The sequence below is a fragment of the Lactuca saligna genome, chromosome 9 (genome assembly GCF_052625555.1).
Source record: "Lactuca saligna cultivar CGN05327 chromosome 9, ASM5262555v1, whole genome shotgun sequence".
Lineage (NCBI taxonomy): Eukaryota > Viridiplantae > Streptophyta > Magnoliopsida > Asterales > Asteraceae > Lactuca > Lactuca saligna.
Window position 1 is genome coordinate 53,818,017 of NC_136425.1, and position 72,089 is coordinate 53,890,105.

Sequence of the window (72,089 nt, forward strand, 5' to 3'; positions counted from 1 at the left end):
TAAAAGTCCTTGGTCTTACACAAATTTAGAAGGTTCTGAAATACTCTCTTAAATGTAGAGTAAGGTTTCATCCCTCACTAAGTACATTTAAAAGTCTACGATTATGAGGTTACGTTCTTTGTGAAGTGCTCGGACTTAGATTACAAATATGATGTGTTGTTGGAGATCCGAACAAGACTTTTGGATAATTGTTTACAAATATTTTGACAACAAAATGTTTTTTGCTCAAAGCACGGTCTTCTAAAAGACTGAGATGATATTGAAAAAAGTTAGTGGGAGCCACATGGATCTGGATAAGATTCAAAAGTCAACCAATGAAGAACCTAAAATTGATTTTAGATTTCAGTTCGAGTTTGAAAGAGTTATTAAGGAAAATGACATAACCCCAAATCTTCCTAATAGATTTGATAGAGGACTTCATATGCCTAGTATTATATATTGAGATTGTATGAGTCACTGGTAGACAATAATCAGAGTGTTATAGCTATCAGAAGTCATGGAAGGCCCTATAAGGTTGCAAATTTGAAGTAGGACTTGGAGAGCGAGATTCAGTCTATGAGTGTTTGAAAAATTGGTTGAACAAACACTTGGCCTTAAAACATGTTAGTGTTAGTGGATCTTCAAAGAATATAACAACCATGGATGGGAACCGACACATAGTCAAACCGAATTAGGTTATGAAGAATGTGTAAGCTTATGAAGTTCATCTATGAACTGAAACGAGCATCTCATATGCAACTTTCCAAAAACCATAGTAAAAAATTTTGATTTTCCAAAAGTCATTTTCATAAAAACCATAAGTTATACAAAACGTTGTTTCCAAAACATAGTCATAAAAATTAGAGTATCCAATGACATCTCTCAACATAAATCCATAGGATGATGTGTACGATCATACCTTTGTCTTTCTCTGATCAATTGAAATACCTGAAACATTTAAATCCACAAATGTAAGCTAAATCTTAGTGAGTTTCCCCAAAATACCCCACACAACAATACATATACAATAAATGCACATATGAGCCTTCAGTATACGTGGACCACATTGTAAGGCCTACAGGATGCCTCGACCGCTCTACTTACCCTACAGTCTACTGAACTGCCTCGCAAGGTCTACAGTAGTTGGACCGCTCCCGTGGGCCTACAATCTGATTGGACTGCCTCTCTAGGCATATAGTACATCTGGACTACGTGGGTATCTTGGCCTATAACAAAAAGCAGAATCACCTCAACCCAACCACATTATGTCGACATATGCCAACAAATAAAAAAATAACTAACAAACATATGTAATCATAAAGATCTACCAATATAACAGATCACTACAACATACCAACATCCTACACACAAGGATACATACTACAATACAAAGTAAGTGATAAAACTCACCTCACAGTCTAGTAGATAACAACATAACTCACACAATCCAAGAGCTAGTACTACAGGTCACCTATACAACAATCATGGACCAATTCTTAAACTACATCCCAAAACCCTTAAATCGACCTAAAGTCAAACCTAGTCAAAAGTCAATTGTCAAAATTCCATCGGTTGGTCACCATGTCGTGGCCAAGCATTTGCCACGTCATGGTGATTTCATGACAAAACAGTTGCTAAGACCACTTAACGCCACATCGTGGAGGCTAAATCTCCATGTTGTAGGAACTATCTTGACCAACTTAATTCATTAAGCTCTTAATCCTTCAAGTAGCTCACGTATACTCTCTAGAAGGCCTTATTACACTCCAAACATCATAAAAAATGTTGATTTTTAAGCATGCACGTCCAACGCATGCCATAAGCTAGGTCAAAATGGGGGAAATGAAACCCAAAAGTCCATGCATAACATCAAGACTCAATTAAACTTCAGATCTTGAACATATGTCCATAAGGGATTCCCAATGATCCATAAAGTTGCCAACTTTATGGAGTCCAACTACTCAACTATACCAATCTTGAAGAACAATGCAAAGAAACCTAGATCTAGAGCATGAAACATAAAGGTTGGACTTTGGAGCTTGAAGACTCACAAAGGTCCAGAAGATGATCTAGAAAGTGGAGGAGGGGCTTGCTTGCTGGATCTTCACACAATGGATGTCTTCTTCTTCTTCTTCTTCTTCTTCTCATCAAAAATCAACACAAAACTTCAAAAACCCAACAATGGTGGCTACTGATGCTGCTAGGTCGAAAAGGAGGTGATAGAAATTGAGGGTGTGCAAACCCTAGATATGAAATGCCTTAAATAGTGTTTAAAGCCCGAAAAGTAGGGTTTTACGAACTGGTCGTCACCAAATCATGGCTAACATCATGCCACGTCGTGGGGACCTAAATGAATGCGCATTTCATATGGCCTTGACCACGTCATGGTAACCACACAATTCATTATTTCATACTTGAATTGTCTAAACTCAAAGGATTTATTTAGCTTAAACTTGGTGTTATAATTATTCCCCACTTGAACTAGATTTCATCCTTGAAATCCTCAGTTGCAAACAGATCTAGGTAGTGCTCGTGCATCTCCGCCTCGGGCTCCTAAGTCTACTATGAGCCCTTCCGGTGTTGTCATTGCACCTTGACCAAGGGCACCACCTTATTGCACAAGGTCTCCATCTTCCTATCACGAATCACCATTGGTCTCTCCACGTAGTTCAGGCGCTCGTCGACGATTCTGTTTGCAATCGAAGTTCGTGTCTTTACTAAATGGTAAAGTATTAGCTTGGGAGAGTACCAAGTAATACACCATAGTGGATTTTAAAATAAACTTAGAATATATTTCATCCAGTTAGAATGAAAAGAAAGTTATGTGAATAAAAAAGTCATTATTGACATCTTTATTGAAATTCAATCGTTAATAATCATTTTGAAGGCTCTTATGACTGAAAGGGTTAACTTACCTAGAGCATGGATCCCAAATTCACGCAAGATCACATGGCGTATACTCAGTAAGTACCATAACATGTAATAGTTGTTTGAATGTGAAGACATTACAATCAATAAATTTATATTGATAGAAATTTGGTCGATCCATTCACTAAGTCAACAAGTATGACAGTAAGACTGACAGTGAAACTTGATCATGAGGCATTTGAATTGAAAAATGATTTAACTAAAACCCACTTAAAATACAATTGTTTTATTTTTGAGAACTTAAACAGTATGATGTCTTAATCTGATTTGGCGATTATTAAGTAGAGATCTTAATATATGATGATGATCAATCATTTCAATTAGTTTATCATTGTGTTCTCTTTTTGCATTTATAGAACCCACTTCATGAATATTAATTTATTCAAAACTCCATAATCAGTCATACTCTTAGGAGTGAGTATTGAATTAAGATCGTAATGAGGTTCGTGGATTATCTATAGATATTATATATACATTGGATATTGCCTTAACACTCATGAGTACTTGAAATTGAGATTTAAGTATTGGAACAACCCGTGCTCACATAGATTACTTCATGGATTCAATCATGAGTAATTACGAGACAATAATATTTTTTCTTAAAATGGAGAGACGTTGATTTCTTTGCATACAAGTTGGTTTTGCATTGTTCTTGCTCTAATGTTATTCGTAATTTGTGGTCATAACGAGCAAGTCCATGTATGATTTGACGAGTAGATAAAAACTATGCAATCAAAGTTTATATGTTCCTTCTCCCTTAATAGGAAAGGAAAAATCCTTGGATCCCTTGATGATTTCATGTTGATATCTTATATGTCTGGCCAGGTCCGGACTGAATTGATATATTTAATTAGTAGTCTAATTTGATCATCATAAATCAAAAATTGAGAAACATCTTAAAGTTGAATTGTTAGGTTGATTCATAATCCATGACTTAGTTCACAATGATATCTTTTAGAAACATAGGAATAATTGATCACATATCTATGAACTGATACTTGATAAGATCAAAGTTCGATAGTTGTTATGGAAGGCACACTTTGTTGGTTATTAGATGATTATTTGACCAATAGTAGTTGATGAATTATCCAAGTAGGAGACTGTTGGAAACAAGTGTCCAATGTTATAACTAAATTTATATAACTTTGGGAATAATAGCAAAGTCCTTTTTCAGTAGCCCTAGAGAGCTAAAATAGGTAGAATGGATTTAGGAGATTGAGATCATTCTTTAATTGATTTGTTACATGTTAATAAATTCATTGGAAACTAATTAGAATTGATTGGAATTAATTAGAATTAATTTGGAATTAATTATAATTAATCTAGAGGTGCATGGGCTGAATGTTAATTGTTCAAAAAGTTGAGAAAAAGGAGCATTCTGGGTGGTGGACGGTTTTGGACCTCTTAGGAGCCTTCCAAAATCATTCTAGATAACAAATATAGAAAAGATTTGAATCTGGATTAAATATGATTATTTAATTTATTCAAATCAAGGTTTATCTGCTTATTACCATAATTATATAAATGACCTCTATGGCCTTAGAAAATTTGACCATTACTCACCATAAGGTTAAGAAACTGATTTCTCAAGCCTCTCCCATCTAATAAATATTCTAGGGTTTTAGTCTTTTGGGTGTGATCCATTAGAGGCATTCTACTTTGGGTCCTAGTCCTTCCAAGTGGTTGTAAGGAGTTCAAGGCCTACAAGTGGTCAAGGCCAAATACGATTTGTCCTAAAGAATAGTAATATTTTCCCTTTTGATAGTTCATATTCATGTTTTAAAAGTACGTTGCTATAATAGTAAAACTTAGATCCTATGATGCATGTACACTTAGGATGATTTTTGAATGTTTTCGTTGCCTTAATCTAGTATGTAGTTGCATAGAAAACCCAACATGTACTGCATGTTATATTCCTTTTATACGTGGGGTCACATAAACACCTTTTATATGTAGGGCCACATAAACATGTAATATTCTTCATTTATCATTTTAATTAGATGATATAAACACGTTATAATCCTATTTTACCAACTTATGTTCATATTCCACATTCCACATACAAGTTATCAATTAGCAATCATTTGCATTCTAACAACAACTATAAGACATAAAGCATACACTATTCCAATTACCAACCAATTTCCATCAATTTTATTCCATTTCAATTACTTTTTTATTTTTCGAGGAGTTTTGCATTTATCAATATATAACTGTTTTTCATGACCACTTCCATGTCATATGACTAACACTCATATGTACTTAATAGAGATTAAGTATTAGAGCAACCTACACTTAGAGATTATTTCATGGAAACTGTCACAAGTAATTATAAGATGGTAATATCATATATCCTTCAAATAGAGATGCATGAGATTCTTGATCTATAGTCTATTGTGTTGTGGTATCCTCCAGTGTTGTTCATAACTGGAAGCCATGCATGGAATGTCCATGTATGACAAGATGAGTGAGTACTGTGTATGTAGTTAATGTTTATTTGTTCCTTAATTTTTCCCTAATGGGAAAAACGATATCCCTTGTCCACTCGATGATGCAATGTTGACATCAATGCATGGGCATGCTCAGACTGAATTGGTAGTGAATCAATTGTGCAGTCAGTTTTTTGGTCACCATAAATCTTTATTGCGAAACGTAATCTTGAGTGTCTAAGATTGATAAACTTTTATGCCTTACGTTCATATGGATATCATGAAGAACAAAATGGATATTTGATCACTTACCTAAATGATTATTTCATACCTGCGGGTTATGAGTACAACAATAGTCTTCAATGACATACCCCTTGCAAGATTAAAGAATATATATTTATACAGTTGTATCATATGCAAGTGGGAGGCTGTTGAAAATATGTCCATAGTAATATTTTCATAATTAGCAAGGTCCTATTAGGTAACACACAATGTATGGTGTTAGGATCACTACTACCCACTCATGCCAACATAGAACAATAAGGTTCCATTTTCTAAAACCAATTGGTGATAGAAGGGATTACCCATTGGCGACCATATATATTAGCATATAGTTTTTCATTTTGTCGATGTGGGATTGGGTTTGCACCCCAACAATCCTCCCCTCAAACCCAAGTTTTTCCCTTGGCCTCCCCTTTAACACGGTTCATCAAATCCAATCATTTTTCATACCACCGATACTCTCACCACACACTTACCTGACCTGGGGTCATCAAGAAGACTTTCGATACAAGACTTCAGGATCAATTTCGTTAGACTAGCAGTTATTGGGGATTACGCAACCTATGTTGACCACATAATTTGGGCTACGATCGTATCCCTGGTACCACTTGTTAAGTAGTAAAGCGAATGATACTTGTCAAGACTCGTAACAGATATGATGATACTTGCCAAGTTCTAATGACCTATGTTAGGAAGTAATGCGTATAACAAACAAAACCAAAAGGGTACAAAGACACAATATTTATGTGGTTCGGTCAAGGTGACCAACATGCACGGCCAGGATGGGAGTATTCTTTATTCATAGAGTTCTCAAATAGAGATTACAGGTACAAGTCAATATAGATTCATCATACTCACTTAGGATACAAAAGACACACCAAATGACTTAGCAGACATCCTTATTTATAGTGAATGGATTAGACCTAACACCCTAATGGGCCAAGCCTATTGGCCTATTGGCCCATGAATGGTGTCAACCAATCACAATCTGCCATGCAGTATATTCTAGAACATTCATCCATGACATACAACACATGAGTATTAAAAACTCACATGATTGAGCACCATGAGCCATAATGGATCATCATGATGCATAGGTGGCGCATCATGAACACTAGTGGCCAACCATCCATCATGGTGGCACAACATGGTGTATTCCTTGAGCATCACCAACTTTTAAGCATCCTTGGAAAATCTTGAGCATCATAGAGGAATTCATAGCATACATGGATAATCATAGATACCATGGCTCATCAAGGAACAAAAATGGCTCATATTGGCGCAACACCCTTCAAGCTTGGAGCAATTTCATTCTAAGTTGCGCAACTTCCTTCTAAGTTGTTCAACTTCCTTCCAGGCTGACGCAACTTCTTCCACTTTAGCGCAACATCTACCAGAGTGTCACATGGTCCAAAGTGACACAACATGTATGCCAATGGCATAATATGCCTGCCTAGTGGCGTAACATGCTTGCCAGTTAATGGCGTAACTATGCATCAACTTGCTCCGTTCCACTCCCACGTGCTCTAAATCTCTTCCAAATACTCCATACACCGTTTTATACGACTTGTTAATTTGGCACTTTATCCGTTCCTTTTTCAGATGATTCATTCCCTTATTAGATGATCTCATGATCTGTTCCTTTGTTACATGCTTCAAGAACCCCCAAGTGCTCCATTGAACTTAAATTCTCAATGAGAATGCTCCACATGCTCAAGCCACATTTAAAAATCTTCACCTTGACTTGAACATCCACTAAACGCCACCTTAAAGAAGAACTTCATCTCCCTTCCTGTCATTCATCCCCGAAGGGACCTAACTTCTACGAACTTCAACCAAGTCCAAAAAAAGCTTGAAATTCTCTCTGGGCAACATCCTTGTCACCATGTCATATGGATTCTCCTTGTTACCAGACTTTTGAATGCATAATCGGCCATAGAACATGATAGGTTTCTCCACCTTTAAAATAAGACTATGAACGAGACCAACCGCCAATGATCTTCTTCTCTCTAGATTACTTTCATGGTATGAATCTATCAATCCAACCAAGTCCGATGTCGTGCATTGGCACTATACACCAGAAAAGCATCAAGAGTTTCCTTCAAGTTTTGCAAGATCCACTTGACCACTTCCCAATGAGCTTTCCCCCGATTGCCTTGAATCGCCAAAGAAGTACCAACATGTTTGGACTGATCACGATAGAACGACCACAATACTTTCTCAATGTATTGATAAATATATAACCATCCTGCTATTCTATCACTCCGAATGTCTACCATTTTTATCTTCTGTTCAACTCCAAAATCGTTCATCACAAGCTTAATCTCCAGAAGCTTCTTTAAGTTGTCTTTCCTGGAATTAACATCACCAGAAACTTCTTTCCTGGGTTGTTTAATGGATTCATCATGTCTATGATGTTCTATGCCACATTGTTGTTCCTTCTTTATCATAAAATTGTGTGGGGTTTCTGTTTCAAACTCCACCTTCTGGATAACACCCTGATCATTCCCTACAACACTTATACCACCTCCTATTTGGTTAAACATAACATATTCAAAGGTTACATCTCTGCTAATAGCAAATTTTGGAGTCTTTCCTTCTTATATACACCATAGACGATGACCTTTCTCTCTAGATACATATCCTAGAAATATGCATTCCATTGCCTTCGACTCTAATTTACCATCATTCACACGAGCATAAGCAGAGCATCTAAACATTCAAAAACCAGAATTATCAGAGAGTTTCCCATACCACCTCTTGAGGAGTGTTACAATCAGTTGCAGTGAAAGGAGATTTGTTCACTAGATAGCAAGCAGTGTTAACTGCTTCTGCCCATAATTGCTCTGATAAATCAGTAGATAATCGCATGTACTGAGCATTCTCCACTGGTGTTTGGTTCATTTGTTCTGCCATTCCGATTTTTTATGGTGTTAACCGTATAATGTGATGCCTCGCTATACCTTCTGTTTTGCAGAAGTTGTCAAACGAAGCCTTGTAGAACTCCAACCCATTTTTTGTTCTAAGTGACTTGACTTGGTTCATGGTATGTTTTTCAACCATAATGTCCCACTCCTTGAATGAACCAAAAAGTTCATCTTCGTCCTTTTTCTCAAACCAATTGGTGATAGAAAAGATTACTCATTACCGACCTTATATGCTAGCATCTAGTTTTTCTTTTTGTCAATGTGGGATTGGGTTTGCATCCTAACATATGGTTTAAGCATAAAATGACAAAAGAGAAATATGATGGACCAGTTTATTAATTTATCATAAGATGATAGATTAATTAGAAGTTAAGTTCAATGGTTAAAGTGTAATTATCTTATGATACAAATTATGGATAATTATCCCAAAAAGATAGGGATAAGTCTAAGATAAAAGGCACATAAACCCTGTTCGTTTTGGCTTGGATCATTACTTTAGGGAACAACTATATTAGAGGGGCACTATTTTGAACCCTCAATTCGTCTAGGTTATAACAAGAATCATCAAACTAAAATGTATTCTTTTGACTGTGTTTCTAGTTTTAATGTTGTTGCAAGAAATAGATGAATTTGTGATCCTTTCACATTATGGTATTCTTTTGTGTTTATGCTTCATTGCGATTTTGAATACCATAATCTAATAACTAACATGTTTACAGTGTAACTATCTTCGTAAGATATGTTACATAACACCCAAACTTATGTATTAGTGTTTTAACATTACTCTAAATATTGTTTACAAGATTATGTTACTCCTTGAACCGAGTATTTTATTAATGCATCGGCAACAAGGTGTTAGCATAAAATATTTGTTATATATATATATATATATATATATATATATATATATATATATATATATATATATATGGGATAAGTGAATATACCCTTAAGGGTATATAAGCTTAGGTACCCAAACTCACCATACTATGCCGTTTTGTATCATATATATATATTAGAATTGTCTAATGTTCTTATAATTCAACTTATAAGTTGATTTCATTCAAAGATTTTTATAAATTTCACATTTATTTCCTCTTACATAATTTTCATTTTCAACTATAATATATATAGCCTAATTGATGTTCGTCAAAAAGATGTGATGTAAGAGGAAGATAATAATAAAATTTTGAAAATCTTGAAAGTAAATCAAGTTAAGGATTAAAGTTGAAGAACATTATAATAAATATATCAAACAAAATGATATATTATGGTGAGTTTGGATACCTAAGCTTATATACCCTTAAAGGTATATTCATTTTTCCCTATATATACATATATATTAAAATCAAATGTAAATTTAAAAAAGTTTATCTAGATGTTATGTTATAGTTACATGTAGTGGCGGAGCTTGAAGTTTTAATTTGGGGGCCGAAAATAGAATATGTATAAAAAATGAAAAACAAGAGGGCCAAAGTTAAATTTTATAGTTATAAGCTATGTAACTTTTTTAATAAATAATGAATAATTATTATTAAAATTAAAAAAAAAAAAAAAAAAAAAAAAAAAGGAGGGGCTACAACTCCCGACCCTGTATAACCTCCACCACTGGAGTCTACATGTATGTAATATGAACAAAATTTGTCAATTTGAATATAATGTTTTTTTTAAGAACGGCAACACGTTTTCTATTCTACTCTTCATTTGCATCATGTAGATCTGACTTGAATCTCAACTATAATAACCGAAAAAACATGATGCCAATATTTTTTGACCTATAAGCTGATGAATATCATAAGGGCACCCTGCTAATAAGACACCCCTTAGACACCCTATAATCATTTTTATAAAAAGTCAACCTATAATCAACTTCTTGTAATCATCTTTTTTGGAAAACAATGCAGTTTCAACCAATAAAAATATTTCAAACATTAATTATGATTGTCTAAATGGTAAAATAAAGTGTTTTTTTAGCCAACCCCATATCATAAATGCCACATAGGGATGGGATGCTAACATTTTCCACCTACACTATTTTCCAGATGTAAATGAGATTATATATTTTATTACTTTTTAAACATATTAAACATAGTTAAAATTTTGATAACTTAAAAGAAAATTTTGATAGTAATCAACGCCAAAATATAACATAAAACCATTTTTTTTTTTTTTTTTTTTTTTTAAACTTTGATTCGTTGTAGAAAGTGCTTTTGTCATGATAGTGTTGATTTGTTTTAAACAACAACAAAAGAAAAGAAAAAAAAAACCCCTCCTATGTCCTAATATGCATGCCGACATATCAGATACATGTTGGAGATTGGTCCGTATCATGTTAACTTGGGTTTTGCTCCATCGAATTTTTTAAGGGTGAACATGTTAACTGAAAAACCGAACCATAAGTAAATTAACCGATTTAATTGAACCATTTTAATCGAATCATTACTAAAAGATATGGTTCAGTTTCTAATTTTGATTAACAAGATACATATGGTTTAGTTATGGTTTTCATCAAAAACCAAACCATAATAAATCGAACCAAACCAATAATATTAATATTGTTTTTAATATAATATAATATTAAATATACAGTATGTAATTATATTGAGAATTGAAAATTTAAAGGGTTATTATTTGGAGGTAGATAGGATAAGTAAGAGCTAGGTTTAAATGTGGATTAACATCTATTGTGTGGACATATAGATAATGTTATTCTGTAAGAATTACAAAGAAAATATGTTATTTGATAATATGAATACGTTCAATCCTATATAATTATTTTAATTATTAAGCATTTTCATTGATTAAATCGTCTATAAGGTTATTATACACTTTTTTTTAATTAATCTCATTCTATTAGAATATTATCAGGATGTTTATTGATTCGTATTCTGTAAAAATTAAAATAAATAAAAAACGATGAATGAGAACAAAAATGAATTGGAATTTGTGAGAATACATTAAAATAACAATAGTTCTGTAAGATTGAACGTATTCACATGACTAAACAACATATTCTCTTAGTAATTTTCATAAAATAACATTATCCACACAGTAGTTGTCCATCCACATTATAACCTAGCCCGAATAAGTAATATTCTATCAATGCAATTATATATATACACAATAATTCACTTTTTATAACGATGGACCTTATGTTTTTCAATTTTTATAGAGATATATTTTTATTTTTATGTCATCTTTGATCATTTTGGTTAACCGATATTAACCATTAACCATTAACCGTCAAAAACCAATAACCAAAACCAATATTAACAGTTACCGAATGGTTATTGAAATACATTAATCAATTGTAATGGTTATAGTTTGGTTTTGACCAATAACCCAACCACACCGTTCCATACATACTCCTATAATTTTTACTTTTTACCTAAAATGATATTTCGATAAAAAAGAAATACCAAATCATTGTCGTTTCTAACTTATTCACCAAAAAAATTGTATATCATAATCTTTAAAATAAAATATTGTATTCCACAGTCCACACACCACTTTTTCGATTGTATATCATTTGGTAATTAACTTTAAAACACTATGGATTAGTAAATTCTTTTGAGAAGGACCTAGCGTGCATGGTGCAAAATACATGATTCGTCTATATTTTGATACTAAGTTGGGCTCTCTTATATAAATTGATAATAGTTATTTTTAGAAGAGAATAAATTAAATTTTATTTTATATACGGTCAAATGTTTGTTTATTTAATAATATTTTATACTTTTTTTTTTCAATATATCTAGCAGTATAGCTGTTTAAAAGAAAGTTACAAATACGTTATTTATATATGTGTTATCTTGTGGCGAAGTACACGTTAAATATTTATTTATGAATAATTACTTTTATCAATTTATGAAACAATATTTTAGATTTTTACAAATTTATCCAAATATAATTTATGAAAGAAAAATTAAGGTTTGTTGATTTAAACAATAGAAATGAATTATGCAATCATTTTTAACTTTTAAAAACATTTCAGGTAAAATATTATATATTTTCGTTCTAAAATAAAATGGTCGTTCTACATTTTCTCTAAATATATTATCAACAGAGTAATATTCTGAGAGTATCATGCATTCAACTCATAACCGACATAAATATAGAAGTGAATAGAAGTAGGAAGCGGTTGAAGATTTTGAAAGTAGAGACGAAGAATCTAGTGAGAAGTGAACACTAAAGTTTTTTTGTTTACTATCTTTAATTTGGAATTTTTTTTTAATTAATTTTGACATTTTTCTTTTGTTGACCGATTAGGATCACGGTCGGTTAGTATTACCGACTATCACTAATCTTAAACGGCTGGAGACTGTCTATCATGCGTCTAGGCGCTGATTAATCTGCTATCTAAACTGATTGTTACTCTGTTGATTACTAATAATTGTACCCGAGGCTTATGCTTGAGAAATAGGAACCCATCCACTTTGCCTACCTTGGTTGAATGTTGTTGACGTTATAACATCTAGACAATTGAATAGTTACCATGAAAACACAAAAGTCTACATCACCATATTCAACAAGGTTTTGAGTAAAATATACAAACACCATAAAGAACTCAGACTCAAATTCAGCCGACGACAACTAGATTAATATACTCGGATCATTTATATTGTAGAAATATGAATTTATTATGTATATGTATTATGTTTTAATTTCATTGAAAATAGTTATAATAATGCATGTAATGTATGTAAGTTCCTTATCAATTGATTGATATGTATCTGCGTACTTAATGGTCCACATAAAACCACACCCTGAGAGATACCCATGAAGGAGAAGGGATGTATATGAGTTCAATGTACAATTCATTCACATGTAGTGGTCCGGTTAAATGGATAAAATGTGACATTTTTGTATGGGTGCAAGGCATACCCATGCTCTCCCTCACGCTTTCATCCATCCCAACTTCATCTTATTGGTTTGAATGAGATCCTTGATGAATTTGGTCCATGCTTGTCATAATGTAGTTTTGCTTTAAGGTTGGACCAGAAGGGATGAAATGAAAAAATATGTTATTATTATTTTTGTGTTCTTTGAGTTGCATATGTAAGTTAAAATATGTTATCAAGTAGAGGTAACACCATGTAAGACATTGTAGACATGTTGTGTATGCATGTATTGTATAGTAGAGAATATATATTTTACACTATATGATTAGATATCGTTTATACATAGTAATACACTCAGGACCGGTCATGAAAAATTAAATATTCTTAAAAGTTCAGGACAAACAAGAAAAAAATGATCATTATCTTCATTATAATTTATTATTTTTAGATAAAAATATATAAGGAAAAAATTGGGTCCTGTGCAGCTGCCCACTTTGTCCCCTTCAACGCCCCATGAATACACTTTTAGTATGTGAAATCGAATATGTAAAAATGGCTTTTTTACGTGTGTTTAAAATCCTACATTGGTTAAAATGAATATGTAAAAATAATTTGTAAAAACATAAAAATTAAAAATACGTGCATGAAAAACAAATTTGTAAAAGATGTTAAAGATTATTTTGTAAAAATAAATTCATAAGAAACAAAAGTCGTAAAAAATGTAGATAGAGTACTTTATTGAAAACTAAAATTTAGAAAAATATTTAAAATAAAATTGAAAATGAAACAGGGATACGAGGCACGAGTTAGCACGAATCATGGTTTTGTGACTCACATAAAAAACAAAATAATAAAATAAAATAAAAGTGAACCATCTAAGGACCAAATCATTAACGTTTGTTATTTGAGTTTTTTAATTAAATAAAGGGACTAGAATGAGAGGGGAAAAAGGATAAAAATGAAAGAGTAATATAAATAAGACAAAATTGCAAAAGGAGTTTATGTAGTTGTTAAGAATATAAGGTTTTTGTTTATAAAAAAAGTTTGATGGTGTATTAACGGTTCAATTTTAAATATATTGTGTGGGTTTGATCCATATGATTATAATATTTTGTAGTTTTGGTCTATATCTAATCTAAAATGTTGAATATACCCTTAGATAATTCATTATGAATTTTTTTTCATCATGTTGTTATTATTTTATATAAAAAACAAAACTCTCTCTCTCTCTCTCTCTCTCTCTCTCTCTCTCTCTCTCTCTCTCTCTCTCTCTCTCTCTCTCTCTCTCTCTCTCTCTCTCTCTCATCGACTACCATTAACCTTTTTCATTGAGTTTAGATTGGGGTATAAGGATTTTAGAGGACAAAACTTTGCTTGGCTTCGTTATATGAAGGGAGAGGCATGAGTGACATGATGTATGGAATCACAACTTCGTACTCATCGTTGGCGTTGGGAAGAGAATGTGTCGATGGGTTGAAAGGGGAGGGGAGAAGTTGTGGGGGAGATTGCCAACAATGGAAGGTCAGGGCCGTTCCAAACATATTTTGGGTATAGGGCGAGAGAAAAAAAATTGACCCCTAAAATATACAAATTTCATGAAGTTTTTTTTTTTTTTTTTTAATAATAATTCAATAATTTTTTTTGAACGGCAGAGATTTTATTAAAAAAAAAAACTAGCAAAGAGCTAGAAAAAGAAAAGAGATCACAACAAATTACAAGCTAAAAGGGGATTATGAAACCAAGAGAACCAACTCATTTTAGCTTTTCTACATCTATTGAAAATAAAAAAAAAAAAAAAAAAAGATCTATCAATCACTTCGTCTAAAATGATAGATTTCCTAGGATGAACCGTTCCAAAGATAGTGGAATTACGAAACTTCCATAAACACCATAAGGTAGTCAAGATGATAGTATCAAAAACTTGTCTTTGCCCTCTTTTAGCGCGGATAGACTCAGGCCAGGAGAGGAGATGCTCAATAGAGACTAACTGAGGAGGTTGCACACCCCACCAAACAGCAATTCGAGTCCATATCTCAACCAGGTTAATACACTTGAGAAAAAGATGGTCAATTGATTCGACGGAGTTGTGGCAAACAGGACAAAGAATTGTGTCCATAGATATCCCACGGAGAGAAAAATTCTCTCTAGTCGGAATGCTTCCTAAATGCAATCTCCAAATGAAAATATTGACTTTAATAGGCACCCAGTTATTCCAACGAGTCTCATGACCCCCATAATGTAACATATGACTATCCAGAAAAAGTGTGGAGAGAAGAAACAGTAAAGGAATCGGAGGCATCAATAGTCCAACCCAAACGATCCAGAATAGAATGAAGAAGAACTCCCTGCATTAAAGAATTGAAAGCAATCCATTGGGTCTCCTCAATACCCCCTCTAGGAGCACGCCTGAGACAGTCCGAATTCCAACCGAGAAGCACCCTATCACGGACAGAAATAAACTTATGAAGATCTAGAGCATAGATCATGTGAAAAGAAGTTGCTACTTGAATATCCCCCTTCCAAACATCGTGCCAAAAAGCAGTACTATTCCCATCACCAACTCTAATAGGGCAGAAGGTTCTGAGATCAAGATCACGATTATTAAGCTGTGCATGCATCCTAATGACACCGTTCCAAGGACCAATCGAACCTCTTCTAGGAGAAAAAGAACTACAACCACCGTCTCGACCATAAAGAACTTTACAACTTTAACCTATATCAAGTTCGGGTTATGAAAGAATCTCTAGCGCCATTTATAAAGCAAGGTCCGATTAAAGGAATAGAGGCTGCCAATACCAAGACCCCCATCTTATTTTTGAGCTAAGACATGATCCCAGCGAACCCAATGCATACATCTCGCATCTAAGTCAGCTCCCCAAAAAAATCTAGCACGAAGAGACTCTAAGGTGTTAATAACAGAAATCGGGACCATGAAGATAGACATAAAAAAAATTATTTTTACTATCTTTTAAATATAACAATTTCCATAAAAAAATGGCCTCTTTAAAAGATGGTCATTCGACAGTCGCTCATATTGCACACCTTCTGGGACGGGCCTGTAGAAAGTGAGTGTAGATTCACTGATAATGCTGGAGGATTTTATGATGAAAGTTGCAGACGACTTTCTTGTAATTTGGATGGGCCATAAGGAAGGGACAAGGGGTGGGTTTTGTGTGTGTGTGTGTGTTTTTTTTTTTTTTAATTTTAATTTTGAAAATATTAAAACATATAATAAAGAATGAAAAACAAATTATAAGAGCGTAATAGTATTTTACAAGTTGATAGAGACTAAAATCACTAAATGATCAAAAAATAAACCACTGATGCACTACTAAACGTTTTTAGACAAACAAAAACCACATATTTTTTACATTCACATTGAATATATTTTTTTTTTTCAAATTTTCTATAAATAATCAAGTATGCTCTTGAGTTCGTGGGAAATGAAATGGAATACATGAATTTGATAAGCTAGTTTAGTTTTCAAGTTTTTTTAAGTTGACATGTTTGACAAACCAAAAAATCGTTTATAAGCTAGTTTTTTAAAAAACTTAGGTGTCGTTTGATTTGCTAGAATCCATTGAAATTAAAATGAATTGATATCTAATTCCATCACTTTCCTTTGTTTGGTTCAAGATTTCAAAATGAATTGGATTCCTTATGAAAAACATATTTTTCTAAAATATCATTTTATGTCATTTTATATATTCCACCTAGTTTGTTAGTTGGTTTTTATTAAATGTCGTTTTTATCTGCCAACTTATAAGTTATAAACTTGTTTTTCAACTAGTATAACAAATATTAAAACATCTTAATGACCTAAGCATCCAAGAAAACCCCACCAAATCATGTAATCCGACTTACTTACAGTGAAACCTGTAATATAATAAAGTGAATGTAATGCTTTTTAATTCATATATATATTATTGACGTCACACTTGAACTTTCAACAACATATACAAATATCTCAAAATACAAAAGATACATCAATAAACAAATCATCACCATCAACTTAACAAATAATGATACAACGGAAACTTAAAAATACTTACAATTTAAATTTTTTAAAATTTATAACTGGTATGACGTAACTATGTACTTACATTATTTTAAAACTTGCATACATAAACAACACAATTTTACAGTATATCCCAAAATATTATAACTATCAATACTTTGTAAAATAAACCCACAGTCTCGTTAACCTTTGCATATGTTTTTTAAGTTCTTATTTCCACAATCATCTAAAAAATATATATCTAAACAAGGGTATCATTTTCAATCTTCATCATATATTTTACAACAACATTTATCCATCAACTCCTCCATGTTAAGTGTGGGGGAGTTAGTATAAATAGTGATGCTACTCAATTTATTAGGCATGTTCAACTATAATATTCCCTTTCCTTTTGATACCCAGACTACAAATTTTACGTTTTATGACTCTCTACACTCATTTGAGTCAAACTTTTTGTTCCATTCATGTCTATGCCATGATCACCACATTGGATTGTGATGTCGAGTTGATGTCCATCATTAACAAATACTTGATAGTTTTGAAGATATACTAGCCTAACACTTAAATTCGACATGTATAGGGTGGATTAGGACATGGTCATAACTCATACTCGTTTTTAAGACGTAGATGTAACTCAACTGGAGGGTTCTCTCGACGATTGTAGTGCTTAATTGTTGTATGTTTATAATCCCTTTAAGTTGAAATGAGGTATTGAGGTATCAATAACCAACTAGAGATAACTAGGGATGCCCCCGAAGCGTTAATGTATGCATATGCCAAAGATGATACACATATTTTATATTATATAAATATAAAGAACCGTGGTCCTTATGAATAATAAACTTTTTGCATTTCAGAATTTGACTATAAACATTTTGTAGCGTTTGTCAATTTTGGTCCTTAGTCCGCTCTCATCAACCACTGCTTCCAACAAGATGGTTACAGATAAATTCTCCATCGACTTTTTCATTATCACTTTTACACAGATGATTACAATTATTTGTAGAGCATTCATCTATATCTACACTATTGTAGTAGAAAACCTAACTCAAATAACTTTTTCTTGAAATTCTAACAATTTGCAAAATTTTATTTTTAGAAAATTATAACTATTATGAAATCTCATAGAATGGTTGATTAATTCTCCTCAAATGATTGTAATATATAATTAAACAAAATTATTTTGTAAAGCATGATCACTTTACAAACTTTATACATGTTTATTATTATTATTATTATTATTATTATTATTATTATTATTATTGAGATTTATTACATGCACCTTCCTGTAAACAACTACATTGCACTAAGTTAGTGATCATCAAATGCCAATAATTTCAGTTTAACTTCATCCAAAAAATCCTAATTTACCAAAATCTGAAGAAATTTGCAAACCATTTTACAAAACCCAAATTTACTTAGTTTTAAAATAATCATTATTAGATTTTAGATATGATATTTTTCATTTTAATATTTTTAGTGAGCCCAAAGATCACAAAACCAAACGGGCTAGTTCTTGCATCTCTTTATATTTTTGGGCCTAAATCTTCACAATTTCAAATTCAAAGAGCCCAAATTCTAAAATGCAAGGGTTTATCTTGAATAGCCAAGTGGCTTGTTACATCATTCTTCTCTAGTCTCTTCTAGGGTTTAAGCAAAGAGGTGCGATTCTTCAATCTCGTTTTCGCCACCTGAATAATGGCGTTTTGGGGTTAGTTTCAATAATTTTGTTCTTACATCTCTCATTCTAATTCATATCTTCGTAGATTGTTTTCTTAATGTTGTTCATTTGGTGTTTGATGTTCAGGAATTGAAATAAAGCCCGGCAAACCTCACCTTCATCAGTACGACGATGAAAGAGGAAGGCTTCATCTATCACAGGTTTGTTTATGCCGCTCAAATAATTTCAACCGCTTTTGTACCCCCGATTTTTCTTCCACTTATCATGGTTTTACTTTTGCTAAGTTAGCAAGTTGAGAAACGATTATTTTATCTCATGAATCAACTCCGATTTTCGAAGTTGAAATTAAGATTGAAATCTTATGTTGATATAGGCAACACTTGGTAGTGGTTCATCAAAAGAGAAGGCTGTTGTTGTGTGTAATGTTGGTGATAAGAAACCGATTTACTTATGCTCGTTGCTACCAAAAAAAATGGAGACATGCTCACTAAACATCGAGTTTGAGGAATATGATGAAGTTACATTCTCAGTGGAGGGACCTCACAGCATTCATCTATCTGGATTCTTCTATGGAGAAAAGCCAGATTCTGATGATGAAGATGACTATGAATCGTATCCTTTTCTAAATCCTATTCCACTGACATGAACTTGAACATGAACATATACTGTTAGTTGTTTCATTTCCTTAACAAGATTTTAAAGTGATTCTGATGAAGAAGGTATCATAGCACCAGAGATGGACATGGACTCTGAAGATGATAGTGACTTTAATTTTGATGAAGCAGATGACCTCACTGATAATGAGATGGATATGATGCCTAACAGTGGAGGTATATAACTACATTACATCTCTTTTGTTGCACTATATTGTTACACATTAGTTTTTTGCATTTCTTGAATCACATTTGTTTTTCCTATTAGTGAGAATTGAGGAGATTGTTGATGAAGAAAATCCTGCCACTGAAAAAGCCACTCCTGCACAATCAAAGAAGAATAAACAGGGGCAAATTGTTGTAAAAAAGTCGAACAGTGTTCCAGAATTGGAGAGTGAAGATGAAGATGGATTTCTGATATTGCCCTCTGATAAGAACAAAGCTAGTGTTCCAGTTCCAGAGAGCAAACAAGATTCAGAAGTGTCAACTGGAAAAGGTCAAAATGGTCAAGTCAAGAGGAAAAAAGGGAAAGATGATTCTGAACATACAGCAAAACGAAAGAAAGATGATTCTGTTACAGGAGATAATCCAATCAGGTATCATTTTCAATCTTGTTTTAAGGTATTTTTGAATTATGTAGGGTCATAATTCATAAAATAACATTTTTTTTTTAATATCCGTCAGTTCAATTCTATATAGTTCTTTAATTATAACAATGGTTGTTTTTCTTTTGGGTGTTTTCAATTTCTAATTCTATTATGTTGCTCATTGATTATCATTTATCAGCCAACCAGAAAATGTAGCAGCAGTTTCTACACCAGAAACAGATGCCAAAAAATCAAAAAAGAAGAAGAAGAATAAGAAAGTAAAAGAGACACAAGAAAGTGGTGACAATAACAAAAATGGAGCTCAAAAGGAGGAAACCAATGAAGAGAAGACACCTGTAAAGTAAGTATCTTCTTAGCTTTACATCTTTTCCTCACTTAAAAAATAAAAACAAAGAGTAAATTGCAGTTTTGGTCTTTATTTTTGGTGTCATATAACCATTTTAATCCCTTGATTACTTAAATTCAACTACTCAGATGTTTTTTTAGTAAAATTACCATTTTGTTCTTCAAACAAAACCTAAAAGGAAAAAGTATACCACAGGGACCAAATTTATAATTCTCTTAATTTCATTGGTAAATTATTATACATATTATTTTTTTAATTATATTAGGAAACATTTAAGTTTTGAAATTACTTTACATTTAAAAATGACCATTTTGCTCCTGGCTCATTAACCCTTTGTTTGAATTTTGTGAATCTTACTTTCTTGATTATATTTCGAATTTCAAATGTATATTTATTTATGAGGTAATTTACATTAAAACAAATTCATGTCTCATGAGTATAACACATGATATCTGTAATAAGGACCAAAACTGAAAAAGAGCTATAAAACTAAGGGACCAAATTTGTAATTTACATTATCTGTTTTATATTACTCAAAAGGGAGACAAAATCGGAATCGAAAGAGAAGAGTACAAGTACAACAAAGAAGGATTCAAAAGTAAAAACTGAATCAAAAGCATCTCAAGTTAGAACTTTTCCAAATGGATTAGTAATCGAGGAGATTCAAATGGGTAAACCAAATGGAAAACGGGCCGACCTGGGAAAGAAAGTGAGCCAATTTATATATTTTTTGTTTTATAACTTGTTTCAAAGTAATCAAAAGTTGTCTAACTTTTTATTTTTTATATCTATTTATCAGATCAGCATGCGTTACATTGGGAAGTTGCAAAAGAATGGAAAAATATTCGACTCTAACATTGGAAAAGCGCCATTTAAATTTCGCCTAGGTAACATAATTTATATATATATATATATATATATTTAAATTTGAGATTTTTAGTGTAAGATAATTTTATAATATAATAATAATAATAATAATAATAATAATAATGTTTTATGTATTTAAAACTTTTGTAGGTGTTGGGGAAGTGATAGCGGGATGGGATGTTGGTGTTAAAGGAATGCGTGTTGGGGACAAAAGAAGACTAACCATTCCTCCAGCTATGGGGTAATTTTTAAATATATATTTAGTTTTGTTATTTGTTTATATATATTTAAAAAAAAAAATTAAATTTGAAAATTTGGTGGTTTTTAGGTATGGTAGTAAAGGTGCTGGATCAGCCATACCACCAAATGCATGGTTGGTTTTTGATGTTGAACTGATTGATGTGAATTAGGTAGCTACTACTACTAAATCATGAGAAGAATTTGTATTTTGGGTTTTTGGTGTTATGTTTTTTTTTTTTTTTGTTTTATATTGAGAATTAAAGTGATCAATGGGAAAAATCTTTTGGTTGTAAGTTGAGGAATATTATGCGCTACACATTTAAAGGAAATGCAATTTTGTCTTGGAAGAAATGAAATTTGGTTTTATGATTTTTTGTTTGATTCAGCTATTTTGCTTTACTGTATTCAATTATTTAATATATGTTTTTTTAAGATGGGGAATATGATTTATCAAGGTAATTAACTTTTCGGTATGTTCACATCTGGGTAATTATCTTTTTTTTGTATATATGTAAGTAACAAACTTTTTAGAAGTGTTTACATATGACCATTATGACCTGTTATAGCATGTTAAATCCTAGATGTGAACTTTTTCAACAAGTTTGTTACCTAAATGTGTACAAAAAAAAAAAATAGTTACCCAAATATGAACAAAATGAAAATTAAAAATTAAATTACATGAATGGTTTCTATGGTTTGGGGGAATTTGTGGTTTTGGTCCCTAATTTATTTTTTTAACTTAAATGGTCCTTACTATTTATTTTTGTTGCGCGTTTGGTTTCCGTCTTACCTAAAAATACTATTGTGCCCTTATTAATTAATTTTTTTTAATTAATTTTCTTATCTATGTATTTATTTTATACATATTTAAAAAAATTAATAGACCACACATTTGTATCTCCTCGGATGATCTCTACTGTTTATTTTTAATTTTTTTTTTTTTAACTTGGATGATTCTTACTGTTTATTTTTGTTACGCGTTTGGTCTCTGTCTTATTTAAAAATACTATTTTTCTCTTATTAATTTTTTAAATTAATTTTCTTATTTATGTATTTATTTTTTATAAAACCTGAAATCACATTTGAGAAATTTAATTTGAGTCTTACCATTAACCATCTTATCTCTGATCCTCCCTATCTTCTATTTCTTTTACATCTTTAGTAACATCAACGTCTTCACCGTCCTTTTTTCGGTACTTCAACTCTGGAGAACCAACACCATAACCTACTGTCTCTTCATATTTACTGGGTTGTGATGTTGTTTTGACGGAGTTGAAGGACCGAAAAAAGAAGTAATGATGAAGACGTCGATATCACTAAAGATGAAAAATAAATAGAAGTTGAGAATGATGAAAGATGGGATGGTGATGAGATACAGATAGGTGAGGTCTACTAATTTTTCTTAAACATATAAAGCATAAGTACATAAACAAGAAAATTAATTAAAAAAATTAATAAGGGTACAATAGGCTTTTTAGGTAAAACAGAGACCAAGTTCGTAACAAAATTAAATAGTATGGACCATCCGAGTTAAAAAATTAAATTAATTAAAAAATAAATAGTAGAGATCATCCGAGGAGATACAAATATGTGTGGTATATTAATTTTTATAAATATGTAAAAAATAAACATAGATAAGAAAATTAATTAAAAAAAAATAAATTAATAAGGGCACAATATTTTTAGGTAAGATGAGGACCAAACGTGCAACAAAAATAAACAATAGGAACCATTTAAGTTTAAAAAAATAACTTAGAGATCAAAACCATAAATTCCCCCAAACTATAGGGACCATTCATGTAATTTAATTTTTATTTTTCGTTTTGTTTATATTTGGGTAACTATTTTTTTTGTACACATCTAGGTAACAAACTTGTTGAAAGCGTTCACATTTAGGATTTAACCTGCTATAGCAGGTCATAATGGTCATATATGAACACTCACAAAAAGTTTGTTACCTACATATGTACAAAAAAAAGATAGTTACCCAGATGTGAACATACCAAAAAGTTAATTACCTTGATAAATCATATTCCTATGTATCTAGGTATGTGTTACTGTTTACGTCAACTTACTTTTCCTTTGTTTGCTTTGATTATATGATATCGATTTGTGCGTTTTAGATGTCGGATATATGATGTTGTAGCTCTTTGTTTTATGGAGGCACTGTCTATCCTAATGGATATCATGGGTCTGATATCATATGTGATGTTACTGTTTACATCAACTTGCTTTTCCTTTTCCTTTATTGTTTTTTTGATTTATAATTTATTTTACTTTGGATTCAATAATTTAATTTATTAAGTTAATTTATATATTTTTTGTTCTAAACAGTAAATTTTTTTAAATCTTAAAAATATTTTAAGAAGACAAATCTTATTTATTATAATACAACATAGTGAAATTACATATATTAACAAAACGTTTTCAAATATGCTCAATTAAATTATATTGAAGAGCATAATGTACTATATTATCACTATAATCTTTAATTAATATTTGTAATTGTAACTATGAATTTCTAATTAATGTGTTATTCTAGTTTTATTTATTAATATTATTTATAAAAAAATATAATAAAATGCCATGTGTCACATAGAGTTTAATATGTAAAATGATATAGTTAATGAAATGTTGATGTGATAATTCATTGAACTTTTAAAAGTTCAATGTATTATAGATGACCTTAAATATAAGCGATGTGTATGTCAACCAAGACTACTGATGTACTCATAACCTCTACGTATAAACAACATTTAGGTAAGCGATCAAATATTATTTTGTTCCACAAGATATCAATATAAACGTAATACATGAAACTATGTGAATCTCAGACGTTCAAGATTATGTTTCTTGATAGAGATTTGTGTCGACCACACCATATTGCATTATTGATTCATTATTAATTCAGTTTGAGCACGACCATGTATTTGATGCCAACACCAAATCATCATGGGGCCTAAAGACATCACTTCTCCCGTTATGGCAAAATGAATAAATAAACTTTGATTACACTAAATCATCAACCGTTATGGCAGAAGGAACAATCAAACTTTAACTATATAGACCTTATTGTGTCATACATGAACATTCCATGTATGGCTGCTTGTACAAACAACATTGGAGAACACCAAAACACAACATACTGCAAAACAAAGAATCTCATGCATTTATATTTGAAGAATATAAGATATTATCATCCTGGAATTACTCGTGACAGTTTTCATGAAGTAATCTATAAGTACAAGTTAATCCAAACTTAATCTCCATTAAGTAAACATTAGTATTAGTCACATCTCTGTGATATGTTCATCTCCACGAACATTCTACTAATACTTCATAACAACCTTAAATCACTATTTACTTCCAGAAGTATGACCGATTGCGGAGACTTTGAATATATTAATATTCACGAAGTTAAGTAAACATAAAAATGGAACATAATAATAAAATACTGAAAATAACTTATCTCCAACATATATTAAGATCTCCACATAGTAATTGTCAAATCGGATAAACATTTACACTGTATAAGTTACCAAAACAAATCAAACTAAACTAAATACACCCAAACCAATTCACGTACAAATCTAATGCCTGCCGACCTAGTATGACTATCATGATTGGTCTGCAACAATGTTTAGTGAACGAATCGACACTATTCTCTTTCGATGTGCCTCTACTAACTACGATGTCTCCTTGTTCGACCAACTATTGGATGTAATGGAACTTCCTGAGTATATACCTTGTGCACCTATGAGCTCTAGGTTATTTAGCCAAGGTGACTGACCATCAATGCTAGTAATAACATGGACATCATTGATCAACTTCTTCATATACATGGCCTCTTTTGTAGCTTCATTAACTACAATATAATTACCCTATTTCATCGAATCTGCAATTGTATATTCCTTGAAACTCCTGCAAGTCACTGCTCCACCATTTAGTAAGAACACAAATCTTGACTGTGAACAAGAATCATCTCTATAAAATTGGAAGATACCATTAGTGTAGCCCTTTACACCTAGATCTTCCATACCTACATAAACCAAGAACATATTCTGTCTTCCTTAGATACTTAAGAATGTTCTCGAATGCAATCCAATGATTTTCAGTAGGGTTAGCCTGATAATTACTTGTCATGGTTAAAGCACACAAGACATCAGACCTTATACATATCATTGCATATACATGATTGATCCCACAACCGACACATATTGAACTCGACTAATTCTATCCAACTCATCACTAGTACTTGGACACTGAGCTCTGCTCAATGTTACATCATGTTGCATAAGCCCAAACCCTTTCTTAGAGTCATGCATAGATCTATCTCTAGAGATAATTATGCCTAGTATGAATGCTACTTTTTCATAATTAATTCCTTGAGTTTGAGTATAACCCTTTACAACTAGTCAAGCTTTTTATGTGTGTATATTACCATCCATGTTTGTCTTCTTGTAGAAGACCCATTTACACCCGAGTGTTTGAAGGACATGTGTTTTATCAACCAAGTTCCAAACTTGGATATCATACATGAATTTCATCTCGCTCTCCATTCACTCCTTCCATTTAGCAGCCTCAGGGCCTGCCATGGCTTCCTGCTAGCTGGTAGAATTTTCATGATCTACCAATGACTCATCGCCCTTATGGAAGACTTCCCTTTAGGAAACAAACAATTTGTTCCCCAAAGATATGTAAAAATAAAGGGCCAAAATATCTAGCAGGATATCCAACAAAGTAAAATTTATCTGATATGGGTTCTAACTTTTCGAGGAGTTCATGATAAACGTAAGCCTCATAACCCCAAAACTTTCAGATTTACTAATGAGGGAGAAACCTCATTCTGCATTTTAGAGAGTGTCTTTGAAACCTTCTTAGACGGTAGAAGGTTTATGACTTTAGCTGTAGTCTGTAAGGTATAGCCCCAGAAACCGATCGAAAGCGTATCACAAATCATCATGTAACATAACATATCAAGTAATTTTCGATTTCTCCTCTCAGTCACACCATTATGTTGTGGTGTTCCAGGAGGATTCAACTAGTAAACATTTCCATAGTTCCTTAGATTATCGTTGAATTCCCGACTAAGATACTCTACACCCATGTCAGATCGGAGGATTGTAATCCTTTTCCATAGTTGATTGTCTACTTCGTTCTAGAATGTTCTGAACACCATATAGGTTTTAGACTTATGTTTAATCAGAAAAACATAACCATATCTATGTTGGGTTTTATTTAAAATCATTTTACCACAAATGCTAAAAATGGCAACGAAAGTCAAAAAATAGAATAAACTTAAAACTCTTTTTAACCAAACAAGGATCATTTTGCAAGGCATGGAAATATTAAATCAACCGTAGAAGGAAAAGTGTTACAACCTTTGAAGACTTTGATTCTCATGGGAGATGGACGTTGATGAAGTGATACATGAAGCTCCAAATGAGAAGCTCTCTACAAGTATCCACCAAGCAAGAGCAAACTACTTCAAGATGCTAGTCTTCACTTGTATTAAGTTGTTCTTAAGCCATTAAGACTTCTACAAAATAAGCCTTAAGGAGAAGCAACTTATGAGCACTCAAACTCTACACTACACAAGGCAAGAGGGGATATGGAAAGAGCCTTAAAAGGCTACGATTTTGAGAGGAAAAATAGAAGAAAGTACATGAGAAAAACTAGCTAGTTTTTACTCCAATACCTTATTTATATATTAGCACAAATGTACCAAGTCAAACAAGTCATTTAATGAAAGTATGGAACAATCTTACAAGCATGGTAAGAAGATAAGGAAAGAAAACCCACTTCCTCTTCCCATGAAGGGAATCCACGGTTGTGACTTCTGACTTCTTGGAAGTCAAGGTTGTGTGTTGTTTACACAATCTCTTAACTAGTAGTTACATTGTAACTAAATGGATACTCTAAATGCCCAGAATGTTTATGCATAACATCTGTATTCATCCCTTATGAATATAAATAGTTTTTTTTTTTCTCTTTTGTTTTTATTTCCTAGAAACAATAATTCCTAATATATTAGTAGAATATTATTTTCATAAAATAATAATTTTCCAATTAAATACAAGTGTTGATTATATTTAGTAATAATCAAATTACTTTAATAAATAATCAATTAGTAGTAACTTGCTATATGATGTGACCCTATAGGATGATATGTCATTAGCAAATATCATTTTAAAATGACTCTTGGGCATAAAGATCTTTCAATCTACTGAAGGCATTAGTAAATGTAACGAAGTATCTCTCGTCTTGACTTGTGGTTAATCTGAACAATCCCATTACCCATCTTGATGTGAATGTAATACACTGTATTTGCTTTTCAATTACATAATGTGATAATTGGTAAAATTAGGTCATCGTTCACCGGTCTAGGTTACCATGAACACCCATTGAAATAGATCTAATGTATTATATTCCACACATTTACTTCAAATAAAGTTTTATACTTAGACATGCATACATAATACTACCAAAGTCTTCAATGGATATAGATTGTTAACAAACAAAAACTATTCACTATACAAAAAGTAATGGTTTAATACATTAAAAAAGGATTTATGTATTAAGTAGTTTTATGTACAAATAATACACTAAACAAATAGAGAATGAGAACACGATTCCATGGATATAAATAACATCGAAAACGAAGATCATGCGCAAGAGTTACGACCATTTTAAGAAAACAAACTAGTATTATAATTGATTTGTCTGTAAATGAACCTTAAATCGATTCTTAAGGATAGCTACACATTTCATTAAGTGTTTTTGAGCACATTTTTATAATCACACCATAACCTAATATTTGGGCCCATTCTCGAAGTATCGTTCACATGAAGTCTTCATAGGTTTATGTTGACGTATCTTCAAAATGCATGTATTCTCAGGAACATAAGAAGTCGAAGTGTCACCCTCAAAAATGCTCAGAGAACTATTTAGCAATCACAGTTATGTACTTTGTTATGTTTATGTCTGACTATTAGGGCATATATCGTATTTTGGATTATCATGTAATACATCAGATAAGGTAACTTCTAGTTCCATATTAATAGAAACTAGTATTTTATGATGTTATATGTGTACTGTTCAATAAATATGATCAATGAATAAGTTCCATATTAATAGAAACCAATATTTTATGATGTTTAAAGCAATGTGACCCATATCCACGAAATGTTAATGGCCATCAACTACTAGGATACCAAACCCGTCAATGTAATATCTATGGATAGTTTCACACTCACTCTTGTGAAGGCACATACGCACTACAACAGTCTCACTATAAAGTGGATTGTAGAGGGTTTTTTTTTATGTTGATTACTAAAGAGTTTGATTACTGATCAATCATTGAGCATTGAGGGAAGCACCAAGATAGGCGATTTACATGAATAACATGGGATACACGTCACAAGTAAGGATTCATCTGCATGTTTTATTATTATCTGAACATATGTAAATGTTTGTAAATATTTATTTTTCTAGTAGTTTTCTGTTTCATGTGGAAAGCACTAGTTGGTTGTTTTCTTTAAATTGCCATAAATAGTTGGTTAGTTTACTTAATTTCCCAAATTGTAATCATAAAGTTACAAATGACCATCATACTATAAACACATAAAAAATTTACATAAAAGATCATTGAATTGACACTCTGAAATGTCATTTCGAAATGTCTACTCTGGATTCCGAACTTTCTTCCGAAGTGTCATGTTCCGGAAAAGTTGGTTATTTTCCGAAAATAAAAAAATGGTTATTTTTTCAGTATAGACATTTATATTGGTTAGTTTATTCAATTTTCCTAATAAATGTCAAGATTTAAAGATAAGTGGGATACAAATGGTCTTCAATGGTTGTTGAAATAGATATCTATAACATCCGGACTCCCAGGTATATTATTTATTTATTTATTTTTTAGATTTATTGAGCAACTCGACGAGTTGGTGCCTCAACTCGTCAAGTAGAGACTGATTGACCACGTGGGTCTAATAACCGACTCGATGAGTCAGAGAGCCGACTCGTCGAGTTGGCGCTATGAGATGAAATCCTAAATCCCTGGGTTTGGGCCTATTTAGGTAAACTTATGTCCTCATTTCCGCCTCACCAGCTACCCAACTCCCCTGTATGAAACCCAAATCGGCCATTGAGCTAAGAGAGAGTGTTTCGGCTAATATTTGAGTGTTTTGGTGAATCTTTTGGAAGGAAAGAAGTGAGATACAAGTAAGGAACAATGAGAGGTTGTGGGATCCAACATTCTTTCACTTGGAGCTTCTGTGGAAGGTAAAAAGCCTACACCTTTCTCATCTTATTGGTTAGATCTCATGATTATGAAAGTTAGGGCTTTTACAAGCTTTTTATTGTGACATTGAGTGCATGGAGTCTATCAGAAGGACTAGAATTTAGATCTGAACTTTGTGAGGTCCATAGAGTCCAAAGGTCCCAAATTTATTCAGTCATATAAGAGTTATTATGCTTAAACACCTTTATTAGAGTTGTATTGGCATGTTGAAGCAAAATATGCCATGCATGAACGTAAAGATCGAAGCTTTACATAACATTCGAGCCTTGGGAGCCTAGATCTAGAGTGTGGAGTGGTAGAATCACCTTAAAACATCTGAAGGAGAAACTAACTTAAGGGACTCAACGAGTCAAAAAGCTGACTCGACGAGTCGACTAGGGTTTTCCCTGATGAGTCTGGACATGGGTAACTTGGCGAGTTGATGGGACAACTCGACAAGTTGAGTTGGGTTTGCACGATAATCTGAAGGAACAAGGTGGACTCGGCGAGTCACATAGATGTACTTAGCGATTCAGGTCAACGTGAACAGTTGACTCGAATGTTGACTTTTGTTGAGTTTAGGGTTTGGTCAAGACAGGGACAATGGGAATCATGGAGGGGTAAAATGATCTTTTACCAATTTCAAGAGTTTTAGAGAGACAATGACCTAGTTTATTTCGAGTCGTGATTTAAGTGTTAATTAGAGATTATTATCTTATGTACTAGGCGGAGGCTAGTACGAGATTCGTGTACGAGTTTATTACTTGCTAACTTACGAGGTGAGTCTTCTCACTATAGTTACCTAGAGTGGTAATCCTTGTGTGAATGGATGGTCTTATGCGTTTATAATGAGTATTGTGATATCTTGCATTATGTCTTTGTCATTTGTGCTGTGTATTATTCTGAGCTACTGAGTTAGGATCGGAGGGTCCACCCGAGCTGTGGGACTAGAGGGTCCCACAAAGACACATTGACTGGATGGTCTTATTGAGTTATAGCCTCGAGTGGCTAATGAGTTGTGTGTAGTATTTTGGGGAACTCACTAAGCTTCGTGTTTAACGTGTTGTGTGTTATATGTTTCAGGTACCTCTCAGGATCACGGGAAGGCACCAGCTTGATAGTACACACTGGCGCAAGATTATTTTAATGATTCTGGGATAATGAATTTTACTAGTGGATTTTGTAACGTCCGTAGATCCGGGCTAGTCAATTTAAAGAAAATGAGCATCAAAAATGAGTTTTTGATGGAAGATTATTTAGAAGGATTAATCTTTTCCAAGTGTTAGTATATGTTACAAGGGTTCCCTACATATAAAGAACGCCGAAATCCGAGTTATAACGAAGAAGTTATGGCTCGTCGAAGTTTTACGGCAAAACCGACACGACGCCGAGAGACGTAAATAATGAATTTTTGATAAAGGACTTTTTAGCCTTAGTGATCTAAATAAAATTTTTAGTATACGTTAAACCGAGAATATACAAAAAATAATGCCCAAATCTGACTTTGTATGAGGAAGTTATGATTTTTCTAAGATTTGGCTTAGCAGTGCACAACCCGAAACTCGAATTTTAGATTGAGCGGTTTTTGGAATACACGACCTAAATTGGGATTGAATATCTCATTAATAGGAACTCAACGGTAAAGAGATAGATGAAAACGGAGTTCATATGTAGAAGTTATGAATTTTACGTGGACATTTAACAGTATAATCTCCTCGTACTGTTAAATTTAAGATCGTTCGAGAATTAGCCGAGGGAGTCAAATTGAAAGTTGTATATATTATTTTTACCTACGCGTGGATAGAAAGAACGTCAAAAACGGAGCTCGTATGTGAAAGTTATGAATTTTAGAAGTCGGAAGTGTGCTGTGCGAAAATGGGTGACATGACACAATCTTGGCCATTGCTTTCTCCCCAAGTCTGGCCACCAGATGGTGACATGTGGCACCAAATTCAGCCATATTTCACCCTATAAATAGAACCTCTCCCACTTTCATTTTCTTCACACCTTTCCCATTCTTTCTTCTCTTTACTCTTTCTCTCTCTCTCTCTAGAACCTCTCTCTATCCCTGAAACCCCCAAAAAGCCTAGGGAACCTCCCTAGCACGAGGTGGAAGCCCCAGAGTGCTCGACAGCTCCGAGAAGAAGAGATTTTCGGCTCGGGAACGCTGCTCCAAGCGAAGTCTGGTTCTCTATAAAACCTGCTGTAAGTGAGCTACGCCTACGTTATTTTTAATATAGATTTTATTTAATTATAGTAACGTTATTAGGAACTTATAATAAGTACTTGAGCTATTATTATGGGTTATATAAGTATTGTTTAACACTTATATAATAGTAATAATAGCTAGACTATTAGTTAGTCTCGGTGAATGATGGACTAAACCCAAGTGGTAATAATACTAGGTTTTGCCGAACAAAATTGTTTCAAAAGTAACGAAGCGTTGTCTAAGTTCGGAATCACCATCTTTTCAAGTGAGTCCATAGTTACTTTCATCTTACACATAAATATGAAGTATTTTATATAAATTACGTGCTATGTGTGCATACTATCTGAATACTTGTTGTCTATGCTGGATGAATGATTTTATACTTATTTTAAAATGATTTATGTGTATGACATGGTTAGATGAATAATGAGAGATAAAAGATAATGTGAGTAAACATTGGCAACTATAGACTTAGTGCCTAATAAATAACATCGACAACTATGGACTTAGTGCCTATTGGACAAACACTTGTAGCTATGGACTTAGTACCTATTAGGTAAACACGGGTGGCTATGGACTTAGTACCTGTTAGGTGTTGGTAGCCATGGACTTAGTACATGGTAGCTATGGACTTAGTACCTGCTAGATAAACATTGGTAGCTATGTACTTAGTACCTACACTGGTAGCTATGGATTTAGTACCTGATAAATGAACTATAATAGTTATGGATTTAGTGCATTAACAGCTATGGAATTAGTGCCTGTCTATAAACCCTGGAAGCAAGGGACTTCGAAATGAACGAATGCATGATATATGATTCTTAGTAGGGGTGTGCAAAAAAACCGCAAAACCGAAAAACCGAGCCGAACCGGCCAATCCGAAACCGAAAAAACCGAAACCGAAAAAAACCGTAACCGGAAAAAAAAAACCGAAAAAACCGGATATCAACGGGTCGGTTTTTGGTTTTCATATTTAGGTACCCGCGGATACCCGAACCGAACCGTTTGATTATATATATATATATATATATATATATATATATATATATATATATATATATATATATATATATATATATATGTAAAAAAAGTATTATTTCATTAGTGTTGTTTTGATTGATCTATGAGTCCAATAACCTAAACAAAAATCCATATCGATAACTCTAATTTTGTTCTTGTATGTTCATTTGATTTTCTTGTTATTTTTATTATTGTATTTATTATACAAATTATAATATATGCTATTTGAACTTCATTACGTTTTTTAAACTTCATTATGTTTTTTGTAACTCTTTGACTTACTAATTTTAAGAAAGAGATAACTAAAATGGAGTTTGTAGTTACAATTGAATTTAATTTTTTATATTTTAGCGGGTACCCGTGAACCGAACCGTGGTTACCCGCTTTCATACGGTTCGGTTCGGTTCGGTTTTTTTGTCAATACGGTTCGGTTTCGGTTAGTGCGCATGAGGTACCCGCCCCGTGGTCACGGTTCACAATTTTATTACTATCCGAACCGAACCGCCCCATGAACACCCCTAATTCTTAGGGTAGACCCTTAAGAGTAAGGAAGATAATGTGGATGGGTAATTGGGTCAATTGTTTGATGTTTAAACATAATAATTATATTATCGTGGGTTGAAAACCCTATGTACTCACCAGATTTCCCAATCTGACCCACTCAGTTTATTTATATCACATGTGTTGATATGAAGTCACATTACATTGAGAGATTAAGGAGATATAAATCACTTGTGATAATGAATGTAAGTTATGTTTATGCTTATGTTTCTGTATTGACGATGACATTCCAAATGTTTTAAAATGAATAAAAATAATTTTCTTCGGAAATCCCTTGATAACGTATTTATCATGTTTTAGTGGGAACAAATTCCACAACATTTTTATTAAAAGAGGTACTCTGATTTTTATAAAGCATAAACAAAAAAAATCGATCTTTTCTGGCCGTGAAAATGGGATGTCATAGTTGGTATCAGAGCATTAGTTTAAGTGAACTAGGAATATAGATTTATTTCTAGACTTAAACTTAGAATGCTAAGCAATGATTGTGATGAGTGTGTCTTAGGTAATACACCTGAATAGACACAAGCACTAGCTTATTTAGGGAAAATGCCTAACATGCTTTTATGTGCTAAATGATTTATGATGCTAAATGTATAATCAGATATATGGTCTGTTGCTGACCGGATCTGGAAACTTTACGTGTTCAGACTTCTAAACGTTTAATTACGGTATTAGAATTGGCATGTAACTTTTCGGAGTAATAGGGAGATTTACATGTCGATTGTAAATAAAATATTTCCTATCTTAATTCTCGTCATTACACACCGAACGTTTGAATCGGTGTGTAGATCGAAATGGCAAGAACCCAAAGTGGAGTCGGGAACGCAAATGGAAATAGGAATCAACAACCCATAGTGATTGAACAAATACCTGTTGTAGTAGAAGCTGCACCTGAACCAATGACCATGGATGGAGTATAAGCAATAATTCAGGCTATGTTAGCTTAACAAAGGTAAGAAATAAGGAGGATGTTGCATGAAAATAGGGAAGAACCTACCATGCCCATTGAGCAACCTGAGCTGATTCTCAAGCAATTGGAGGAAGGGAACTATAGCCGCCCTGTAAGTCAAGTTGGGAATCAAGGAGAACGAAGGAATGGCTCTGAGAGGGGAAATGACAAGGATGGACGAATGTATAAGAACTTCTTGGGTGCCAAGCCACTAAGCCTTTCCGGAAGCTTGAAGCCGATTGAGATTATGGACTAGATCTACGAAATGGAGATGGTGTTTGAAAGTTGTGACTGTAGCGACAGGAAAAAGACCATCTTTGCAGTCAGAAAACTAAAGACTGGAGTGCTAAGTTGGTGGAAGTTGTTGATAGATACAATGCCACGAGGAGAAGCCATGCGAATGTCTTGGGAAGCATTCGTGGAGCAGTTGAAAATGTAGTACTGCTCAGAGATAGATCTGATAGACCTAAATAACAAATTTCAGAACCTGAAGAAAGGAAAGATGAGTGTGGATGAGTATGCCACTGTATTCACCGAGAGGATGAAGGTATTCCCCTACTTGGTGCCTACTGAACTCTCCAAGATCAATAGGTTTGCTAATGGATTGCCCAGATACTTTGGCCCAACGTTCAAAATGGTAACTACTTTGAAAACAGCCATTAGATTAGCTAAGAATGTAGAGACACAGATAAGAGAAAAGGGTCTAGAAAATGATAAGGCAGGAGAAAAGCGAAAGTTTGAAGGATCTTCAAGGTCCAACAAGGAGATCAAATTCTCGAAGCTTGGAGGAGGAGAAAGAGGTGAAGCGAGATGGTGTGATAAGTGCAAGAAGAAGCATTGTGGGAGATGCAACAAAGAAGTGACTTGTTACAAGTTTGGGAGGACCGGTCACTATTCCAATGATTGTACACATAATGATAAGGTATGCTACAGATGTGGAGGCAAGGGGCACATGTCTAGAGAGTGCCCGAGGAAAGATAAAGCAGCGAGGCCAGATACACCACCAAGGCCAAAGGCATTCCACATGATCCTCGACGAAGCAGAAAACAACGCAAGGAATCAAGGATGAGAACTTCATATCCAAAGATCGAGTTATACAGTAGCCGTGTGGATAGTATCGTATGGTGTAGCCTATTAGAGGCATAGTCTAGGGTGAACTTGAACACCTATGTAATAGTTTCAAGAAATAATAAAACTTTCATTTTGTTATCTGGTGTGTTAAAATGTTATGTGAATTTTTGTATAGTGACTTAGGAAACTGCGAGACAATACTTAGGAAGAGTATGAGTAGGTGTGAATGGTAGTAGAGGCCTATACTACCGGAAACACAAGACTCACACTTGGATCAGGGAAAGTCACAAGGTTACCAAGAAACTAGTAATTGATCTTGTTTTATTCATATATGTCGTTACCACTGTTTCAATGATGACTAAGAAGATAATTGTTATTTCAACCCTAGTGGTCATATCAAATTGAGTCCGACTACGATGAGTGCGTTATGTGGTTCAGAGAACTAAATTTGATGTAGCGTCCGAATTAAACCAGAAGGTTGAAATCAAAGCGATCAATAGAAGTATCGTGCTCGTTGTTAAGGATATTGGTGGCTATAAATGCTACATGTTAAAATATGATTATATCACATTAGAACATGAAGGAAAGTATATTCCTTTCCAGAATTCAACTGAAAGAGACCCGAGTCTAAGCGTTGCAACATACGATGAGAGGTCATTAGAACATGACCCATCGGTCTATTAGGGAAATCAAATAGTTTGTTAAGAAGAAGATGGAGTCTCCTTCAAGGATCGAGATTGTGACTTGAAGGTCATAATTTGGATTCTAACGTAAGATAGGGAGCAAGTGCAAGATCGAGCACTGCCTGTAGTAATCGAGTCCAAGAGTTAGATACTCGTTCGAAGCAACATAGAAGTTACGGTTATTACCTAGGATGAAGAGATAATGTATGGAGTCATTATACAACCATGTTTTGTTGATGATTCTGGGACGTAATCATCCTAAAGGGGAATTAATTGTAACGCCCGTATATCCGGGCTAGTCAATTTAGAGACAATCAACATCAAAAATGAGTTTTTGATGGAAGATTATTTATAAGGATTAATCTTTTCCAAGTGTTAGTATATGTTACAAGGGTTTCGTACATATAAAGAACGCCGAAATCCGAATTATAATGAAGAAGTTATGGCTCGTCGAAGTTTTACGACAAAACCGACACGGCACCGGGAGACGTAAATAGTGAATTTTTGATAAAGGACTTTTTAGCCTTAGTGATCTAAACAAAATTTGTAGTATACGTTAAACTGAGAACATAAAAAAAACGCCCAAATCTGACTTCGTATGAAGAAGTTATGAATTTTCTAAGATTTGGCTTAGCAATTTACAACCCGAAACTCGAATTTTAGATCGATCAGTTTTTGGCATACGTGGCCTAAATGAGAATTGAATATCTCATTAATAGAAACTCAACGGTAAAAAGACAGATGAAAACGGAGTCCGTATGTAGAAGTTATAATTTTACGCGAACATTTAACAGTATAATCTCTTCGTACTGTTAAATTTAAGATCGGCCGAGAATTAACCGAGGGAGTCAAAATGAAAGTTGTAGATATTATATTTACCTACGCCTAGATATAAAGAACGTAAAAAATGGAGCTCGTATGTGAAAGTTACGAATTTTAGAAGTCGGAAGTGTGATGTGCGAAAATGGGTGACATGACACAATCTTGACCATTGCTTTCACCCTATAAATAGAACCTCTCCCACTTTCATTTTCTTCACACATTTCCCATTCTTTCTTCTCTTTACTCTCTCTCTCTCTAGAACCTCTCTCTATCCCTGAAACCCCCGAAAAGCCTAGGGAACCTCCCTAGCACGAGGTGGAAGCCCCAGAGTGCTCGACGACTCCGAGAAGAAGAGATTTTCGGCTTGGGAACACTGCTCCAAGCGAAGTCCGGTTCTCTATAAAACCCGCTGTAAGTGAGCTACGTCTACGCTATTTTTAATATAGATTTTATTTAATTATAGTAACGTTATTAGGAACTTATAATAAGTACTTGAGTTATTATTATGGGTTATATAAGTATTGTTTAACACTTATATAATAGTAATAATAGCTAGACTATTAGTTAGTCTCGGTGAATGATAGACTAAACCTAAGTGGTAATAATACTAGGTTTTGCCGAACAAAATTGTTTCAAGAGTAACAAAGCGTTGTCTAAGTTCGGAATCACCATCTTTTCAAGTGAGTCCATAGTTACTTTCATCTTACACATAAATATGAAGTATTTTATATAAATTACGTGCTATGTGTGCATACTATCTGAATACTTGCTGTCTATGCTGGATGAATGATTTTATACTTATTTTAAAATGATTTAAACTGTATATGTGTTTTATATCTACAAATTTGTTAGGTATGAAATGGGTAGATGAATAATGAGAGATAAAAGATAATGTGAGTAAACATTGGCATCTATAGACTTAGTGCCTAATAAATAACATCGGCAATTATGGACTTAGTGCCTATTGGACAAACACTTGTAGCTATGGACTTAGTACCTATTAGGTAAACACGGGTGGCTATGGACTTAGTACCTGTTAGGTGTTGGTAGCCATGGACTTAGTACATGGTAGCTATGGACTTAGTACCTGTTAGATAAACATTGGTAGCTATGTACTTAGTACCTACACTGGTAGCTATGGATTTAGTACCTGATAAATGAACTATAATAGTTATGGATTTAGTGCATTAGCAGCTATGGAATTAGTGCCTGTCTATAAACCCTGGAAGCAAGGGACTTCGAAATGAACGAATGCATGATATATGATTCTTAGGGTAGACCCTTAAGAGTAAGGAAGATAATGTGGATGGGTAATTGGGTCAATTGTTTGATGTTTAAACATAATAATTATATTATTGTGGGTTGAAAACCCTATGTACTCACCAGATTTCCCAATCTGACCCACTCAGTTTATTTATATCACATGTGTTGATATGAAGTCACATTACACTGAGAGATTAAGGATATATAAATCACTAGTGATAATGAATGTAAGTTATGTTTATGCTTATGTTTCTGTATTGACGATGACATTCCAAATGTTTTAAAATGAATAAAAATAATTTTCTTCGGAAATGCCTTGATAACGTATTTATCATGTTTTAGTGGGAACAAATTCCACAACATTTTTATTAAAAGAGGTACTCTGATTTTTATAAAGCATAAACAAAAAAAATCGATCTTTTCTGGCCGTGAAAATGGGGATGTCACAGATTTGTTGACGTTTGAGACACTTGTAGTTTTTGAGAAATTGTATTATGAGTTTTATTGTGTTTTAAAATGAGAAATTTGTTTGAAAATTTCGGTGTTACAATATCCGAAGAAGCTGTCATCATCTGGAATGCTATAGGCTCCCCTATGGTCTAATATCCCAGTGCCACGGGCTACCCCTGGGGTCTTCCATGCAAGCATCACAAGCAAAACTAGCATATAATCTACAGTGCTTAACTACTTAACTGCCAGAGTCCACACTCTGGTCTTGCATACAGATTGCCAGGAGTCACCTCCAGGTCTTTCATACTAATGCCAAGGGTCACCCCCTTGGTCTTCCTATAACACATATACCTAATGGGCCGAGATTGGTGCATTCAACCCATAGTATAGTGAGAAGACTCACCTCAAATACTGAAGTTCACTACAAGAATCCCTAGATGTTGCCCTGACGACACCTCCAATTTATCAGACCAAAAGAACACCCAATTAGCAATTGGGTTCCATTGTAAGGCACACCAACCAAACTTGGGGTAAAATGATCATTTTACCCCTGGCCTAACATAAACCAAAACTGAGACTCAAATCCATTAACCAAAAGGTCCAAAACCAAAAGATCGACAAATGCCCACTAATGGCCCCATTTTTCAAATTGGGACCAACCTCATATGAGTCTTATCCTAAGCCCATAATTTCCATTATTATAATTCAGATTACCTCAAGTACCCCATTAGGACAACTTGGTCAAAGATAAAAGTCAAAAAGTCAAGATCAACGGCCTGAGTTGACCCAACTCGCTGAGTTATTCCTTCAACTCGTCGTGTTTTTCCATTTAATTGCAAAGTCGGGAAAAACTGATCCAACTCGCCGAGTTTATCAATAAACTCGCCGAGTTCGCTCAAAACCCAACAACTTAATACAATAAGCACTCAATCCATAAGCACATGACCTTAAAACCTAGATCTGACTTCCTTGAGCTGGAAAACCACATAAAGTTGCCAACTTTACATTCATGCATGTCTAAATGAAGCTCTTAAGCTTAAAATAGACTTAATAATTGGCTTAATGCATGCATGACACCAAATTCCTCATAAAGCTTGCAACTTCAAGCCAAATGAGGCCACAAAATGGCCAGATCTAAAATGACAACCCATGAAACACTCAAATCCTTGGACAATCCATCAAAGAATCCAATAATCAAAATAACACCCCAAAAGAAGAGATCTAATCAATGAAGAAGCAAGGTACAAGCTTTATAGCTCAAAGAGACTGCAATAAGTGGGGAACTTCTGGATCTATAGCCTTTCCACTAAGCTAGACACATTCACTTTAAGGCTCATTCAAAAGAGTACCACAAATCAACACTTCAAGCTCTCCACAAGCTCACACACTCAACTATGGAAGATGATACTTGAATTTAGAGTTTCTGGACAGGGGAGGCTGGTAAGGAGGCCAACCAAGGGACTTAAAACCTTTAAATAAGATGCAACACCCTAAAAATTAGGGTTTCCTTCCCAGCTACCAACTCACCGAGTTGAGGCTCCTCAAACTCGCCGTGTTGGTTCATTAAAACCACTGCTAAACAGCACCTCGGCTTGTCGAGTTAAGGCACCCTGACTCGCCGAGTTCCAAAGAGAAATTACACACTTGACAACCACCTCATATCGGAAATCGAGCGTTACATATAAGATAACATATTAGAAGTGTTGATGTCATGTTTTACAATTGTTGATTTTAATTTTTATATTCATTTATGCTTTTTATGTTCGTGGATTCATATTTGTGACATCATGTTTAACAATTATTGTTATGAAGTTTTTAAAAGTGGTTCAAGTTTCGCAACTCAGAGATTTGATAAATGTTAGTACGATCAACATGTTAGAAGTATTGATGTGATGTTTTACAAACTATTGATTTTGAATATTTATATTCATTTATGTTTTTAATGTTTGTTCTTTTATTATTTCTTATGTTCGTGTTTATCATCTTCACATACATAATGAACAAATAAAAACAATATAATTTGTTGAAAGAATGAACACGAACAAGAAAATTGTGTTCATTTGTTTTGTTAACATATATGAACAACATAAACAAGTCGTTTTTCATGTTCGTTCGATTGATTTACAGTCCGATGTATCGATGACCAAAACAACAAAAGATATCTGATTTAATTTTGCCCATTAATTAAACATCTTACACACTTCTCAATGTTCACAACCAATCCTTTCACCTTATGAAAACAAGTAAAGATTCAATAAGATAAAATATGCAATAATAACACCACCATATACTATAAACCCTAAAATTTCAGATTGAATTGAATAAAACAAACACCAGTTGTATAACATTTCAAGAAACTCAAATCCATAGGATACACAACACTTCAAACAATAAAAAAAACCCCACCAATTTCATCCTCCATTATCATACACTGGAGTTGATATAAAGATCCTACCCTTTTAACACCTATGGTTAAAACTTAAAAGACAACCCACATTAACATAAACTTAAACCCCAATTTTAGAAAATAAATAATAGTGTCTAACAATATTCCTAAGTAAAACAACCTCGGAGTCCGCTAACAAAGAACACCATACATCAAATCTTGCATACTTGAGAGATTAATTAGCAAGAAACCTCAAATTGTGATGTGTTGGATTCAGAAACATGCAAAGATCCATTTCTTTCTGTGTCTAAACTTCTTGGATTTGTGAGTGTAAAACTTATGTTAGGTTCATGATCTCCATATGTTTCTTTGAAGAAAGGCGTAGTAGCAAAAGGTTCAAATCTTGATTTTCTTGATTTTTGTTGTTCTTGTTGGAGATCAGTAAGAAAGCTTCCAAGTATGACCTAAAAGTATATATAGAAATAGAAAATAATTACACATATCATTCCAATTCCATCAAGATTGATGTTAATCTTTGGAATTTTGGAAAAAGATTGATGACCATGATGGGAATTATAAAAATTATTGGTAAAGATGAAAGTGGGTAGTGGATTTGAAACAAAAGTATGTGTCTTTTATTGAATTTGGAACAAAATCATAAGTTGGACTTTGACTTTTGAAGGTCAAAATGTATCTTTGTTTCTTTGAAAATGAAATATATGTTTTATTAGTTGACGATTAAAAAAGTGTTTCCTCCTTTTTATTAAAAGGTTTCAAGTAGTTGCCTAGAGAAGGAATGGAATGGTTAATTCCGATGGTTGTTTGGCCCGATGGAATGGAATTGGACTCCACTAATGAATCCTTCAGTTATGTTAGTTTGTGATCTAACTCATTTTTATTTATAAAAATTTTAATGACACAATTTTTTTTATAGAAATTTCACGATTTTAATCAAATTATGATTTCAATTTCCATTCATTGATCATTCCATTCCATTCCATTCCAATCATCATTCCATTCCATCCAACCAAACAGATCCTTATTAACTTCATTTACTAACGAATTTAAGATTATTTCCATTTTAGTGGTATAAAAAAAAAATACATAAAATTTCTAACCTGAACAGATCCAGCAGCAACCAGCATGCCCGCCAGTCCACCACCCAAAACCCGCCCATCCGGGCCTGCCAAAGAAACACTCATCCCACCGGACCACCCTTTTGCTCCACCATTTTCATTCGGTGTAAAAGCTCCAGATAAACAAAGAATGTCAAATCGCCCCTTAAAAAGTCAAACACTCAATATCAATATTCAAATACCATTAACGCCATATAGAAAGAAAAAGGCCAAAACAAAAAGGGTATATTTGTAATTTTGTACCTCATACGTTAAAGTGCCTCCAGAAGCATTTGGTTGACCAAGTGTGACATTTGAAACTGCACCATTTGCAGCAAGAACACATATGGCTTTTGTCCCTTGTTGAGCAAATGATATGATCTTCATATTAACATCCTAACAACATTTATAAAAACAAAAACATAAATATTTATGTTTCTTGTTATTAATCTCTTATGTTTTATTATTATTATATTTATTATACCTCTCCAGAATTAACTGTAAGCACATGGGGAGTAAAATCCGCACCAATTGAGGATGCCAATTGTGCACCTATAACATCAAGATCATTGAAAATAATAAAGATCCAAGAAATAATAATAATAACAAGATTACATTTTTTGCAAAATTACAAATTTTGTCAAACTCAATGATAAAACTGAAAAACTCATAAGAGGACCTAACCTATTTATAATAGATTAAACCTTAACGACATTATGGAACAAAATAACTAATAGAAGGAAACAAATAAGTATATAAAAAGGAAATTAGATTATTTTGTTTCCTAAAGTCATTAGGGTTTAATCTATTATAACTAGGTTAAAGGTTATGTCGAGTTTGACATATGATTATTTTGTTTTTCTGATTATTTTCGTTTCTTTGTAAATTTCGCATCAGTTTATGCATATGATATCAAAACAACTGTGTCTTTCATAATCTTTTTTATTACAAAATGGGATCAAGAAATTCAATTGAAGACTCAAAAAGTCCACATAATGACATAATATGCATCAATTAGGAACTAAACTAAAATAAAACCTGTAAAATCTCTACAATTATTTCGGATTTACATTAATAACAATCTTGCTTACAGAAAACTCCAATAAAATACCATATCTTGGAAAAGCAAGCAACTTTCTTGGAACTTTTTATCCAAATCCTTTAATTCTTTCAGACTTTCACAATCTTGTAAGAAATAAGGTTGATTTGTATTGAAATAAAAAGAGAAGATAAGGGTTCAGATGTTCAATAATTCAACTGCTAAAAGTGAAAGACGTTTTTTTTTTCTGCAGAAAGATTCTCTTGACCAATAGTGAGTAGCTATAAGTAGTAAACAATTTTGACTTTGAGAAAATCTGTCATAACTCAATGATTTTAAGCATAAGAAATGGAGGATGGTGATGTGTGGCTGACTGTTTACTGTGTGTGTGTGTGTGTGTGTTCAAATCTGACAGCAGACTTCCAGCATAAGGGACCCAGTCGTAGTACATTAAATTCATCAAAGATCTAAAGATCTAGCTTTTATTCAACATAAAACATACGCAAAAACACAAATTATAGTACTAGAATCTATATATATAGTATAAACAAAATCAAATCGAGATCAAATAAAATAATGAATGTCGATTCTCAAGCGAACATTAGATCGAATACCTGGTGGGCGAAACTCAAGTTTCTGCTTTCTCTTGATGGAAGTTATCGGCTTTTCCTGCTTCTGCTTCCAGCCGGGGAAATCACCGGAGAGGGGAATCGATGAAGAAATCGGCATCGGAGACAAAGTAACTTTAGGTTTTCCGTCGGGTCCGTACTTCCTTGGCCTTCCCCTCTTTTTCTTAAAACCATCTGAGCCAGGCGTCGCACTCACAGCAATCACACCACCCACCATCGATTCCGCTGCTGGCGGTGGTGGTGGTGGTGGTGGTGGTGCCACCGTTGATCCACTGAAAGTTCCTTCCTCGCCAAATACTACAACTGGACCGGAATTATGATTCTCCTCTGTACCTTCCATTTTCACAAACTCACTGATACTTTACTAAAGTTTTTCTTTTGGGTGATTACTTAAAAACCTAACGATATAATGAAAAAAGAAAGCTTTTGTAGGAAGAACACAGAGTTGAATCAAGATAAACAACAGCGATCATACAACATTCAAGAAGAAGAAATTACTACAAACTCAAGAAATCCCTAAAATCGTTAATTTCTAAATATTATAACTAAAATTTCAACAGTTAAGAAAATTAACTCAAAGAAGAATCAACAGTTGCTTGATCATAGGTTTTGCTGTAGCAGAATAAGCGAATTTCAACAGTAAAAAAGAAAAAGAAAATGAAAATACAAAATCAACTTTTGTTTTTGTTTGCTTGCTGGAAATTTTTTTGAAGGAAATGAAATTAGGGTTTTGCAGGAAAAGAAGAAAGAGAGAAAAATTAAAGTAGGAAAATAGAAATATAAATAAATAAATAGGGGAAATATAATTAAAATATTGGTAAATTGATGGATAATTTTTATATCAAAATTATATATTCATAATATTAATTTTGGTTAAGGAAATGGTTTGAAGTCCGTCTTGGAAATTCAATTAATCTGTATAAAATATAAAAGCAAATATATTTAAAATAATAATTATATTCGCAAAATCTTTGTTTTTAAATAAAAATTTATTATATATTTATTATTTGAATTAAAGAATATAAAGTTAATATTAGAATATTGGATCTTTTTCTGTCTCCTACTACCTTTGACTGCTTCTCTTCACGTTGACCACAAACCTAAATTAGTAAATATACATTAAATAAAGTTAATAATGACAACCGAACTATGTGTAATTATTTCTTCTACACATTAAAAAAAAAAAACTGTGTGGTATCTTAAAAAATAAGTTTGAATCTATTTTTATTTATTTATATGTCGGTTTAAAATTGAAACTTTTATACAAATTTAATCTATATGGTATCTTAAAAAAATACAGATTTGATTTCTCAAGTTAACTTTTAAAAAATTAAAACATATATACAAATTTAATCCATATGTATCTTAAAAAATACAGATTTAATTTCTCAAGTTAACTTGTCTTAAAAATGACCAAATAAAAAAAATAAATTCAAAAAAACAAAAACAAAAATAAAATAAAATAATAAATAAACAATTTGATTATCTTTAATTTCTCAAGTTAACTCGATTCATATTACAAAAGCCGATTGCAACATGACTTTCAAGGCATGAAAAACATTAAAAAAAACAAAGATTAAAAAATTTCAACTTATTTATAAACGAAACAAACAGATTTTATAATAACATTACCCAAACGAGCAACATATGAATTCAATTCATATTACAAGCCAATTTTAATTTGACTTTCAAAGCAAAAAAAAAAACACTAAAAACACAAGATTAAAAAACCAAAAAAAAAAAAAAAAATCCATCATATCACAAAACCAGCTCTTCTTTCTTCAAAGGAATACTCAATAACCTCTTCCTTAATCAAAACAGGGGCAGGTGTAACAGCTGTTTGCATCGCAATAGAACCCGTAGTATATGGTGTCGAGGGTAAAATCGGAATTAAATTTGTTTTCGGAGTTCTATTTGTATTTTCATCCTCTAAACCAAATATCGTAGTTTTTGTAGGGGTAGTAAATGGCAACGTATTGTTATTATTTTGGAATGTTTTTTGTAGCATCTCGTGTTTTTTCTCAACTTCTGTTGTGACATTAGGGGTAGTTTTGGAAGAAATGGGAGAAAAAGGCTTGCGGAATCCATCGATTTTTTTGGTAGAACGTGAACTAGGGGTAGTTTTGGAATTAATATCCGGTTTAGGGGTTGCATGACCTAATGATAATCTTCTGTTGATTGTAGCATTTGAATTGCCAAATGACAATCTTGCCCCTTTTTTCGTAGCACTTTGTTGTTTCATTGGATTTGGTTTTGATCCAAAAAGTGCTTCTTGTTCTGTTATCAGTTGTCCCTGAAGTTTCTTCTGATCCTGAAATACCAAAAACGACATCGTATTTGCACTTCAATTACATATTTTGCCTTTAATTTAATAAATATATATATATATATATATATATATATATATATATATATATATATATATATATATATATATATATATATATATTTATTATTTATACCCTTTGTCTTTTTCTTTCTTCCTCTTTTTCTTGTCTTAACATCTTATAATCCTCCAACATGGAAAGAAGCCGAACCTGAAAATAACAAATTAGATTGCTAGAATAATTTTAAAAAAATAATAAACAATGTAAAAATGAAAATATAATTAGGAAATTACAATCTTACCCCATCATAAGTAAATTCAACACCTCTCTCATTCTCCCAAGCTACTGTCTTCGTAGCTAAAGCTTCCACAATTCCTGTTTTTGAAAAGATGCATGAATAATTTATAAATAAAAAAAATTTAGGAATTTTCTTTTTATAATTTAAAAAAAAAAAAAAAATTACCTGGAAGTTTATTAACCAAAGCACGTGCTTTTTCTGCACGTTTAAGTGTAAGATGAGCACCTCTTCCAGCATTATATCTATTATCATCCTGCATTAAAAAAAATGGTATTTTCCATGTGAAATGACTATATTACCCTTTATTTATAAAAAAAATTTATGTTGAAATTAAGACTAAAATGTTTTGTCTTGGGATTTTGGACATTATTTGAGATATTTGTGATTCTTGTTCATATTTCAAGAAAAATGACTATATTACCCTTTGATTTATAAAAAAAAAAATCAGAAAAGGGTAATGTAACCATTCTACTTGGAACATGACACAAAACATTACAAAAACCTTAAAATAAGGACCAAAATTCTTAAACTAGTTATTGAAAATTTTTATTATTCAAACACAAGTAAGTTGTAAAAAGACCAAAATACCCTGTTATACTCTTCAAGCCAACATTCCTCTGCACAAGCAGTCATCCATTTCTCAACTTTTTCAAGAATTTCTTTTCGACTAAAAGCTTCTTCTTTCACTTTCCCAATTAAAATCTCAATTTGTTCAAGAACACTACTAGCATCCACAACTCCTTTATTCAATAAAAAAAACACACACACACACATCAGTCAATAATAATAATATATCAAAACTAAATAATTTAAAAAAAATACCACATCTTTTAACATATACCAGATTCAATGGCTTCAATGGCAATTTCTAATGAAGTATCAGATTCTGTAATCAAATGTGTCTTTCTACAAATATCTTCTAACTCTGTTCTTTTCTTCATAACAAGTTCTTTCATTTTACTACACTTCAACTCCTCTAGCCTTGACACCTCAGCATCAACCTTTAATGTATATAACATATTATAGTTTTTACAACTTAATTCTGAAAATGAAAAAAAATAAATAAATAAATAAAACTTACATAATTAATGGAATCCACTGAAAGCAAATTGGGCTCTGTTATCTCCTCTTCAGAAGCAGCTATGTTACATGTAACACTTTGAAACATTTGTTGTTCTTCAATAGGAGTATCCATTAATGTCCATAGCTCTATTAAAGATGTTGCAAGATCTTGAATCTAAAAAGATTATTCCATAAATTTTCATCAAATAAACTCAGAATATAAATAAATATACTTACTATAATAAATCAACCCCATTACTTACTTTTTGCTTTCTTTCTATTTTAATCTCTCGAAGTCTTTGTATGGAATTTGCTAGCTTTGAAATTGTCTCGTTACTTATGTTTTTTGACATATTTGCCCCTTCAGATAAAGTAGGATGGATTTCTTGAATTGTTTGATTAAAATCCATTCCTAACACCAAACAGAGTGAATTCAAGGAACTCATGTGGTCTAGAACTTGCTTCAAACGATCACTCTGGATATTATTAGCATTAACAAAATATTAATAATTCATTATATGAAAAATTGTTAAAATTTCATAGATGATAAAATAAGATTACCTTCTCCTTTTGAAGTGTTTGCAGTTTAGTTTGAAGTTCTTGAAGGTTTCTTAAAGAGAGATCAGTTTCATCCAAGATTGTGTTTGAAGAAGTTGTGTAAATCTCCATTTGTATTTTTTGTATTTGTTCCAAGATTTCAAGAAATTGATTTCTTCTTTCGGATTTTCTCTTTTTCATTTCTTCAAGTTCTGGAAGAAGGGCTCTTAGTTCTTCCTTTAGGCTTCGAGGAGTTTGATCAGACTGAAAATGTAACATGTAAATGTTTAGAAATTGAGAGAATTGCAGAAAAGTATTAAATGAGAAGTGATTTTTTCAAGAAAATGGGATAAGATTTTAGATTTAGATATCTAAATCTAATAAATAATTACCTGCCTAATATGAACAGGTCTCTCTCCCATGGAAGAACAAATGGCTGCTAATTCTGCTTCAGAATCAGCGATTGCTTGTCTTAATTGAGCTCGACGTTTATTTGCTGAATCAACTTTTCGTCTGTATACTTCAAGACATTCACGTTCGAGTTCTAGCAACATTTTATCTCTTTCAGTGTCGTTTTCGCCAACTTCATCCCAAATAATCTTTTTTCGGAAAGATTTGTATAAAACATTAAACAGAAGTAAACGTGATTAGTAGAAAGTATTGAGTTGAGAAGAATTGGAATTACTTTTTAGAGTTTGAAATTGCAATGGTGAATGGGTACCTGAAGTTCATATAGAAGCGATCCACATGTTGTTTCCGCTTGCAAAAGTGGATCTTTTGTTGGAGTAGGCATTCTGATAACTATTTCAAATCATAAAAATTAGAGGCTTGAATCAAACTTATGAAGAATTCAGCAAGAAATACGTATAATATACACACGAGCTTTGACATTTGAGGTGAAATTGGTATGTTTCGAGTTCAAAACTGATATGAATTTTCTCATATTCTTTTTAGATTCACATCAATAGAAGTTGAAATTGAATTGATTTGATAAACCCTATAAAGTGGAATTGTATCTGTAATTTGAAATTGGATGGAATGTATAAATTTATGGTATGGCATCATGTCAGCGATGGAGAAGGATCAGAGATCTAGCTCTAAGCACACAATAAGAAACATTCAAATCAAAAAATGCATATAAATGTATATAAAATGGCATGTAAGTGTTTATATTTCCTATTCAATTTGAAGCATCATTTAATGAAAAACATTACAAACGAAGAAGGGGAGACGGATTCAGATCTAAACAAATTCAAACCTGAACAAATGTGGTCTTTGCAACTGGATCGACTGATGAAATCTATCGAAGAAGGAGGGAGAGATCGAAGAACACAATCTGATTGCTTATGAGAAAATTACAGAAATCGAAATCCCAAATTTGAGAAGGAAGCTAGAGAGAGAGAGAGAGAGAGAGAGAGTAGCCGTTTTCTGAGAATTCGACCGTTGAGAAACATATATAAGAAACCTACGATGTTGGTGAGAATTGATGTGACGATTTGAATTTCAAAATAAGGGCCAAGGCGAATTGTTTACTTAAGGTAGCCCAATTTAATGTAAGCTAACATGGGCCGATGTTTTTCCTTTTTCATGTTTTTAAAAGAAGAAACTAACTTCAGGTCATTTTCATTTGCTTAACTATCTTTATTTATTAAAACAAAAACTAATTAAATCTTCCAATATTGCATGATCAATGGTTATATATTTTGATAAATATAGTATTAAAATTATTATATTATTAGTATTAGTTGTAAAATAATAATTTTTACCTTTTCTTTTTAATGTTGTATAAAATAATAACTATTTTGAACTATATTATAGAATAAATATTTATTAAAGTCGCACAGTTCAATGGCCTTTGTGAGATACTTGCATGTTAATAAAATTACATATAGTTTTGGAATTACTTTTACATTTTAATTATTGTTATGATTAATTACTTCATTTTTTTGAAAATTTGAATCATAATGATTATTTGAAATATCTAACTAATGTTTGTATTTTGTAAAGTAACATAATCTAGTTTATAACTTTATGTTAATATTAATTATTATTATTGTTAATTAATTTTAAAATAAATTATTATTATTAAAAAGGTATAGATCACTATCTATGTAGAAAGTTTTAAAACCATTTATTATTTATTATTATTGTTGTTAACTAATACAATAGCTATATTTGTATGTCTTTCTATTTATTCAACATTAATTAATCAATTTAAAGTCATTATTTGAAATAAATTAAAAAATTATGAAAATTTCAATAGGTTGGTTGGTTAGAGAATGTCATTATTGTTATTTTTCTAATTTGATAAAAAGAAATTACCATTAAAAATTTCAAGGTTTACAGAAGTTATATTTTTCTCAATTTTATTTTCTAGTTTTCTAAAGTTGATTTTCTTCTTCTATAATCATTTCTAAAATCCTACATAAGAACGTATACAGTTCTTACAAATAAGTTAAATGTTGAAGACAACTTGTAAACCCAGAAGCGATCCCTTAAATCTCATATATTATTTAGAACCATAGTTTGAGAATGAGGGAAACTTGGTATATTGGGGTGAACCATAAGCCCCAAAACAATTATATTTCAAGTATCATATGGTTTTATTTGATCATGTAAACAAGCCATGATGGAATACGTGCACAAGAGTATGCCCCCAAAATTCAATTTTATGGGTTATTTATGTAAATATGGGACCATGACTTTAAAAAAATGTCAAGAAAAAGCGAAACAAACACTCCTTCACATGCTTATGGCATATAATGCCTTTGTCCATGGCCCTCTTCACACTCTCAATTTATCATTAAAACCTCTAATCCAGGCTCCATAGCCAATTAAAAATGTTATTCTACAAAACTCATAACGACTAATAACAAGATAAACATCAATTATAAATGTATAAAGCTAAAAAAAAATACCTTAAATGTGTAAGATATGACGAATTAAGTTCATGGGTTGCCCTTATGATGTTATTCCTTGATATTCTTGAAATGCTTTTCTTAGATCGCCTTATACTTCTTTAATAAAGGTGGTTGTAATTGCTTACAGTTGTTTTGATCCGAGTTGGTTTAAAGTTTGTGTTTTGACCTTTGAACACATCCATTCATGATGTACCTAATTACACATGTTCTATAAATCATGACGACAAGAATCCAAAAACAAGATTGTTCCCATTCAAGCATTAGATCTAAAGGCATAATTGGTGGTTGATATTCTTTTGACCACAAGAATCACACTCATAATAACCCTTGTTTGACCAATAATATTAGAAGAGTTACGAATTTCATTACATGAATGATTCAACTTTTGATTTTGTGTTTGAGAGGTTCCAAAAACACTGTATAATATGGATGATAACATCATTAAAATTTTATGAACAAAAATAAACACTGCACACTACACCAGTTTGGTGTTAACTTATCATAATTAACTTTGACTTTAAAGAAGTCATGATTCACTTGACCTTGTCTGTGAATCGGTTCACCTAGACAAACAACTTTTGCAAGTCCCATTGTCAAAGATTATATATATATATATATATATATATATATATATATATAACTTTTGTTCTTTTTTATTATTTTTTTTCCTAGAAACAATAATTCTCAATATGTTGGAAAAATATTATGTGGTAACTTGTTATAAGGTGTGACCCTATATGATCATATGTCATTAGAATATCATTATATAATGACTTTTAGGTATATAGATCTTTCAATGGTTCAGGGTTTTTGTTTGGTAATGATACATTATACACAGTAAGTGTAACCATATGTAACTAGATGTATAATTGTGTGATAGAAATCTCTGGATATATAAATCCCTGTGTCAAAGATTATATATATATATATATATATATATATATATATATATATATATATATATATATATATATATATATATATATAAAGAAAATTTTGATAACAAAATATACGTGTAATTTTTGTCACATAAAATTATAATTATAAATATTTTAAAGTTGTTATAGAAAATATGTATAAAATTTTCTTATAAAAGAAAATCATACACGTTTTCGAAATACAAAGATTATACCAAATAATCTATTAATCTAAACCAAATTTGCAAAAATGGTCATGATACCAATTTTTGAGTTTTATTTAAATTCAATTTTTTTTTCCCAAAAACGCTAATAATGATAACGGAATCTTTAAAAATAGAATAAACTTAAAACTCATTTTAACCCATATGGATCATTGTGTAATCATGGAAAGATTAAAACAACCACAGAAGGAAAAGTAAACAACAATCTTTAAAGACTTTGATTTCTTTTAGGAGGTTGGAAGTTGATGCAGATGGAAAACAACTCAAAGTAGAGCTTCTCTAGAAGTATCCACTAAGTAAGAGTAAACCACTTCAGGATGCTAGTCTTTACTTGTATTAAGTTGTTCTTAAGCCTTAAAAGTTTATACCAAATAAACCTTGAAAGGACAAACAACTTAATCATCCAAGAACATGCACCAAATTACAAGAGATGGAGAAGGAATATTAGATTGAAGCTCTTTGGCAAGAAAAAGAAGAGAGAAAAAGTGATAAAAAAAAAAGCCTAGCAAGTTTTTGGTCTTTAGACTCATGTATATACTTAAACATTCAAGTGAAGCACCATACCTCATTAAGTGTCCATGTACTTGAAGTGTAAGAGAGTATAGGATAGAAGAAAGAAGTTTAACACTCAAACTCTACATCCCCTCATCAACCTACACCTTCGAGTCTTGTAAGAGTCAAAGTTAAGTGTTATTTACATAATCTCCTAACTAGTAGTTAGATTGGAACTAAATGGTTACTCAAATTATCCACTTATTTGTACATGACATTTATATTCATACTTTATGAATATAGCTAGTTTTTGTTCTCTTTTATTATTATTTTTCCTAGAAACAATAATTCTCAATATATTGGTAAAATATTATGTGGTAACTTGTTATAAGGTGTGACCCTATATGATCATATGTTATTAGCAAATATCATTTTATAATGACTTTTAGGTATATAGATCTTTCAATGGTTTAGGGTTTTTGTTTGGGTAATGATACATTATACACAATAAGTGTAACCATATGTAACTAGATGTATAATTGTGTGATAGAAATCTATGGATATATAAATCCCTGTGTCAAAGATTATATATATATATATATATATATATATATATATATATATATATATATATATATATATATATATATATATATATTAGGGGTGTGCAAAAAAACCGCAAAACCGAAAAACCGAGCCGAACCGGCCGATCCGAAACCGAAAAAACCGAAACATAAAAAAACCGAAACCGAAAAAACCGAATATCAACGGGTCGGTTTTGGTTTGGATACTTAGGTATCCGCGGATAACCGAACCGAACCGCTTGATATATATATATATATATATATATATATATATATATATATATATATATATATATATATATATATATATATATATATATATAACCTTTAGCCATATCCTAAACAAAAATTATGAGCGGCTATTCCAATCTTACACTTCTACATTATGTTTTCTTCTATTTTTATTTTTAAATTTATTATACCAATTATAATGTATGTTATTTGACTTTCATTATGTTTTTATAATTCTTTGGACTTAGTAATTTTTAGAAAAAAATCGTTGGAATGAAGTTTGTAATTTTAATTGGATTTGAATTTTTATATTTAGCGGGTACCCGTGAACCGAACCGTGGTTACCCGCCTTTATACGGTTTGGTTCGGTTCGGTTTTTTTGCTAATTCGGTTCGGTTTCGGTTAGTGCACATGAAGTACCCGCCCCGTGATGACGGTTCACAATTTTATTAGTATCCGAACCGAACCGCCCCGTTAACACCCCTAATATATATATATATATATATATATATATATATATATATATATATATATATATATATATATATATATATATATATATATATAAAAGAAAATTTTGATAACAAAATATACGTGTAATTTTTGTCACATAAAATTATAATTATAAATATTTTAAAGTTGTTATAGAAAATATGTATGAAATTTTCTTATAAAAGAAAATCATACATGTTTTCGAAATACAAAGATTATACCAAATAATCTATTAATCTAAACCAAATTTGCAAAAATGGTCATGATACCAATTTTTGAGTTTTATTTAAATTCATTTTTTTTTCCAAAAACGCTAATAATGATAACGGAATCTTTAGAATAGAATAAACTTAAAACTCATTTTAACCCATATGGATCATTGTGTAATCATGGAAATATTAAAACAACCACAGAAGGAAAAGTAAACAACAATCTTTGAAGACTTTGATTCCTTTCAGGAGGTTGGAAGTTGATGCAGATGGAAAACAACTCAAAGTAGAGCTTCTCTAGAAGTATCCACTAAGTAAGAGTAAACCACTTCAGGATGCTCGTATTTACTTGTATTAAGTTGTTCTTAAACCTTAAAAGTTTATACCAAATAAACCTTGAAAGGACAAACAGCTTAATCATCCAAGAACATGCACCAAATTACAAGAGATGGAGAAGGAATATTAGATTGAAGCTCTTTGGCAAGAAAAAGAAGAGAGAAAAAGTGATAAAGAAAAGCCTAGCAAGTTTTTGGTCTTTAGACTCATGTATATACTTAAACATTCAAGTGAAGCACCATACCTCATTAAGTGTCCATGTACTTGAAGTGTAAGAGAGTATAGGCTAGAAGAAAGAAGTTTAACACTCAAACTCTACATCCCCTTATCAACCTACACCTTCGAGTCTTGTAAGAGTCAAAGTTAAGTGTTATTTACATAATCTCCTAACTAGTAGTTAGATTGTAACTAAATGGTTACTCAAATTATCCACTTATTTGTACATGACATTTATATTCATACTTTATGAATATAGCTAGTTTTTGTTCTCTTTTATTATTTTTTTCCCTAGAAACAATAATTCTCAATATGTTGGTAGAATATTATGTGGTAACTTGTTATAATGTGTGACTCTATATGATCATATGTCATTAGCAAATATCATTTTATAATGACTTTTAGGTATATAGATCTTTCAATGGTTCAGGGTTTTTGTTTGGGTAATGATACATTATATACAGTAAGTGTAACCATATGTAACTAGATGTATAATTGTGTGATAGAAATCTATGGATATATAAATCCAATAATAAAAAAAGTTATGCTAATGTTTTGTATAACACTTATATTGGTCTTATATATGATTTTTATAACTTATATGTTCACATGAGTCCTTCTAAAGTCGTAAGAGGGCATGTATGGAAGATAATCGAGGTGATGTCAATTCCCAATAACACATGTCCTCCTATTTATGACAATATACTTTGATGTGTTTTCCATTTGTTTTAATATTTATATATAGTCTTTCTTGCAATACTATAAGTATTTGTTGATGCATTCATGCATCTATGTTTAGAGAAAATAATAATTTAGACGTTGACATATTATAAATATTTAAATCTTGAAATATAAATAGAAGGAAACTCATGCTTCACATGGGGAAGAAGATGTTATTATTCTATTTAGCCCATGTTTAGCTAAATGTAAGAAATGACAATCTACATTCATTTTGTTCTACTTTTATATGTAATAATATAGAACAAGACTTTTCAAAACTAAATGTAAATTTCCCAGCTATTCACCATCCAATAACAAAGATTCCAAAACAAAAATTCTTGATTTATACTCGCTTTCTCTTATGTCAACACATGTAACCGCACTATCTCACAAATAGTCAACAACCTATTCAGATAAGAAAATCCAGAGTCTTTGTTATCATGTTTTGTAATATTAATATTTTTAATGAATACAAATCCTTAATATATACATACAATTTCACTCTGTGAAATGAACATTGGTGTGTAAAGACCAAGAGATGAGTAATTATGAAATTTAATACATTGGTTCAAGTAAAAACTGTAGTCACATAACACTAATCACCTTTCGGTCTCTTTGCCTAACTACCTGGACTTGGAAAAATAAATCCACACCACTTTCACAAATCAACATATAAATATAAAACAATATCCATCAAAGTAAGATGTTATTTCTCGCATTTAGTCACTTAACTATTTTATGTAGTAATCAAAACCATTACACTTCTTGATTGTTTAAGAGAAAGCCATTTCTCTTAGTTTAGCCATTGAAATGTTAACTTTTATCGATTTAGCCACTAACATATTGTTATAATAATAAATAAATAAGAATAGCAGTTCATTTGGTTAAATCAATAATAAATGAAAACACTTTGTGTGCTTTTCCATATTTTAACCTTTTTCAAAACCAAATAACCAGAGAAAATGACTACACAAATTTGAACATTTTAGACAATTTTCTATTTGTCAATAGAATATATTAAACAAACTAGTTTAAGATAGGATTAGTGGATGACACGTTAGTATGTTGACCAGCCAAACCGCTCAAAATTTAACCTAATGACCTAGATGGAAATTTTTTTAGAAGTATAGTGACTGAAGTTGTACAAAAATAGTTTCGTAAGCATTTATTAAAATTGTATCTAAAAGGATATATTTGTTAGTGTGTGGAATGGATAACTCCAAATGATCAAGTTCTTTGTCAAGATCATTGATGGCTAGATTATAAGCCTGTATTGGTGAAGACTAGCTACTTGTGTGAAATTGTCAAATGCCCATCAAACATGGAGTCTTAAAAATTTCACTACCAAAATCATGGGCCTGATTTAATGATTAGTACAATAAATGTAACATCCAAACTGTGAGGTACATTTTTAATTTATCAAGTTTGTCTTTTGGGAGTCTCTATGGCGTGGTGAAGGATCACCATGATGTGGCGATGCATTTTTGAGTCGCAAGTTTCTTTGACCCGCCATGGCATGGTAGGTGAAGGCCACGGTGTGACCACCGCTGATGTCTAATCCATAATTTTCTGGGTTTTGCACCTTATTTAAACGATTAAGGAAGATAGGGTTTGCTCACCCTCAGACTCCACCACCTTCTTTAACTCTGAAGAAACCATAATTCCTTTTCCTTGAATATTGAAGCTTACTTTGGTGTTTTTGGCAAATTTTGAAGAAAGGAGAAAGAAGGAGTAAGCCAAGGATCATCAAGCAAGTTCCTATTCCTCTTCCTAACACATTTCTGGACCTTTGTAAGTGTCTAAGACTCCACCCTTATGTTGCTAGGTTGCTAGATCTTGATTTTTGTCCCATTTTTTCTTGATCTTGTTAGTTGGGATGGTGATATTTCATAAAGGTTGCAACTTTATGAATCTCTAGATCCTTTGGAGTAATTCATGGTTTGGATCTAATGTATGGTTGATTGATTGAACCATGCATGATATTTTAGTCATAATCCTTATTTTTTTACCTAATACGAGTTCAATACATGCTTTAGACATCCATGTATAAAAAGCACTGACCTTTAAGCTAGTTTTAGTGTTAAAAGTCCTTTTAGAGTTAATGGACTAAGGACTTCAGGGATTAAATGGTTAATGGTTGAGCCCACGCCATGGTTTTGCCTTTTTGGACCTAAGATTTGAGATCTTGATCTCTTGGAGAGTCTTAAGGGATAAAGTTCGAAACTTTATCAACTTAGACTATCAAATGGACTAGATCTGAGCTTTTGAACTGTTGGAATCAAAGAAAATGGCTTAACCCATTGAGCTGATGGAAACCCAACACCCGCAGTGTGACCTTAGGTCGTCACAACATGGCGAATAGGAAATACCTAATTGTATAGTTGTATGAGGGCCACGTCGTGGCCATGGATAGCCCGAGTGTGATGGTTGACTAAATTCAACATTGACCGTTGGCTTTTTTATTTGAGTTGACTTCTGGTCAAATGCCTAGTTTTGGAAAGAGAACTATGGATTACCTTGCATGGTTGTATAGGTGGTGTATAGAATATGTATTTGTAACATCCAGGATTTGTAGGTATTAATATTATTTATTTTATTGAATAATGGGCTATTTTTGGCTTGGTCCAGGATAGTTAGCCTTTAAGATTTGGGCTGAGAAAGGCATTACGCAGGGCGTACCATGACAGTACGCGCAATGTACAAGAGGTTAGGGCGGAGAGGCCATGCACGTACGCCCAGCGTACCAAAGGGTATGCGCAACGTACGCGTGCAGAGTCTATAACCCTAACTTTTGGGGTTTGATCCCCATATAAAGGACCTTATGCCTTTGGTCCAACCTCCGTCTCACCTCTATGCAGCCACCACAAAAACCCTAACCCATATTTGTGTGTCCTTGTGATTTGGAAGCCATTTGAGAGTATCTTGGTGTAGTTTTGGTGCTTTGGAAGAGAAATGAGCTTGAAGAAGGAGCAAGGATTCACAAAAAGATTATAGATCCAGGAGATTGGCATCATTTCTAACTCTTTTGAGGTATCAAGTTCCACACTTGAACATTTCATTCTTAGATTTGTTTATAGGAGTGTTTAAGGTCACTTTTGGACTCCATTGTTGGGGCTTCTTGCATCTTAATGATTTCACACCATAAGAGTTGTCCTTTTAGGCTCTTAGAGGCACTAAGAGTCATAAAAATCAGACCTTGTAGTTAATCCACAACCATGCAAAGTGTTTGATGGTCATAAAGCTTGTTAAAAGGACCAAAATCATGTTTTGACCCCAACCATGCATGCAAGCACATAAATTTTGTGACTTTATGGATTAGGAGGTCTTAAAGGACCTGGATCTACATTTTAGAAGTAAAGACTAAATGGGATAAGTCATAAATGAAGTCCCAAGAAAGCTGGCCGGTACGCTAAGCGTACACCTTGGTACGTTGTGCGTATTGGGTCAACTCCCCGTTTTGGTCAAGGCCAGTGTATGTGCTAGGTACGCCACACGTACGCATGCAGAGTGGCTATATTGGGCTTTTTTGGCCTTAGGGAACTAGGCCTGGACTATTGGGCCCCGTGGCCCACTGTGGAGTATAGTTATGGGCCTCGGAATTTGGAATTAGAAGTATTGGGCCTTTTGGGCCACATTGGGCCACTCGAGATTATTTCATTTTAGGCTAAGGACTTATTAGTATTGTGAAAAAGGCCCATTTGAAGGTTTGGGCCCAATTTAGAAAATTGGGCCATTAGTTGGCCCTTAGGGAGCCTTTAATGGGCCATTGGTGCATTGGATTTAATAAGTTAGCATTGGGCCTTATGAATGGTTCAATTTAGGCTGAGGGGGGTAAAATGGTTATTTTACCCTAAGTAGTGTTATAGATTATGATTGAGTGTCATTATGATTATGATAGTCGGGAGTCATTGAAGCAGCTGTTAGAGATCACTTTTGTGAGATTCGACACTCAGCTTTACAAGGTGAGTTACCTTCCAGTAGAAATGGGTCTAAAGCCACAATGTCGACCCACTAATAGGAGTGATTATGGATTATTGTCTTCGTGATAACTGTCGGGTTTGCCACTATTTGATGTGCTTATGTGCTAGCATGATATGATGCTATGTAATAGTGGTAGTAGGGGGAATAGTCCCCATATCTATTCGATAAGGCCAAGAGGTAGGATAGGCACTCCGGTATGCCTGACAGTATGATTATGTTATGTTTTATGTGGTAGTAGTAGGGGTGAAATAGTCCCCGTAACCAGTTGAGATAAACCGGAGGGGTAGGTCGGACACCCCGATATGTCTGACAGGGGTAGGTTGAGCACCCCGGTATGCTCAACAAAGTAGGCCGGGCACCCATATATGCTTGGCAGTATGTGTTATGTATGGTATGTGGTGTGATGGGGAGAACTCACTAAGCTTCGTGCTTACAATTTTCAGCTTTGTTTTTAGGTACCTCTTCATCGAAGGGGAAGGAGCTGGCACGGTAGCAACGCATCACATACACATATGATTTCCGCCTTTTGCGATCCATGGGATTGTACTCTGACATTATTATTCCAAAACATGTTTTATGACATTTGATTTATGAGATTATGGGTTGATAAGATATTGATGATGTTTTTCAGTAAACAATTTTATAAGCTACTTAATTAAAAATGAAATTTTTGATCATAAAAATTGGTATGTTACAAGTTGGTATCAGAGCCTTGGTTTGAGGGATTCGGGCGCACTCTCGGGTGTGTCTGAACTCAAACTAAGGACTTGGTAGGAAAATTTTCAAAAGTAAAATCATTTTTATAAAAGGAGTTTGAAAAGAAATTGAAAAGAGAAAAGAATTTGAAAAGAACAAGGTGTGTGATGCGTGCGACCGGAGCTCAAGTAAGTTTTCCTCAAGATACCCATACATTTTATGTTATGATATGATATGATGTGATTATGAGAACTGCATGCTAGATTAGGTCTAGGGATCTAGGAAGATGCCTTACGTGCCTGCTATATGTGCTTAGTAAATTTCATGCTAGAACTGATTAGAAAGTGATCTGATGGCCTGAATAGGATATGCTTGGTTTGGATGCTCAATGTCCGAATGCTGCTTGCTTTGTGCTTTTTAGGAGTTCTAGTTATCTTTAATTAACTAGTAGACGAATACGTTAAGTTACATATTATGACGACTAAAAACTTCAGAAGGTTAGGTCTAGCCCTATTTCGCAGGTCTTGTCTGAGTCCAACCATTGTAGGACAAGACCTATCATTCGAAGAATTATCTGGTCTTAGTAATATGTAATGGTATTCGCGAGCTAGTTAGGGCGAGATAACATGGACTTCTTATGCAGCTGATGGTGGAGAGTAGGTCGAAGAGTTACCCTAAGGTAAGCCTAGGATGAGAATAGTGCAACGAGCAGTGGTAGTAGTGTTGGAATAGTGTCTAAGGCTGCAACTATATTAGGCAAGTATTTGACCCGATTGTGCATGGTCCTTTTGGGTTGCCTTCACCATAGCAACTTGATAGGATGATTTATTAAGAGAGAATAAATATTATTAATATATTATGAGAATAATATAAAGAATAATAATATTGTTATTTGATTAATATAAGTCATAAATTAATTGGTATTAGTTTGGTGACTTAAAGAGATTAATTAAATAAGAGGGTATAAACTGTCAATTGTTTGATAGTTAAACTTTAGACTGTAAATCCATATTGGATAGGGGTGGACGGATTCTAGAAGCTAAAGGATAGCTTAAAATCGTCCAAGGCTATCTAAGGAATGGATTTGGATTGCTTTAAGAGAAGATTATCCAACTAGGGTTTAAGTTGTAACCCTTAAGGAGTCTACAAGTATAAATAGACCCTATGGCAAAGGGAAATTGACACTTGATCTAAAGTAGAGAACCCCTGGCCGAATTCCCTCCCCTCTCCTCTCTCTCAAATCATCCTCCTTGCTATTTGGTGTTTGTAAGCCATTAGAGGAGTTACAATTGTGACTCTAGAGCTCCAAGACAACAAGATCAAACAAGAGATTCAAATGTATGATTCTAGATCTGTTTTGTATTGTTCTTATACCTAATTAGTCATTAGAAGTCTTGGATTCAAAGCATGTTTAATTAGAAAGCCTAGATCCAAGCATTAGGGTTTTGCATGCGTACATAGGAAAGTTCTTATGGCTAAAACCCATCAGTGGTATCAGAGCCTAGCTTGGTTTCTAATAAATTGTTGCTTGTTTGTTTGAAACTTAACTGCAAAATTCGATTTTTGTGTTTCTGAGTCATGGACTCAGCGAGTTCCATAGTGGAATCAGCGAGTTGGCCTGACTCGGCGAGTCCAAGCGTCAGGAATGGCCAGATTCGGGATTTCTTCATGATTATCTTATGGAAACTTACCTTAATCATATTAGATCAACCCTAATCCGATTTTTTGATATATATGACTATAATCTTGATCTAATTAAAGATATTTATCAACTAATAAAATATTTTATTTCCTTATATGATAATTAATTAATTATTTTGATTTCTTTGGTAATTATCTTGCAAGAAATCTTGAATAAATCAGATATGGATAATTAGGAAATTAATTGTTAATTAGAATTATTTGTTATTTGATCCTCCATGTTTTAAATGTTTAAAACTTGTCCTCAAGTTTTGAAATTTATGTATTGTAATTAAAAGTTTTAATTTAGACAATTTGAATTTCAAACCCTAAGTTTTTAAAAGTTTAAAATATAACTCTATACTAATATAATATTACAAGATTAATATATATATATATATATATATATATATATATATATATATATATATATATGTATGTATAACTAAAATGCTAGTCTTACCATTAGTATGCCTCATTCACGAAGCCGATCTATAAGGTGGGTATAAGGTTGCGGCCTATAAAATGACGCTTAATGGGTGTACACTCACACCCACCGCTTGCTTGACCGGTGGAGGGTCGTTAGCCGAACGGGTAGGATAGGGCAACCTCATCCTCTCATTAAAAGTATAATATGAAATACAAAGTAACTACACATTTTTACAATTTCCCAATCTTAGTTACTTTAGGAAAAGTGAATTGATGCGATCCCATGAAATTACACTTTGCACCCTTGCTAAGAAGTTAGTGGAGTGTGTGTGGTTTACCGGCACACTAATTGGTTCTAAGCAAAGGTGGCAAAGGGTGATTCATTTTTTATCATAGTTCGATGGAGCGTGTGTGGTTTACCGGCACATCGAATAGGTGATCGTTACAATGAAGGCACCATGTGAATTTGCATGGTAATTCACACCCGCTTTCTGATCCTCGGTATCCCAGTCACAAACAAGAGGGGCATATCGAGATTTAAACATGCCATTGAATAGTTTCAATGAATCTCATCCGAACCTAGGAATTCTCAATACATTTAGGACTTATAGTTAGTTTTTTATGGTGGAGAATTAGTGAATCATCATTCACTTACCTTCATATTATTTGCATGTTGGATTACGGCACCCCTTTTTCTAATATGTAAATATTGTTGTTGGATCCTAGCCCTAATTTATCTTATTGGGTGATAATTAGGAATCATATTCTAATATATCTTTGTCCTTTCTATTTGTAGATGTCGAACGCAAACAACGTTGCTGCTAGTTCTTTCACATTGATGAGCCTTTATCAAAAGGTTACTTTCGATGGAACGAACTTTAGCGAATGGATAAGATACATTCGCACCATTGCTCGCTATGAGGATAAGCAGTATGTCCTCGATGAGAAGCTCGAGAAAATCAACCCTGAAATCGCTACTCCGGCTGAAATTACCGCTTTTGAAACTCATGAGCGTGATGCAACGAAGGTACATTGCATCATGATAGCCACCATGAACACTGAATTCCAAAAGTCCTATGAGGACATGTACCCGTACGAGATGCATCAAGACTTATTGGAGAGATACCACCAAAACGCGAGACAAGAGCGTTATGAGATTTTCACGAACATGATTTCCGCTAAGATGGGTCATGGAGAGTCTCTTACCGTGCACCTGCAAAAGATGCAAAGGTATGTCGACTGCCTTCGCAAGTTAAATGTTGACTTTGGGGAAGACTTGGCGATCGACATGGTGCTTTACTCTTCGCCTCCGATGTACAATCAATTTAGGATGACCTACCACATGAACAAAGAGGAGGTCACCCTAAGCAAACTCCAAGGTCTCTTGAGGGTCGCTGAGAGCAACTTCAAAGACAATTCTGTTGCACCAACTCCCAATCCACCCGCTGCTCCTGTCTTGGCTATTGGTCAAGGAAAGGGAAAGAAGAGGAAGGCTTCGTCTAAGAACTATCGCAAGGTTAAAGCCCGAGATGGTGCCTCTTCTAGTGGGACCAAAGTTGATCCTACTAAGCCCAGCCCTAATCCTAAGGAGGCAGAGTGCCACCACTGCCACAAGATAGGACATTGAAAGAGAAGCTGCCCAGAGTACCTGCAAGCCATCAAGGAAGGAAAGATCAAGCCATCTTTCGCAGGTATATACACAATTAAATCTAACAATTCAAATCATGCTATTTCTTGGGTTCTTGACATCGGTTGTGGTTATCACATTTGTTCTAATGTGCAGGGACTAAGAAGAAGTAGGGAAGTGGAGCAAGGAAGAATCAATCTAATCATGAGGAACAGAAGATCATCGCCTGTGACCAAGATTGGAGTATATTCTTTAGTGCTTAGGAATAATTTATGTTTAGATTTGAATAATTGTTGCTATTCGCCAGAAATAGCTAGAAACATCATTTCATTTCATGGTTTGTTTAGACAAGGTTTTAGATTTTCTTTTAATAATAAGAATGGTTCTATTTTAACTTATCTAAATGGTGTCTTTTACTTTGAAGCTATACCATGTAATGGAATATATGAAACTGTTATGATTGTTGATAACTTAGGAAATGATGTTTTAAACATAGATTCTTCCACTAGTATGGATAAAGCATCCTTGTGGCATTGTCGTCTTGGATATGTCAACAAGAAACGCATAGCCCAACTCCAAAAAGATGGAGTATTGGAGTCATTCGACCTTAGGGAAGATGACACGTGCGAGTCTTGTTTACTTGGAAAGATGACTAAGTCACCCTTCACAAGTACGTGTGAAAGGGATGAGAGTCTATTGGACCTAATACATACCGATGTATGTGGACCATTTAGATCAACCACGAAGGATGGGAACCGCTTCTACGTAACTTTTACCGATGATTATAGTAGATATGGGTATATCTATTTAATCAAGCAAAAGTCATAAACCTTTGAAAAGTTCAAAGAGTTCAAGAATGAAGTGGAGAATCAATTGGGCTGGAAAATCAAGATGCTTCAATCCGATCGAGGAGGAGAGTACCTAAGTCTTGAATTCCACGATTATTTCAAGGAGTGTGGAATAGTTTCACAATTGACGCCTCCTAGGACACCGTAGTTGAATGGTGTGGCAGAAAGGCGTAATCGAACCTTGTTGGACATGGTTCACTCTATGATGAGTCGTGCTTCACTACCTATCTCTTTTTGGGGGTATGCCTTAGAGACTGCCGCCCATATCCTTAACCGAGTCCCTACTAAGAAGGTTGCCAAAACACCTCACGAGATGTGGACAGGGAAAGCTCCCTCGTTAGCACATATCAAGGTTTGGGGTTGCGAGGCTTTCGTAAGACGAGATACTCACGACAAGCTCGAACCTCGTAGTGAGCGATGTATTTTCATCAGCTACCCGCAGAAATCCTTTGGATATCTCTTCTATAGAACGAAGGACAATGTTGTCTTCGTTGCGAGGATAGGAGTTTTCCGAGAGCGAGAACTCATAACCCAAGGAGACAGTGGGAGGCAAATCGAACTTGAAGAGATTCAAGAGTCAATAGATGAAGGAACCTCTACCGCTGGCTCTCAACCCGAGGAGGAAACTCCGGTTGAACCGATTGACGAATCCTTACCTCTTAGACGTTCTGATAGAGTTAGAGTTCAACCCCAGTTTTATGGTTTTCATATTACTACCGAAGGGGACACGTATATTAGTGATGGTACACTAATAAATCTTGATGAACCTAACAGCTATAAGGAAGCCATGGCAGGCCCAGAGTCTGCAAAATGGAAAGAGGCAATGGATAGCGAGATCCAATCCATGTTTGATAACCAAGTTTGGAATTTGGTCGATAATGTGCCTGAACGTAAGACCGTTGGGTGCAAGTGGATCTTCAAGAAGAAGACCGACGTGGATGGAAACGTACACACATATAAAGCGCGATTGGTCGCGAAAGGGCTTTACTCAAACTCCCGGAGTTGACTATGATGAGACCTTCTCACCAGTTGCGAAGATAAAATCTATTAGAGTGATGCTAGCGATTGCCACATTTCATGATTATGAGATTTGGCAAATGGATGTCAAGACCGCTTTCCTTAATGGAAAGTTGGCTGAGGATGTTTACATGGCTCAGCCAGAGGGGTTTGTGGATCCGAAGCATCCGAATAGAGTGTGTAAGCTTAAGAAGTCCATTTATGGACTTAAGCAAGCGTCTCGCAGATAGAATCTTTGCTTCGATGAGAAAGTCAAAAAGTTTGGATTTGTACGAAGCGAAGATGAATCTTGTGTATATGTCAAAGCCAGTGGGAGTATAGTAAGCTTCCTCGTTTTATATGTCGATGACATATTGCTCATAGGAAACGACATCCCGACTCTGCAGGAAGTTAAGTCCTGGCTCGGGAAGTGCTCCGCTATGAAGGACCTCGGAGAGGCTTCTTACATTTTGGGAATAAGGATAGTAAGAGAGAGAAGTAAGAGACTAATTGGACTTAGTCAGAACAGTTACTTAGAGAAGGTACTAAAACGTTTTAGTATGGAAAACTCGAAGAAGGGAGAATTACCGATACAAAGTAATGCCAAGTTGAGTAAGACTCAAAGTCTGAGTACCGAAGCTGAAATAGTAGAAATGAGTCGAGTACCACACGCTTCCGCAGTTGGCTCAATCATGTACGCTATGACTTGTACTCGCCCTGATGTAGCCTTTGCTTTGAGCATGGTTAGTAGATATCAAGGGAATCCTAGCAGAGCCCATTGGATTGCGGTGAAGAACATCCTTAAGTACCTTCGGAGGATGAAGGAATGGTTCTTAGTCCTCGGAGGGAGTGATGACTTGAAGGTGCGAGGGTATAGTGACGCCAGCTTTCAGACCGACAGGGACAACTACCGTTCGCAGTCGGGCTGGGTCTTTACCCTGAATGAAGGAACAGTGAATTGGAAAAGTTCCAAGCAGGAAACCGTAGCTGATTCAACGTGCGAATCAGAGTACATTGCAGCAAGCGAAGCGTCGAAGGAGGCAATATGGCTGAAGAACTTCATCGGTGATCTTGGAGTTGTACCTGCCATAAAGGAGCCCATGGATATTTTCTGTGATAATGAAGGAGCGGTTGCCTTGACCAAGGAACCGAGAGATCATGGTAGATCAAGACATATCGACAGAAAATATCACTTTATTAGACATCGTGTAGAAGAAGGACAACTCGTAGTGAAGAGGATATCATCAGAAGATAACCCAGCAGATCCGCTTACGAAGGGACTAAGCAGGGTTAAGCACTTGCAGCATGCTAGGAGTATTGGGCTGAAGGATGATATTAGCATAGATTAGATAGTAGTAGGAATGTGTAATAGATAAATGTAATTAACATTTGATGATTAAATAAAGTAGTTTTATTTATGAGTAATGTTACTATCTTATGTTAATTGTTTAACTATTGTTTCATTTTTGCATGTTTTGACTTCCAGAATAATTGAGTTTATTAAGAATAATCGAATTATTCAAATTGTCCACAATCGTTCATATGTTGGAAGTAGATATGAGAGAAGATTGTCATGAATTGGTGTGTAGATTGTCTAAATGGTATTAGACATAGAAAAGGGTTGCTGCGACATTCATGAGTGCTTATGAACTGGTTTTGAGCATTGGAACAAACCCGCACTTGCTGGAATCACCTTATGGAATATGATATAAAAGGGTGATCGCAAGACGATAATATCATATAGTCTTAAAACCTAGATATATGGTTTGTTATTTGTTAATTGATTATACATTGATAATGCGAAAACGCATCAGTACCTCGGTGTTATAAAACGCATTGTTGTGTATAGTTGATTAATGAATAAGTAAATGCATATAAGTCGAAGTTTATTTGTAACTTTTATCCTAAGTAGGTAAAAGCGATATCTCGGCCGCTCGATGATTTGATTTGACTTATGTGCCGGGCCCGGTCAGAACTAAATTGATGTGTTTGATTAAGTTCTATGTCAAATAAATCAGAGATCGAGAAACCTAAATGCTTGACTGATCATTCCATAGAATTGTCAGCATGATATCTAACAGAGGACTGTACGATCCCTTATCTAAAGGACAAGATTGATTAGATCAGAGTTTGACAGCATCTTTGAGAGCTACGACTGCAAATCGAATTGTACTTGTGCATATAGTTACTAGACTTATCCAAGTGGGAGACTGTTGGAATAGTGTCTAAGGCTGCAACTATATTAGGCAAGTATTTAACCCGATTGTGCATGGTCCTTTTGGGTTGCCTTCACCATAGCAACTTGATAGGATGATTTATTAAGAGAGAATAAATATTATTAATATATTATGAGAATAATATAAAGAATAATAATATTGTTATTTGATTAATATAAGTCATAAATTAATTGGTATTAGTTTGGTGACTTAAAGAGATTAATTAAATAAGAGGGTATAAACTGTCAATTGTTTGATAGTTAAACTTTAGACTGTAAATCCATATTGGATAGGGGTGGACGGATTCTAGAAGCTAAAGGATAGCTTAAAATCGTCCAAGGCTATCTAAGGAATGGATTTGGATTGCTTTAAGAGAAGATTATCCAACTAGGGTTTAAGTTGTAACCCTTAAGGAGTCTACAAGTATAAATAGACCCTATGGCAAAGGGAAATTGACACTTGATCTAAAGTAGAGAACCCTGGCCGAATTTCCTCCCCTCTCCTCTCTCTCAAATCATCCTCCTTGCTATTTGGTGTTTGTAAGCCATTAGAAGAGTTACAATTGTGACTCTAGAGCTCCAAGACAACAAGATCAAACAAGGGATTCAAAGGTATGATTCTAGATCTGTTTTGTATTGTTCTTATACCTAATTAGTCATTAGAAGTCTTGGATTCAAAGCATGTTTAATTAGAAAGCCTAGATCCAAGCATTAGGGTTTTGCATGCGCACATAGGAAAGTTCTTATGGCTAAAACCCATCAAGTAGGAGTGACTTGGTAAAGTCAAGGAAATCCTTGAGGAAAGTACGGATAGATGTGGAAGGTAGTATGGGACCGTACTAATGAAATTAGAGGATCCCTACTCGAGTCAAGGAGGGCTGAGATAGAACCACGGAACTTGTAGTATGTGAGACCTTCCGAGGTTACGTATGACCCTGACGATTATGTGTTTTGTTTCAGAATGGTGATGATTAGGCAACACAGAGGAGGAGGCTCAGGGTCGGGATCAGGTTCAGGATCAGGTTCGGGATCAGGTGTCGAGCCAGTTGATGAGGGACTACGTGAGTTCATCGCTTCTGAGATCACTAGAGGCATCCTTGAGTCGACCTCAGTGATTTTCGGGTCGAGCAAGGAAGGGATTGTGGAGCTGATGGAGGATCGCCTCAGGGCGTTTAGAAGTGACATGGCATCTAGCCAGTCATGATCATGTACACTGTACTTCAAGGACTTCAATGGGTGTGGTGCGCCAGAATTTCATGAGGTGAAGGACCCCATTGTTGCCACGAGGTGGATTGCAGACATGGATTCTGCTCAGTTGTCTAGCTTATGCCTTGAGGGGTCGAAGGTTTGGTACGCTACAGGATGTTAGAGGGACATGGCTAGAGATTGGTGGGAGTCATTTGGTGATTCTATGTGAGCCTCAGCCAGTGAGGCTATGACCTGGTCGGACTTTGTGACCAGGTTTAGGGCTGAGTTTGTGTCCGATGTGGAGCTTCAACAGATGACCAGGGAGTTCCTCGACATGAGGCAGACGATAGAGATAGTGGCGGAGATCACCGTTAAGTTTTGGGAGAGGGCCTTGTTGGTGCCTCAGTATGCAGGGGATGAGGAGATGCGGAAGACCCGCTATCATGAGATGTTGTGGGCTGACATCCGGAAGCACATCAGCTACTCATCATGTCCAACATTGGATGACATGATTGCGAGGGCGAGGGAGAGGGAGATTGATATAGAGCACCTCAGGAAAAGGAAGGCAGCAGAGGGACAGGTTACTGGGGTTTCGGGGAAGAAACCTAAGGGATCTGACGCTAGGTCGAAGGTCCATCAGGGTCGGAGCCGCTGTGGGAGATGCGGCAAGCCACATGAGGGGTGTGTAGACTAGGGTCATGAAGCTGGTATAAGTGCGGCAAGATTGGGCACTTGGGTAGGGATTGTACTACCCCTACATCCACCTTTTAGACCTCAGACCTGATTTGCTTTCATTACAATTAGAAGGGCCATAAAAAGGGCAAATTCCCTATATTGACAGTGGCAGCGCCAACGCCAGCTACCCTGCGGATTACTGATGGATGGGAGGGCAGGACAGAGGCTCCAATGGTGAAGAGCTGAGCCTTCCAGCTGACTACCGAGGAGGCCCGCGCTACACCCAATGTGGTGACGGGTATGATTTCTTCTCCCTAGCTCTTATTTTATGTCACTTATGATATTTATGTATACGTTTTATGCGTTGTTTAGGATCATTCCATGTGAACGGTATCCCAGTTCAGGTGTTGTTTGATTCAGGGGCTACCCGATCATTTGTATCTCTTGCCCTTAGCAAGAGGCTCCCTGAGTCTTTGGGTATGTTGGATTGCCCTCTATAGGTCAAGATTGCTGATGACCAATCAGTTTGAGCATCAGAGTTTTTCAAAGATTGTGTTTTGAGGCTGTTAGAGGAGCTCTACCTGGTAGACTTGGTTCTTATACCATTGCTAAGGAACAATGTCATCATCGGTATTGACTGGTTGAGCCCTAATGGGGCATTGATCGACTATGCATAGGAGTTGGTTCGGGCCAGGACCCCAAGTGGGGGAGAGCTGGTGATTCAGGGCAAGAGGCCACAACACGGGCCAACTTTATGCTCAGCAGTGAGGGCTAGACGCAACCTTCAGTAGGGTTGTGCCGGATATGTCGCCTACTTCATGGATACCAAAGAGGAGGGTAAGGCGACCGTGAGTGATGTGCCAGTAGTGTGAGAGTACCCAGATGTATTTCCAGAAGATTCGACTGGGATACCACCGAAGAGGTAAGTGGAGTTTAGGATAGATCTAGTCCCAGGTGCAGCCCCGATAGCCAAGGCCCCGTATCGGTTGGCTCCTCCCGAGATGCATGAGTTGTCTACACAGCTTCAGGAGCTGTTAGATAATGGATTCATCAGACCGAGCAGTTCACCATAAGGAGCCCCGATTCTGTTTGTGAAGAAGAAGGACGGGTCGCATCGGATGTGTATAGACTACTGGGAGCTGAACAAGGTTACGGTGAAAAACTGTTACCCACACCCGAGGATTGATGATCTTTTCGACCATCTTCAGGGGGGATCTTGGTTTTCCAAGATAGATTAGCGGTCAGGCTACCATCAGATGAGGGTTAGAGACGAGGATGTATAGAAGATCTCTTTTCAGACTCGCTACGGCCACTAGGAGTTCGTGGTGATGCCCTTCGGGCTCACCAATGCTCCTGCCGCGTTCATGGACCTCATGAACCGCGTATGCAGACCGATGCTGGATCGATCCGTGATAGTTTTCATTGACGACATCTTGGTTTACTCCAAGTAGTAGGAGCAGCATGAGGAGCACTTGCAGGAGGTGTTGGATACCCTGAGGAGAGAGAGCTTGTAAGCCAACGCCAATGTAGACAGGCTATTACCGGAGATTCATTCAGGATTTCTCCAAGATAGTCGTACCCTTGACTCGGTTGACGAAGAAAGTTGTGGTCTTTCGCTGGGGGCCTGAGCAGCAGGCAACGTTTGAGACATTGAGGCAAAGACTATGAGAGGCAACGATCCTCGCCCTACCAGAGGACGTGGAGGATTTCGTGGTATACTGCGATGCGTCCATCTTAGGGTTGGGCGCAATATTGATGCAAATAGGGTATCTTATCGCCTATGCTTCGAGGCAGCTAAAGTCTCACGAGGCGAACTACCCGACGCACGATTTCGAGTTGGGGGCGGTTGTCTTCGCCCTCAAGATTTGGAGACACTACCTCTATGGGGTCTGATGTACCATTTAC

The 72,089-nt window shown here is 34.0% G+C and overlaps 3 protein-coding genes across 4 annotated transcripts; 1 reads left to right on the forward strand and 2 right to left on the reverse strand.

Annotated features, from left to right (window-relative positions):
- The first annotated feature begins 19,023 nt into the window (after nucleotides 1–19,023).
- FKBP53 (FK506 BINDING PROTEIN 53) lies at nucleotides 19,024–22,180 on the forward strand. The gene is made up of 10 exons (XM_078975985.1): nucleotides 19,024–19,115; nucleotides 19,212–19,285; nucleotides 19,459–19,697; nucleotides 19,788–19,915; nucleotides 20,007–20,334; nucleotides 20,525–20,686; nucleotides 21,233–21,401; nucleotides 21,492–21,579; nucleotides 21,710–21,800; nucleotides 21,888–22,180. The coding sequence occupies exons 1-10, from the start codon at nucleotides 19,103–19,105 to the stop codon at nucleotides 21,967–21,969; spliced, it is 1,374 nt and encodes a 457-aa protein (XP_078832111.1). The 5' UTR covers nucleotides 19,024–19,102; the 3' UTR covers nucleotides 21,970–22,180.
- A 19,251-nt stretch (nucleotides 22,181–41,431) lies between these two features.
- Nucleotides 41,432–45,048, reverse strand: LOC145014709 (AT-hook motif nuclear-localized protein 6-like). The gene is made up of 5 exons (XM_078973142.1): nucleotides 44,269–45,048; nucleotides 43,100–43,167; nucleotides 42,880–43,011; nucleotides 42,619–42,780; nucleotides 41,432–41,964 (listed from the first exon to the last, which is right to left on the reverse strand). The coding sequence occupies exons 1-5, from the start codon at nucleotides 44,621–44,623 to the stop codon at nucleotides 41,740–41,742; spliced, it is 942 nt and encodes a 313-aa protein (XP_078829268.1). The 5' UTR covers nucleotides 44,624–45,048; the 3' UTR covers nucleotides 41,432–41,739.
- Nucleotides 45,049–45,857: 809 nt separating this feature from the next.
- On the reverse strand, nucleotides 45,858–51,550 carry LOC145014708 (65-kDa microtubule-associated protein 3-like). 2 transcript variants are annotated; one of them, XM_078973141.1, is made up of 12 exons: nucleotides 51,426–51,550; nucleotides 49,229–49,308; nucleotides 48,900–49,106; nucleotides 48,532–48,771; nucleotides 48,234–48,446; nucleotides 47,990–48,145; nucleotides 47,750–47,909; nucleotides 47,497–47,648; nucleotides 47,074–47,161; nucleotides 46,912–46,985; nucleotides 46,746–46,820; nucleotides 45,858–46,594 (listed from the first exon to the last, which is right to left on the reverse strand). In XM_078973141.1, the coding sequence occupies exons 2-12, from the start codon at nucleotides 49,298–49,300 to the stop codon at nucleotides 46,037–46,039; spliced, it is 1,995 nt and encodes a 664-aa protein (XP_078829267.1). In that variant the 5' UTR covers nucleotides 49,301–49,308; nucleotides 51,426–51,550; the 3' UTR covers nucleotides 45,858–46,036. The 2 variants fall into 2 exon arrangements, with proteins under 2 accessions (XP_078829267.1, XP_078829266.1); XM_078973140.1 differs by lacking the exon at nucleotides 51,426–51,550 and adding an exon at nucleotides 49,766–49,942.
- Nucleotides 51,551–72,089: the final 20,539 nt, after the last annotated feature.

Coding starts and splice junctions, on each gene's coding strand:
- FKBP53 (XM_078975985.1), top strand. Junction 19,916..20,006: donor TATGATGCCTAACAGTGGAG/GTATATAACTAC, acceptor TTTTCCTATTAG/TGAGAATTGAGGAGATTGTT. Junction 20,335..20,524: donor ACAGGAGATAATCCAATCAG/GTATCATTTTCA, acceptor ATCATTTATCAG/CCAACCAGAAAATGTAGCAG.
- LOC145014709 (XM_078973142.1), bottom strand. CDS start 44,623: ATGGAAGGTACAGAGGAGAATCATAATTCCGGTCCAGTTGTAGTATTT. Junction 43,012..43,099: donor TTACAGTTAATTCTGGAGAG/GTATAATAAATA, acceptor AAATGTTGTTAG/GATGTTAATATGAAGATCAT. Junction 42,781..42,879: donor GAGGCACTTTAACGTATGAG/GTACAAAATTAC, acceptor TGACTTTTTAAG/GGGCGATTTGACATTCTTTG.
- LOC145014708 (XM_078973141.1), bottom strand. CDS start 49,300: ATGCCTACTCCAACAAAAGATCCACTTTTGCAAGCGGAAACAACATGT. Junction 47,910..47,989: donor CAGTGGATTCCATTAATTAT/GTAAGTTTTATT, acceptor TATACATTAAAG/GTTGATGCTGAGGTGTCAAG. Junction 46,821..46,911: donor TTGAATTTACTTATGATGGG/GTAAGATTGTAA, acceptor TGTTATTTTCAG/GTTCGGCTTCTTTCCATGTT.